Source organism: Aristolochia californica, unplaced genomic scaffold (assembly GCF_029961685.1).
Source record: "Aristolochia californica isolate CCGP_79_NKW_82.1479 unplaced genomic scaffold, dmAriCali1.0.hap1 SCAF_10, whole genome shotgun sequence".
Classification (NCBI taxonomy): domain Eukaryota; kingdom Viridiplantae; phylum Streptophyta; class Magnoliopsida; order Piperales; family Aristolochiaceae; genus Aristolochia; species Aristolochia californica.
In genome coordinates, this window is record NW_027181771.1 from 20,606,278 (window position 1) to 20,678,366 (window position 72,089).

Consider the following 72,089-nt stretch of genomic DNA (forward strand, 5'->3'; position numbering starts at 1 on the left):
ACTGTGACCACAGGATCTGTCTGAAACCAGGTTCTGAGGTAGTGGTCATGCGACCATACCGTTACCCACACCTTCAGAAGGATGAGATAGAGCGTCAGTGCCATGAGATGTTGAAACAAGGTCTTATTCGTCCCAGCCGCTCCCCGTTCTCTTCACCCGTCTTACTTGTGAAGAAACATGATGGGACATGGAGGTTCTGCGTGGATTATCGGGAGTTGAACGTGCAGACAGTAAAAGACAAGTTCCCGATTCCGGTAGTGGATGAGCTTCTGGATGAGTTACATGGGTCGTGGTTATTCACTAAACTTGACCTCCGTTCGGGATACCATCAGGTCCGGATGCACCCCTCTGATATCAAGAAGACGGCGTTCCGCACGCACCATGGCCACTTTGAGTTCGTCGTCATGCCGTTCGGGTTATCCAATGCACCCTCCACTTTTCAAGCTTTGATGAACGAGGTATTTAGCCCCTATCTTCGAAAATTTGTTCTTGTATTTTTCGATGATATTTTGATATATAGCAAGTCGGTTGAGGAGCACTTGGCACACTTGAGGATTGTTTTCGACTTGTTAAGAGCACATCAGCTCTATTTGAAACACTCCAAGTGTTCTTTTGCGGCTTCACACGTGGGATATCTGGGACACATTATCTCACATGAGGGGGTTACGGTGGATCTTGAGAAGATCCGAGCTATTCACGAGTGGCCGCAACCACAGTCGTGTTCTGCATTATGGGGTTTTCTGGGTCTTGCGGGCTACTACCGTAAATTTATTCAGAACTATGGGCCAGTGGCAGCACCATTGACGAGTTTACTCAAGAAAAATTCCTTTATTTGGAATGAAGGGGCCACCACGTCATTTGTGGCACTCAAAGCTGCCCTCGCATCCGCGCCAGTATTACAACTTCCCAACTTCGACGAATTATTCGTGGTAGAGTGCGACGCTTCGGGCATGGGCATGGGGGCCGTTTTACAGCAGCTGGGCCATCCTATTGCTTATTTTAGCAGACAGTTGGCAGTCCGCCATCACAAACTGACAGCCTATGAGCGCGAATTGATTGGGTTGGCCAAAGCGGTCCAACATTGGAGGCCTTATCTCTGGGGTCGGGCTTTTCTCATACGCACGGATCACTACAGCCTTAAATTCTTACTAGAACAGTGTTTGACGACGTCGCCACAACAACACTGGATCAGTAAGTTGTTGGGGTTTGACTTCTCAGTGGAGTATCATGCGGGGAGATTAAATAAGGCGGCAGATGCCTTGTCACGATGTTTTGAAGATCAACAGTCGGTCTATTCTATCAGGCAGCCGAGATTTCTCATTATGGACTTGGTGCGAGAAGCACATGCTACTAACCCTGCACTGCAGGAACTGCATCAGCAGATCTCAGAAGGGACAATGAATGTGAAGTGGTCCATCCAGGATTCACTTATTTATTATAAGCATCGGATTTTCCTTCCACCTGAGTCTGAGTTGATTCCAGTTATTCTCTCGGCCTACCACGACAGTACACACGAGGGGATCCAGAAGACCTTGCACAGAATTCGAGCTGATTTTTATTGGCAAGCCATGAAAGCCTCTATTGCGACTTATGTTGGCGACTGTCAGGTATGCCAGCGCAACAAAGCCGAGCACTTGAGTCCAGCCAGTCTTCTCCAGCCTCTGGCCCTTCCAACGCAGGTTTGGGCCGACATTTCAATGGATTTTGTGGAAGGCTACCCCTGTCAGCCGGCAAATCCGTACTTTTCGTAGTGGTTGATCGATTCTCCAAGTATGGGCATTTTATACCGATGGCTCATCCGTATACAGCAACACGGGTTGCTCAGACTTTCCTGGAGCAGATAGTCCGCTTACATGGCATTCCAGAATCCATTGTGAGTGACAGAGATGCAGTTTTCACGAGCACCTTTTGGCGGGAACTGTTTTGCTTGAGTGGGACGAAATTGAAGTTCTCCTCCGCCTATCATCCACAGACAGACGGGCAGACTGAGGTGGTGAACCGCACCATCGAGATGTATCTACGGTGCTTGGTGGGGGATCATCCGCGGCAATGGGTTCAATGGCTTCCGTGGGCCGAATATTGTTACAACACTTCGTTCCACTCTGCATTGCAATCTACTCCTTTTCGGGTTATATATGGCCGGGATCCACCTCGCCTCCTCTCCTACAACCCAGGGTCCCCCCGCGTGGACACGATTGATCAGGCACTCATAGACAGGGATCTACTGCTACAGAAAATCACAGAATGGCTACGACGTGCCCAAGCTCGGATGAAGGATGTATACGATAGAGGCCACCGTGAGGTCTCTTTTGAGGTTGGAAAGTATGTGTGGCTACGGCTCCAGCCCTACCGTCAGCAGTCTCTAGCGGGACCTCCACGTCATAAGCTCTCACCTCGATTTTTTGGGCCGTTTCCCATTCTTCGACGCGTGGGACCAGTCGCCTATCAACTCAAATTACCTGACACCACCAAAATTCACGATGTGTTTCATGTCTCTCTTTTGAAGCCGCATTCCGGAGCATAGCCTACATCCACTCCTTTCCTACCACCAGTTGATCATGGCGAGGTTATTCTTAACCCAGCTGCGGTGTTACGTGCACGGCTGACCAATGATCATTGGGAGATTCTCGTTCAGTGGACGGACACTGACCCTGATGCTGCAACATGGGAACGTGTGGACATCTTCAAACAAGTCTACCCAGCTTTTGAGCTTGAGGACAAGCTCTTTCTCCATGGGGAGGCAGATGTTGTGGACTCAATAGCACACCGAGTCACACAACGAAGAAGACAACAACAACTCACTCAATAGGATTTAATTCTTATATTTCTTTGAGTAGGATTTATTTCTAATATTGTTTTAAGCAGGATTTATTTCTTATATTGTTTTAAGTAGGAGTTATTTCTAATTACTTTTTATGTAAGGGCATTATGGGGAATTATTGTAACCCTAACCCTAAAACTCCCTATTTAAGGGATAGGTATGAATGAAATAGGTAAGCTTTGAGATTTTAGAATAACCTAGTCTAAATAGGTTGGGATCACCTCTTGATCCCGAGTTTAGGGTTTACTCCAAAAATCCAACCTATCATTCACCCTCCATTGCCATCCATCTTCACCCAAATTCATCCACCATCATCCCTATTAAGAAAAGGAGCTTCCTGCCCCTTTTCCGAGCCCAAAGAGGAGGTCTATCCTCCTTCTTGGCAGCAGCAACAAGAGAGGCCCAATTCCTCCCTTACCAAGCAGCAAAGTGAGGATTTTTATCCTCAAATCTTGAGCAATTCCTGGTGCAACGTGGGAGCTGATCATAGCATCAAAGAAGAGGTATTAATCTATCCCAAACTCTTGTTTCAAGTTATTTAAGAAAGAAGGATTGCATTCTTAGCTAGAGCAGCAACAAAGAGGGCCAAACCCTCTTTGCCGTGACCAAGAAAGAGAGCACCTTGCTCTAGCAAGGTCAGCATTGTTGTGGGGTCTTCTACCTAGCACAACAACTCAGTAGGACCCTCAAAAGAGGATCTTTCCTCCTGGCCAAGCATTGGTTAAGGAGAAATACTCATACACAGACCCTTGATGTGAAGTGAGTAAATTCTGAGTGCTGGATTCACAAATCCCACGCCGTGTTACTCGATCCATGACTCGGGACCGTAACACAACGTTAGCCTTTTCTTCAGCCTACCATCCACAGACTGATGGTCAGACAGAGGTCGTCAACAGAACCATTGAAATGTATCTCCACTGTTTCATGGGGGACTCACCTAAGCAGTGGGTTAAGTGGCTCGCCTGGGCTGAGTTCTGTTACAACACCTCCTACCACAGTGCTCTCGGCACAACCCCATTCAAGGTGGTATATGGTAGAGAACCTCCCCGTCTTTTAGCCTATGAACCAGGGACCTCTAAAGTCGCAACTTTGGACCAAGCATTGGCTGAAAGAGACACATTCATCACAGAGGTGCGCACTCATCTACAGAAGGCACAAAATTCTATGAAACAATATTATGACAAGAAGCACCGGGAAGTCTTCTTTTCTCCTGGAGATTATGTTTGGTTGCATCTCCAACACTACAGGCAGCTGTCATTGACAGCCTCCAAACGTCACAAGCTCTCTCCAAAATATCATGGTCCCTTTCAGGTGATGGACCGCATTGGGATAGTGGCCTACATATTGCAACTTCCACCAGAGGCCAGAATTCACAACGTCTTTCATGTCTCACAATTAAAGGCCTTCCACGGTGATTCGCCCATGCTGCACACCCCGTTGCCACCACTCCATGAGGGACGTGTACTTTCTACCCCGGCACAGGTATTACAAACTCGTCGTATTCACGGTGATTGGGAGATCTTAGTGGAATGGGCTGATGCTGACCCCAGTGACACGACATGGGAGCCATTAGCGGCGTTTCACACCCTCTACCCATACTTTGAGCTTGAGGACAAGCACTTTCTCCAAGGGGGGGTGATGTTATGGACTCCATAGCATCACGAGTTATCCATAGGCATAGGAATTAAATTATGTCAATTAAATTTTCATGTAATTTCAATTCGGTTTGGTTTACTTTATTTGGTTTGGTTTAATTTGGGTTGGTTCAGTGTAATGTGGCGTGAACCACTTGACCTAATGGGTCATCTTTGTATTTTCGTCCTCAACCCTATTTAGGGGGACGTGAAGGAAAAGAGAGGCAAGTATTGAGAAAATTATATTTTACAGGTCTGATTCTCCCTCAGAGGTCAAGGTCGGATTCTCCCTTTGAGGTCCAAGGTTGAGCTTCCTCCAAAGCTCCTTCATTCTAAATTGAGTTCCACCATTACTCGTTCAAGAAACAAGGTTTCTCTTTCAACGTCAAGATCAACCATGGAGGGAAGAGAGGAAAGAAGGGTGACTCGAACCATGGCAAGTGAAGAACCTAACAGCTTGCCCGAGTCAATCAGTATGTGCTTCCAAGTAAATATGTCCATTTTTTTATGTTATGGAGTCTATAGCATCACGAGTTACCAGCAGGCATAGGAATTAATTAATGGGATTTTCAATTTCCATGTAATTGTCTTTGGGTTGGTTTAGCATTTATTGGTTTGAACCATTGACCCAAGGGGTCTAAAGTGTTTTGGGCATCCTCAACCCTATTTAAGGGGACGGCTAGGGTAATGAAAAAGTAGCAATTGAGTCTAATCTAGCTTAGATTAAATTAGATAAATAGGTTGAGAGCTCCTTCAAGCTCTCTCCCGTTTTTTCCCAATTCCTTTTCCGAAATTCTGTCTTCACCATTCCATCATTCTATCTCAACGTCTAGCAAAGTAATGGAAGGAAGAGAAGAGAGGAGGGTGACAAGATCCATGGCTCGTGAGGATCCTAACAACGTGGTATCAGAGAGGTCCACCCTCGGTGATTCCTCTTCTCCAGAGGACATACGTCAAGTACTTTCAGAACTTCAACAACGATCCACTCTTCAAGGTACCGAAATTTCTCACATCCATAATACAGTACATACGCTGGAAATATATCTCCAAACAGTCATCCGACAACTTGCTGCAATTCAATCACCAACACCACCACCAGCCACCAACTTTCAACCACAACCAGTACATCACCCACAATTCACGCCACCACCAAACCCACCACTGCGCCAACAACCTGTTCCCATGGCTACTCACGCACAAGTACCAACCACGGTTCCAAGGTACTTTAAACTTAACTTTCCTACATATGATGGCTCTAAAGATCCTTTACTTTGGTTCACAAAATGTGAACAATTTTTCTATCATCAACAAACAGTGGATATGGTAAAGGTTACATTGGCCGCCTACCACCTGCTCGATAAAGCGCTCATGTGGTTCCATCACTACCGAAATGTCTATTCCACTTAGGATTAGCTGCACTTTAAACATGCTTGCCATATAAGGTTTGGACCTCCAGCTAGCAGCAACCCAGTGGGGGAATTAATTAACTTTAAATAGACAGGCACCTTAGAAGTGTACCAAAAAACGTTACAAGAAAGGTTGGCCCGAGCCAGTGAATTTGTTCCTCCTCACCTACATGTTTAGATTTTTAATGCTGGATTGACTGAGGCGGTTAGATTGGAAGTGGAATTACTTGGTCCGACAGATTTGGACTCAACAATGAATTATGCCAGAGCTGTGGAACACAAACAAAGAGTTCTAAAAGAATCTTTACACCGAAAACCATTTTGGAACAACAAAATACAGGGTACTGCATCTGGTCCACATTTTGGGTCCTCTGCCCATAACCGAGCAGATCAGTCTACAAGTGTGCCTCCCCACACTCTTCCACGTAAATTTTTGAATAAATAGGAAATGGAGGCTAGAAAGGCCAAGGGCCTATGTTTTAATTGTGATGAACAATTCCTTCCAGGACATACCTATAAACATTTATTCAGTATTGAACTTTTGGAAGAAGATTCAGAAGAGCTTCCTGAAAATGAATGTGTTGAAGAGGTACAACAAGAACTAGAGCTCTCCCTCTATGCCATGCATGGCCTGCGTAGTTCTAATACCATGCAGGTAAAAGCCAAGTTACACCACCTCAAGCTACTTGCTTTAGTTGATTCGGGCAGCACACATAATTTTATCAGTGAACTAGCAGCGCAACAATTGGGATTGGAAATTCAACTGCAAAGGGGTCTCTCGGTTTTAGTGGCCAATGGGGCTAAAATTTCAAGTGTGGGGTTATGTGCAAACACCCTTTTCACTATTGAGGGACATTCATTTCAGGCGGACTTACTGGTCATTCCCTTGGCTGGATTTGATTTGGTGCTCGGGGTCAAATGGCTTCAGTTATTAGGCCCTATATTATGGGACTTTCAGGCTCGGACTATGACATTTACAGCACCACAAGGCCAGATTACATTACAAGGTATTGTGGCATAGGTCCCTAACGCACTTCACACTTTATAGTTTCAAAACAATGGTGATGGTCAGTTAGCTCCTTTACTTACAGCATTTGCAGATTTATTTAATGACCCTACGGGCCTACCACCAGTGCGTCACTGTGATCACCACATTCGTTTAAAGTTGGGAATTGATCCAGTAGTGGTGCGGCCTTGTCATTACCCACATATACAAAAAGATGAAATAGAACGACAGTGCATGAATACGCTCGCTCAGGGAGTGATCCAGCCCAGTCAATCTCCTTTCTCCTCACCAGTGTTACTAGTACGTAAAAAGGATAAATCATGGAGGTTTTGTGTCGACTATAGGCAACTCAACTTGTAGACAATTAAAGACAAGTTTCCCATCCTAGTAGTGGACAAGTTGCTGGATGAGTTACATGGTGCTACAATTTTTACCAAGTTAGATTTGAAATCGGGCTATCATCAAATAAGAGTTCACCCGGCAGATGTGGAGAAGACTGTGTTCCGCACACATCACGATCATTTCGAGTTCCTCGTCATGCCCTTCGGTCTCTCCAATGCACCCTTCACCTTTCAGGCCCTCATGAATGAGGTATTTTCATCGCTTCTGCGCAACTATGTGTTAGTATTTTTTTATGACATTCTGGTCTACAGCAAAAAATGGGTCGAACATCTCCAACATCTCCATCAGGTATTTACCATTCTACGCTCTCATCATTTCATTTTGAATAAATCCAAATGTTCTATGGGTACATCTGAGGTGGCATATTTGGGCCACGTCATATCAGCAGTGGGCATGAAAGTTGACCAGAGCAAGATACAAGCAGTAACAAATTGGCCGATTCCCACCTCCATCACAGCATTAAGGGGATTTTTGGGCCTAGCGGGATATTACAAAAAATTTATCCAATCTTATGGCCAGATAGCAGCACCACTCAACAACCTTCTCAAAAAACATGCCTTCCACTGGTCTTCTTCAGCGGATCAGGCCTTTCAGCTGTTAAAGGAGGCCTTAGCCTCAGCGCTAGTACTACAATTACCAGATTTTGAGGGAGACTTTGTGGTGGAATGTGATGCATCCGGGGGAGGTATAGGGGCAGTGTTACAACAATTGGGACACCCCATTGCTTATTTATCAGTCAGTTGGGACAACACCACCATAAGTTAGCTGCATATGAGAGCGAATTGATTGGGTTAGCAAAGGTTGTCCAACATTGGCGACCTTATCTATGGGGACGACCATTTCTCATTCGTATAGATCATTGTAGCCTCAAGTATCTTCTTGAACAGTGCCTCACCACATCCCCACAGCAGCATTGGTTAACTAAACTCATGGGCTTCGATTTTACGGTTCACTATAAGCCAGGTAGTTCGAATTTGGGGGCTGATGCTTTGTCACATCGGGATATTTCAGCAACACAAGTTTATGCTATCAGTAACCCTCGTTCACTTGTGCTAGATTCTATTCATGAGGAAGTACAACAATATCCGGAACTCATGTCATTATATCAGGATATTTAACAAGGGACAACAGCTCCTCATTGGACGATTCAGAATCGTCTTATACTCTACAAAAATAGGATTTTTGTGCATCATACGTCCCCACCTCTTCACACCATCCTGTTTTCTATCCATGATAGCACACATGAGGGTCGATAGAAAACATATTTTCGAATCAGTCGAGAATTTTACTGGAAGGGCATGAAGAGCACAATTGCTGATTATGTAGCTGCTTGTCAGATTTGTCAACGAAACAAGGCCGAATCTTTAAGTCCTGCCGGCCTACTACAACCTCTGAAACTACCATCTCAAATCCGGTCCGACATTTCAATGGACTTCATTGCTGGCCTTCCCATTTCACCAGGTAAATCAGTGATATTCGTCATCGTTGATCGGTTTTCAAAATATGGTCACTTCATTGCTTTGGCGCATCCATATACTGCTGCTCAAGTCGCTCAATTATTTATGGACAACATTGTCTGATTATCAGTGACAAGGATGTCATTTTTACCAATATCTTTTGGAAGGAATTATTCAAATTACGGGGCACCCAATTGGCATTTTCGTTTGCATATCATCCACAAACGGACGAACAAACAGAGGTCGTCAATCGCACGATTGAAATGTATCTTCATTGTTTTGTGGGAGACGCACCTAGACGGTGGGTGAAATGGCTTTCATGGGCAGAATTTTGCTATAACACATCTTACCACACAACATTGGGAACTACTCCTTTCAGGGTAGTTTATGGCAGAGACCCACCTCGTCTATTACCATATGAACCTGGGGCATCCAAAGTCATCACTTTGGACCAAGCATTAGCTGAAAGAGACGCTATGCTCACTGAGGTACGTACTCATCTCCAGGAGGCCTAGCACTCTATGAAGCTCTATTATGATAAGAAGCACCGAGAGGTATCTTATTTCCCCGGAGACTATGTGTGGGAAAAGCTTCAACATTACTGCCAGTTGTCCCTGACTGCATCCAAGCGCCATAAGTTGTCTCCAAAATATTATGGTCTATTTCAGGTGTTGGACAAAATTGGGCTCGTGGCATACCGCTTGCAGCTACCAACGGAAGCAAAGATCCATAATGTATTTCACGTCTCCCAATTGAAGCCATTCCAGGGTGACTCGCCCCTACTGCACACTCTACTGCCGCCACTACATGAGGGCGGAGTCCTTTCTACTCCAGTTCAGGTTTTAAAAGCACGCCACATTCAAGGTGATTGGGAAATTCTCGTCCAGTGGGGTAGATGCCGACCCCAGTGACACCACATGGGAGCCATTATCAGCATTTCGACTGCTATATCCTTCCTTCGAGCTTGAGGACAAGCTCTTTTTCCAGGAGGGGGGTGATGTTATGGACTCTATAGTATCACGAGTTACCAGCAGGCGTAGGAATTAATTAATGTGATTTTAAATTTCCATGTAATTGTCTTGATTTGGGTTGGTTTAGCATTTATTGATTTGAACCATTGACCCAAGGGGTCTAAAGTGTTTTGGGCGTCCTTAACCCTATTTAAGGGGATGGCTAGGGTAATGAAAAAGTAGCAATTGAGTCTACTCTAGCTTAGATTAAATTAGATAAACAGGTCGAGAGCTCCTTCAAGCTCTCTCCCATTTTTTCCCAATTCCTTTTCCGAAATTCTGTCTTCACCATTCCATCATTCTATCTCAACGTCTAGCAAGGTAATGGAAGGAAGAGAAGAGAGGAGGGTGACAAGATCCATGGCTCATGAGGATCCTAATAGTTTACTACTGGCCTGGTTGATCCTCTTCGTCTCAAGGTGGAATTACATGACACCCCATCTTTAGCACATGCTATGAATTTGGCACGTACATTGGACACCAAGCAACGAAGTAAGAAAGAATCTCTATGGTGTAGACCCTCTGGCCAGGCCGAGTGCCACCAGGTGCCCCAACAAACCACAACACCCCTCTGCCAAGGGATACCTCCTTCTCCTACATTAGAGACTACCAAGACCACACCCCCAACACAATATATTAGACGTCTATCCAAATCAGAAATGGACTAGAGAAGGCCTGCAGGGCTGTGTTTTAATTGTGATGAAAAATACCAGATGGGGCATGTTTGCAAAAGGCTGTTTTGGTTAGAGGTGGACGATCCAGAAGATATCACACCACCAGTGGATGAGGAAGATACCAAAGTGGAAGAACCAGAAACTTCCATACACGCCATGACCTGGTTACACAGCACCAACACTATGCAGGTCCATGCTAGCATCCAAAACCTCATGTTACTTGCACTGGTTGACTCAGGCAGCACCCACAATTTCTTCAGCCAACCAGCAGTACAACAGTTGGGCTTGCTAATTCAGCACAATTCGGGCATCTCGGTCTCAGTAGCTAACGAGGAAAAGGTTACCAGCGTTGGCTTATGTTCAGCAATCCAGTTTGTTGTTGAAGGCCACCACTTTGTCGTGGATTTCTTGGTCATTCCCCTGGCTGGGTTTGATTTGGTATTGGGTATTAAGTGAATGCAATAGTTGGGTCCAATATTATGGGATTTCATGTCCTTAACTATGAGTTTCAATTCTGGCCAGCAACACCTCACCCTTCATGGGACTCATGCACACTCACCTTGCACACTAAAGAAAATATAGGTGGTTGACTCCAACCGCTGTAACTTAAACTCTCTCCTTACCAAATTTTCCAATTTATTTATGGAGCCACAGTCACTTCCTCCTATTAGAACCTGTGACCATCAAATTCATCTAAAAATGGGCACTGAGCCCGTAGTGGTGAGGCCATACCGTTACCCACATTTACATAAAGATGAAATAGAATGGCAATGCCAACAAATGCTAGAGCAAGGCATTATCCAGTCTAGTAGGTCTCCATTTTCGTCTCCAATGTTATTAGTCCAGAAAGAGGACCACACTTGGCATTTTTGTGTTGACTACAGAGAATTAAATGCACAAACAGTCAAGGATAAATTCCCTATACCAGTGGTGGACAAACTCTTGGATGAACTACATGGCGCAAAATTCTTTACTAAACTGGATTTACATTCCGGGTACCATCAGATCAGAGTATACCCTGTAGATGTGGAGAAGACTACATTCCGTACACATCATGGCCACTTTGAGTTTCTGGTCATGCCATTTGGGCTCTCCAACACCCCCTCCACTTTCCAGGCACTCATGAATGAGGTATTTCACCCTCTTATGGAAATATGTACTTGTTTTCTTTGATGATATTTTGATCTAAAGCCACAACTAGGAAGACCACATACAACATTTACGCTCTGTGTTTAACATATTGCGTGCCCATCACTTATTTCTCAAGCACTCCAAATGCTCTTTCGGTGCTCCGGAGGTCTCTTATTTGGGCCATGTCATATCCGACTCCGGCGTCCAAGCAGATAGTAATAAAATCCAGGCCATTATCGATTGGCCCACTCCACACTCAGCAACTGTGTTAAGAGGGTTTTTGGGCCTATTTGGATACTATCGCAAGTTCATACATGATTATGGCCAAATAGCAGCTCCTCTGACGAGTTTACTGAAACAGAATACCTTCATTTGGTCAGATTCAGCATCCTCCTCCTTTGCTCAACTCAAGCACGCCTTAGCTAAAGCTCTGGTGCTCCAACTTCCAAATTTTGAGGACCTCTTTATTATTGAATGTGATGTTTCTGGGGGCGGCAAGGGCGCAGTCTTACAGCAACAGGGTCATCCCATTGCCTATTTCAGCAGTCAACTTGCAATAGCCACATATGAGTGTGAAGTTATTGGCTTAGCCAAAGCCATTCAGCATTGGAGGCCATATCTGTGGGGTCACCACTTCCTCATCCGCATAGACCACTACAGCTTGAAGTACCTTTTGGAGCAACGCATTACCACTTCACCTCAACAACATTGGCTCAGTAAATTGATGGGGTTCGATTTTCGGGCGGAATATAAACCAGGCCAACTCAACAAAGGCGTGGATGCATTATCACGCAGAGAGGTGTCAGTGCCCCAACTTCATGCCATAAATCAACCTCGGTTCTTGCTACTAGACTCTATTCGGGATGAAATTCAACAAACACCAGAACTCCTAGCTTTGGTTAACAGCATTGAACAGCAGACCATGGACAACAACTGGGCCCTCCAGGACGGCCTTATTCTGTACAAGCAACGGCTTTATCTTTAGTCCACCTCAACATTACTTCCCACCATTCTTTCAACATATCACGACAGTACTCATGAAGGACAGCAAAGGACATATTTTTGGCTTAGTCGTGACTTCTATTGGAAAGCAATGAAAAGAATGGTCGCTGATTATGTCTTTGCATGCCAGATCTGTCAACGAAATAAATCAGAAACCTTAAGCCCCATGGGCTTGTTGCAGCCCCTACAACTCCCTACTCGGGTATGGGCGGATATCTTCATGGATTTCATTGATGGTCTATCAAAATCATTCGGTAAATCTATTATTTTGGTAGTGGTGGATCATTTGTCAAAGTATGGCCATTTCATTCCTTTGTCACATCCATATACAACTTCCCTTATAGCTCATATTTTCATGGACTATATTGTATGACTTCATGGCCTACTAGAATCCAACAACAGTGACAGAGATGCAATATTTACTAGCACTTTCTGGAAGGAGCTTTTCAAATTACATGGCAACAAATTGGCTTTCTCTTCAACTTACCACCCTCAGACAGATGGGTAAACAGAGGTAGTCAACCGGATACTTGAGATGTATTTGCGTTGCTTTGGGGGAGATAATCCTAAAACATGGGTTTGTTGGCTCGCTTGGGCAGAGTTTTGTTACAATACTTCGTACCACACAGCTCTCAAAACTACTCCCTTCCGAGTGGTTTATGGTTGGGAACCACCTCGACTAGTCTCTTATATTGCTGGCTCTTCTCAGGTGGCCTCTCTAGACCAGGCTTTAGAGGAAAGGGACCGTATCTTAGCCCAGGTCAAAGAGAACTTACAACAGGCTCAGGCACTAATGAAGAACACATACGACAAACACCATCATGACCAATCTTATGCAACCGGAGACTTTGTGTGTCTGTGCCTTCATCAGTATCGTCAGTTGTCCCTCATCGCATCCAAAAGACACAAACTTTCACCAAAATACTATGGGCCATTCCAGATTTTGGATCGCATCAGCAGCATAGTTTATCGTCTACAGTTACCCCCAGACACCAAAATTCATGATGTCTTCCATGTTTCATTGCTGAAGCAGTTCAAGGGTGACTCGCCTATGTTGCACACTCCACTGCCACCACTACAGGATGGTCGTGTGCTACCTACTCCAGCTCATGTCTTCCAAGCTCGCCGAGTCAGTGATGTATGGGAAATTTTAGTCCATTGGGTTGAGACGGATCCTGTGGAAGCCTCTTGAGAGCCGTTAGAGGAATTTTGAGCCCTCTATCCCACCTTTGAGCTTGAGGACAAACTCTTTCTCCAGGAAGGGAGATATGTTATGGATTCCATAGCATCTAGAGTTACTGCTAGACGCAAGAGTTAACTTGTGTCAATTATAGGTTAAGTTAGTGGTAGGGTTAAATGTAATTTGCTTTAAATGTAGGGGCCAATTAATGGCTTTGTTTTGTAAGCATCAACCCTTTATATGGATGACGGAATTATGAATTAAGGCAAGCATTAATCAAAACCTAGTTTAGTGAGATCGAATTCTCTCTAACGAGTTCCAAGGCTGAACCTCCTTCGAAGGCTCGTTCTATTCCTGCAATTGGTCGTTCGAAGCATCCCAAATCTCTCTCTACATCACAATTCAATCTGGAATCTAAAGGTGATCGTCAGGTGACTCGATCCATGGCAAGGGAACCTAACACCAGCCCTGTATGTTTCATCACAATTGTAACATAAGTTTTTTTCTTTGTGCTCTGCCATCTCCCCACTAATTAATTTCTGAATATACTGGGCAGGTGGATTGGTATCTGTTGTAGGATTAATATTGGGATAATTTCTGACTTGTTGCCTTGCCTGAGAAGCTAGTTGAGTATTATTGTTGTGCCTCCCTTGCCAGCTAGTGGAAGTGTTCCGGTCCCCTTGCCAAGCTGGCCTCCTATTTTGAAATTTTTGTCTAAGTTTCAGTGAGCGAGCTAGATTCATTTCTTGAGCTAAGTCAGCAGGTGTATGTAGCTCTACCTCCAACAGTAATGACTCATTAAGGCCTGCTATAAATACATTGACCTGCTGGTCTACTCGAACAATCTGGCTACCTCTTGCCAATTTTTCCTAGAACTATTTTTTATAGAGCTCCGTTGGACCAGTTTGTCGTAATAGCACCAAATCCCCCAAGGGGTTGTTGTGGCCTGGAGGACCAAATCGTATAGTGCATAATTCTTTAAACTCTTCCCAATACAGCACTAATCTATTTGATTCAACTTGATGAAACAAAATTTGTGCTTCCCAAAGAAAGTGGAAAGTGGCCAGCCGTACCATATCATTAGTTGTTGTTCTTTGATGGATAAATTTTTTTTTGCACCTATGTAACCAAATGAAAGGGTCTTTTGACCCATTAAAAGTAGGAAAATCAAGTTTTGTATACCTTGGTACGGTGCCTCCTCCCTGGTTGAAGTTTCCAATCTGACCAAGAAAACTAGTGCGTCCTGCAAACTGATATTCCCCTTTGTTGTGCGAATTGTCATCTCCTATTTGTTCCCGAATTGAGTTCCTTCCAATCATCATATTTCCCATCATCCCAGAAAGTCTCTCAATCTGAATATTCATATCTGGAATTTGAACTATCTGCTCCATCATTACAACAATTTTTCTATCAGTCTCTGCTTATGATTGCTGAACTCTGCTCACCAATTCCTTTAACTCATTAATGTTGTTCTCCACCGTATTACCCTGCTCTGATACCAAGTTGTTATGGTCCCTATCCATGAATCTAGTAACTCGGTGAGGTAATTGTGAAACCAGCACTGTATTAGGGTTCTTGGTCATGGTAATGAAGAAAAGAACCTTCTTTCCTTACCTGCTCTCGGTAGGATTGAAAAGGAGTTTCCTTTTCATAGTCTTCTATGTAAATAAAACACTTCTCTTGTTGTTCTCAGCCAGAAAGGGCTAAACCCATTTTGCTGCTCACGTCTAAGAGGGTAGTAAAGGTTGCTGCTGCCCACTGAGGATAGATTAGGACTTCCTAACCCTCCCTTACTCGGTTAGAGGCTAAAGCTTCCTCTTTTAGAGGTGCTGCTAGATTAGGGACTCAAGACTTCCCTTTTCTTGCTCGGATGGAAGGAAAATTATTCCCTCTTGCTGCTGTAAACGTGGAAGAGGCTAAAGCCCCTCCTTGAACTCAGAAAACTATACTCGAAACTCTCTCCCTTTATCTTGGATCATCTCAATGCAAAGAAAAATTCAAAGAGAGAAAAAATAAAACTCAAATCAAGAGAACCATACCTAGAGCTCATCAAGGAAACCTCCCAACCCTAGAGCTTGTCAAGGATAACTCCAAACCCTATTTAACCTAATTCAATACTTGCCTTTTCTCTATTTCTCTACCCTCTAAATAGGGTTAGACATCATAAGTGTTTTAGGGCTAACAATAACAATTCTACCCCTGCGTCCTTGCTCTTTACATAATTAATGAAAAATTATACTTAAAGCAATATAAACTATGAAATTTAAATGTAATAAACTCGGTGAGTCATTGCCTCCTCCTTTGGGTGACTTGGTTTCCTATTGACCCCTCAAGAGCGAGCTAGATTCATTGGTCAAGCTAATTCAACAGCATGTAGCTCCACCCTTAACCTTATTGACACGTTAAGGCCCGTTGTAAATAAATTGACTTGCTGGTCTACGCGAACCATCCGGCTAGCTCTTGCCAATTTTTCTTGGAACATTTTTTGATAGAGTTCCACTGGACCAGTTTGTCGCAACTGCACCAAATCCCCCAAGGGGTTGTTGTGGGCTGGAGGACCGAATCCTATAGTGCATAATTCTTTAAACTCTTCCCAATCCAGCACTAATCTATCCAACTCAACTTGATGAAACCAAAGTTGTGCTTCCCCAAGAAAGTGGAAAACAGCCAGACCTACCATATCACTAGTTGTTGTTCTTTGATGGATAAAAAAAAAATTGCACCTATGTAACCAAATCAAGGGGTTTTCTGGCCCATTAAAAGTAGGAAAATCAAGTTTTGTATACCTTCGTAGGGTGCCTCCTCCCTAGTTGAAATTTCCAGTCTTGCCAGGAACACTAGTGCGCCCAGCAAACTTGTCTCCCCCTCTTTTGTGCGAGTTGTCCTCTCCTCTTTGTTCCGGAATTGAGTTTCTTCCAGTCGTCATATTTCCCATCATCCCAGAAAGTCTCTCAATCATAATATTCATATCCGAAATTTGTACCATTTGCTCCATTATTAGAGCAAGGTTTCTGTAAGTCTCTGCCTCAACTCTAAGCACCACTTCCCTTAAATCATTAATGTTGTTCTCCACCGTGTTACCCTACTCTGATACCAAGTTGTTATGGTCCCTAGCCATGGATCGAGTAACTCGGCGTGGTAATTGTGAATCCAGCACTGCAATGGAATTGTTGCTCTTGGTAAGGAGGAAAGGAGGTTCCTTTCCTTACCTGTCCTCGGTAAGATTGAAAAGGAGTTTCCTTTTCTCAATCTTCTTGGTTAATGGAGGAAGTCCCTTGCTGTTCTCAGCCAGGAAGGGTTATACCCTTTTTGCTTCTCACGTCTAAGAGGGTAGGGACCCTCTAAGAAGGTTGTTGTTGTTCACGTATGAGGGGTTAGGCCTTCCTAACCCTGCCTTGCTCGTTTAGAGGCTAAAGCAACCTCCTTTGGATGTTCTTCTCGGTTAGGGAATTCAAGAACCTCCCTTTCTTGCTCAGAATGAAAGAGATCAACTCCCTCTTGCTTTTGTGAACGTGGAAGGGGCTAAAGTCTCTTCTTGAACTTGGAAAACAGTAACTGAAGTCCATTTCCCTTAGCTTGGATAATATCAATGCAAACCATAATTCATAGAGAAGAAAGAATAAACCCAAATCAAGAGAGAACTATACCTAGAGCTCATCAAGGAGACATCCCAACCCTAGAGCTCATCAAGGAGAACTCCAAACCCTGTTTAACCTAATTCAATACTTATTTTTTCTCTATTTCTGTACCCTCTAAATAGGGTTTGACGTCATAAGTGTTTTAGGGCTAAAACTGACAATTTTGCCCCTGCGTCCTTGATCAGTACATAATTAATGAAAAAATATACTTAAAGCATTATAAAATATGGAATTTTATAGTAATTAACTCAGTGAGTTATTGTCGCTTCCTTTGATGACTCGGTGTGCTATTGTCTCCTCAACACATTCTTATCTAAGAGTTTTCTTAATCTTTCTTACCATGCTCTAGGAGCTTGGTTTAACCCAAATAAAGATTTGTGTAGTCTATGTACATGGTAAAACATGTTCATGTCTTCAAACCCTTCACGTTGTTCAACATAAACTTATTCTTGAATGTACCCATTTAGGAATGCACTATTTACATCCATTTGGTACAATTTGAACTTCATGTGACAAGCATAGGCTAAAATGATTCGAATTGCCTTGAATATTACCACAAATGCATATGTTTCTTTGAAATCAATTCCTTATTCTTGGTAATATCCCTTGGCAACTAACCTAGCTTTTTTCCTCACAACTTGGTTTTCTTCATTTGCTTTGTTCTTAAAAACCCATTTAGTTCCTATGACTTGTTAATTTTAGGGTCTAGGTACTAGATTCCAAAGTTTGTTTCTTTCAAATTGATTCAATTCCTCATGCATTGCCATAATCCAAAAATCATCTTTTACAGCTTTGGCAAAGCTTTTGGGCTCTATTTGATAAACAAAAGTACAATTAGCCATAGTTTATTGAGTTGCTCTTCTAGTTGCAATTTTTCTTTGAGGGTCACCAATGATTTATTCTAAGGGATGATCAGCCATGAAACTATAGTTTTTGGCTCCATAGGTGTCTCTTCTTGATTATTTGGGTTCTCTTCAAGATTTTGGTCTTGAGGTTGGGATCCCGGGATGAATTGAAGGTGCTTACCTCTTTGTCATCAGAAATTGGAGTTGGGTTGGATTTGGCAAATCAGATTTGTCAAATTCAACATGTACGAACTTCTCGACTCTCATAGATGTCTTGTTTTAAACTCAATATGCTTTGCTATGAGTTGAATAACCCTAGATTCAAACTTCCCTAATCTTCCTTTGGTTCTTTAAATATTAACACTTTAAATCAATAGGTTATGAATTAGGAAATTTTGGAAAGGGTGCCCGTATACACTCATAAGGAGTTTTGTTGAGAAGGAAACTTATGCTTACTTAGTTTATGATATAGCAAGTTATTTATAGGTTTGGCCCAAATTTTATGTGGCATGTTGTATGCATGTAGCATAGCTCTATCTACCTCAATTAAAGTTCTACTTCTTCTCTCAAAAACACCATTTTGTTGAGGAGTTCAAGGAGATGAGAATGTATGGTCTATACCATATTGTGCAATAATTCTTGAAGTGGGAATTTTCAAAATTCTCTTCCCTTGTCAATCTTAATTTGGACATTGCTATATCCATACTCTTTTGAAACCTTTTTCATCTAGTTTGGCAAAGGCCGGAAAATATCATCCTTGTGAGCTAGTAAATCTACCAATGTGAACCTAGAATAGTCATCTACCACCATTAAGGTCAGACGCTTTCAGTTTAGGCTTAAGGTTTGTTGAATTTAGGACCCCATGATTGTAACCTCGAGAAAGATGAGAGAGGGAGAAGAAAAAGTGCAAAGAAAGAGAGAGAGCTCAAGTAGAGAGGAGAGAAGAGAAAAGACAGAAAAAAACTTTAGGCTAGAGAGATATTCTTCCACGAGTTGAGAAGTTGAAATCTTGATTGAACCCATCAACCAAGACCCCTATTTATACTATTTCCAATACATATTCAGGGAAACTTCAGAGATAAGTTAGGATCCATAATATCCCTAATTAGATCAATCATGATTATCCAAATCTACATAAATCAAGGCAAGATTAATCAATAACATTAATCAATGAAGATTACCAAATCTTCCAACTCATGTGATAAGGATTCCAGATTGTGTCATGAATCATCATGCCACCTCACGTGGTGACTCATCATGCCAGCTCGTGTGGTCATGGTGGGTTTGGTCCCATCTTGAAACACTCCCCCTCAAGCAGGGGATGAGAAAACATCATAAATGTCCAGCTTGCTGCAGATGGTGGACAAGATCTTATGAGTGACTGGTTTGGTGAGAATGTTTACAACTTGCCCTTGTGAGGAGATATGTTTTAGAGATAATATGTCAGCTTGGAATTTGTCATGTATGCAATGGCAGTCTACCTCAATGTGCTTTGTTCTTTCATAGAAGACTGGATTTGAGGTGATATATACTACCGCTTGATTATCGCAATGTAGATCCATAGGGGCTTCTTTATAGAATAATAGTTCAGTGAGAAGGGATCTGATCCATAGAAGCTCACTGTGTGTGCCATGGTCGTGTGTTTTTCTTCTGAACTACACCTTGCTACTACATTCTGCTTCTTGCTTCTCCATGTTACCAAGTTTCCTTCAACCATGAACAATATCCTAAAGTAGATTTTCTGTCATCTGGGGATCCGGCCTAGTCTCCATCTAAGAACCCTTATATGTTGAAGTGACCATGGTTCTTATAGAGAAGTCCTCTTCCAGGGGTTTCTTTCAAATATCGCAATATGCTTTCTAGTGTTTGCCAGTAAGTTGTGGTTTGTGACTCACAACGCTTATTGTATATGATATATCCAGCCTTGTTACATAGAGATAAATAAGTTTCCCCAACATTCTTTGATATTTTACAATATCCACATCTTCTCCAATGCCTGCAGATAATTTTTAATTGGAATCCATAGAGATTTCTAGCAGTCTACACCCCATCATTCTGTTATGCCCCATTTCTGATCAGCCACCAGACGATTCCTTCCTACGTGGGATGAAACAGATTGAGCCTTGAAGGAGGCTCGAACTGGACCTCAGGAGGGAGAATCCGACCTCTAACTTTCTACTTGATTCAATGTTTGATTTCATTAAAGCCCTTCTTCCCTATAAATAGGAATAGGGACGCAAATGACAAACCCAAGTTCATGAGAATTACAATTAAACCAAACCAACATACATAAAAGGAAATTCCCTAATTTAATTCCTACATCTATTTATTACCCAAGATGCTATGGAGTCCATAAAACCACTCCCCTCCTGGAGAATGAGCTTGCCCTCAAGCTCGAAGGCGTGATAGACAGCACAGAAGGCTGAAACGGTTCCCTGAGGTTGTAACAGTGTCAGTCTCCACCCACTAGATGAAAATCACCCACGCACCTGGTACATGATGAGCCTCACCCCAAGTAGGAGCCAAGGTTACACAACCCATATGCTGGCAGTAGGGCAGCAACAAGTTGAAGTGGCAAGAGTGCTTCCCCTGTAGAACTATCCCGGAGACATGTGACCGGAAATTCGCATAGTTGGTCTTCATCACCATTGTCAGCAGAAAATCCAGCTGCAGGAATCCTACCAGTTGTGCCTTCGCCACAATCCAGACAGCACAAGCTGCTGCTCACGGTCTGGTATATCAGCAAACACCTTACCGTGGTTGACATTATGGGGTGCAGCAGTGTTACAGCTGCAGCCCTGTCACGCTGGGCAGACTCTGCCCCGACTTCAATAGTGTGCCCGTCAACAACGAGAAAAATCATGCCCCACAGGAGAAAATTCAAAAGCGGGTTACGAGAACTGCCATCCGTGGGAGATACCCTATCTGCCAACAATGTCACAAATGCGAAGGAAGACAATCTATAGCAAGGACTAGTCGTCTGCCACCTATAATTTGGGCAAAGGCTGAATGTGCCAGGCGTGGCGGCGCTGCATGAGGAATCGAAGGTTGTAGTTGCTGTTGGGGTGCTCTTTTAACTGCCATATCAGCAGCAACTTGAAATATCAGCACCCTCTTGGACTCCAGAGCTATACAAATGGAACATGCAGGCATAACAGAATTTATTTGTGTTGCTGTCCCTGTCCTGATAGAATGAGTTACCTTCGGCCGAGCAGTATCGGGTGTGCAGTCCACAATAGAGAATTGTGCTGCTGAAGTTACTGCTGCGAGTATTCCAAGAAATGGCAGCACTGAGTGCAGTAGTGGCACTGGGGGCAGCATTGTTGTCTGCCCTGTGAAGACAGCGGTGTACGCTCCCGTTAAGCATTGGATGGAGCTGGACCCAAGGGTAGAACGTTCATTCGGCCAAGAAACAGTGCGATGCGGCTGGGAGACATTGATATTTGCCACATAGTGAAGGTACTGCTTAGCTTCAGCACTTTGAACCGGTGTGATGTTTTTCAGTGGGGGCCATATCTGTATTGCCGCAACAGCAGTGATTTGAAAAATTGGAAGGGGCTCTAATTGCATCACTCTTTTTGCTGATTCCTCTCCCCTACTTACATTATTATACTTCCAACAAGCACTTAGGAACATTCCCCATACTGAAACACCCACATTGTAAAGGCATCCAGAAATGATTCTATATGCATCATCGAGTTTTCCAGCTCGCCCAAGAACATCAACCGAGCAGTAGTAATGTTCAGATTCTGTCGCACATCATATCAAAGAAGAGCATGCTCTCCTCTAGAAGGCCCACATGACTACAGGCTGTGAGAAAACAGATGAAGGTTGTTTTGTTAGGAGTTGTCTCTGTGTTCCCTAACTCTTTGAATATTTGAATTGCTTTGTCTGCTCTTCCATGCTGCGCTAGTCCTGATCTCATAGTGTTGTAGGCAACAATATTAGGATGATTTAAATCATGAAAAGGACAATTAGAATCCACTATGTTGCCACATTTAGCATACATGTCAACAACCGAGCTTCCAACATGGACATCTCCACCAAACCCAGCTTTAATCATCAAAGAATGAAACTGCCTTCCAACATCTAAAGCTGCTAAGCCAGAACAAGCAGAAATACAAGAGGCAAAACTGAATTGGGTTGGACCAAATCCAGCCACTGCCATTTCCCTACATCATCTTAGAGCTTCCAATGCAATCCCATTCTGCTCATAAGCTCCAATTATAGTACTCAACGAGACTTCATCCCTCCTATACATGGTTTCAAAAGCTCTATCAGATTCATATATGGCGCCACATTTAGAGTACATATTGATTATTGCATTTCTCACACTAGTTTCTGAACCATGAACTGATTTTACTGCTTGGCCATGGATCATGCCTTGCCCCTGTGCAACAAAATTGATGACAGGAGACCGAGCTAAGGCCCTCTGTGGCTGGCATTGTAAGATGACGATGATTTCCGAAAGATGAATGAAGCGCTTTGGCATTGCCGGCCAGGCATTAACCTCACGTTGAGTGGTTAATTCGAACAGTTCCCCAATATAATGAGTGTCATTGGAGCATGGAAAATTAGGTTCATAGACAGAGAGGGTGGCACGCTCCACTGGTAGAAAGTGTGGAACGGTAATTGCATACCTGATTGTATGCCTAGCAACCACGATTTCTGCTTCCGCCAAGGCTACAATTTCAACTTCGAAATCAAAATCTCTGGGTTTGGGTGGTCGTCGGTTTGTAGAAGTCGTCAAGGGTGGTTAGCTGGAATTTTTATACCCCGTGCCAGCCTCTAGCCCATCAAGCTGGATACGTTGTGGAAGGCGAACAGCATGGAGGAGTGGCCGAAATTGATAGCATTTCCACGTCTCGACGAACATGTGTCTTTGTGCTACAATGGCACAGGAGGGCTTCGGTTTGGAGGTCACCTCGCCATCAGATTTTGGAAGATCGGGGAGGTTTGACGAGATAGGGAGCTCTCGAATATCCAGCGGCATCTACGGGGGAGGACTTAGGGCGTCCAGAGAGGGAGGGGTGGCCTGCAAACCCTTTTCTGTTTGTGTCGACGAAGGGTTTGTGGGTATCCTTCCGATTTTGGACATGTTGAGTCCCCAATTACGGATTTTGACGTTGTGGGAGAGACAGAGGGCTCTTTGAGGTCATGTGCTGTGGATTTCTCTAATTTCTTTGTTGCAGCACTAGAGACCTTAGCACAAATCCGAGTCATTTGTGCATCAAGTTGAAGAGCGGATTGACGAAGAAGCTCCTCAAGAGGAGATGAATCGTCGCCAGTGGTCTGCGCTGGTGGAGGTGGGGGTGGATGGGGAAGGTGGGGTTCGGTAGGTCGTGTATAACTGCCCAGCGGTGTAGTAGAGCTTGCAAACCTATCATCGACTCGAAGAATTATTTGTTGCAAAGCATCTTCCAACACCGAAACCTCAGATTGAAGTGCGTCAAGTTGATGTCGATTCTCCGCAATTTTATGACTATTTTTTGCAAAGCTATGATAATTCTCCACCAAGAAATACCGCCAATCTTCAGGGAAAGATGAATCGCCAAGGGTGGTCTGCTTTGATACCAAACTGTTATGCCCCATTTCTGATCAGCCACCAGACGATTCATTCCAACATGGGATGAAACGGATTAAGCCTTGAAGGAGGCTCGACCTGGACTCCAGGAGGGAGAATCCGACATCTACTTTCTACTTGATTCAATGCTTGATTTCATTAAAGCCTTTCTTCCCTAAAAATAGAAATAGGGACGCAAATGACAAACCCAACCTGTGGGTCACCCAGTTCACGAGAATTACAATTAAACCAAACCAACATACATAAAAGGAAATTCCCTAATTTAATTCCTACGTCTGTTTATTACCCGAGATGCTATGGAGTCCATAACACATTCCTATCTCCTAAGTCTGATTATACTTCTTTTGAGATAGTATAATCCCATATTTGGACTATAATACTTCAATACCTAGAAAGAATTTAAGTAGTCCAAGATCTTTTGTCTTGAATTCTTCACATATCTTTTCCTTGGTTTCCTAAATGCCCTTGGGATCACTACCATTTAAGACAATATCTCATATACGGCCAAAATCACTTTCCCTTTAGATGTGTCTTTAAGTAACACAGAGTGATCTATAGAACATCTGTGAAATCCGGCCCGTATAAGTGCTTGGCTAAATTTATCAAACCATGCATGAGGAGACTCTTTTAGACCGTAAAGGGATTTCTTCAATCGACATACTAACTCCCCCTCAACCAAAAATCTGGGTGGTTGTTGCATATAAATTTCATCCTTTATATGTTATAGTCATGGGTTAAGTATTTATGTCTTCCGCTCCTAATAGGCCGGTTTTATGAGATGTATTGGCTAGGTGCTTAACATTTGGTATCAGAGCTAGTGCTACATCACGGGTTCAATTCCCGTGAGTTGCAAGTGGCGTGTGGAGGTGTGTAGCCCTGGGCGGAAGGGGCGACCAGAGTGTGTTCCTGCACCATGGGCCTTCCGCTATAAGCGGAAGGGGTGAGCCGACGACCATGGCAGCCTTAACATAGCAACGGGGACTAGGTCAGGAGCCCATACTCCCTTACGATACCCCACCAGCCTTAACATAGCAATGGGGACTAGGTCAGGAGCCCATACTCCCTTACGGCACCCCGCCAGAGGCGTGCGGTCCACCTGCGCACGCGAGGACTCGAAGTCAGGACGTAGCGCCTGCTCTGATACCAAATATTAAGCACCTAGCCAATACTACCCAAAAGATTGGCCTGTTACAAGAAAAAGGCATAGGTACTTAACCCCAGGACCATAACATTATATTCTCATTGCGAAAAGCATTTTTGACATCAAGTTGATAGACCGGCCAGGAATAATTAGCAGCAAGAGAAATAAAATACGTACTGAGTTCATTTTGGCCACCGAAGAGAACGTTTCCTCATAATCGATCCCATAACAATGTGTATAGCCTTTGGCAATGAGGTGGGCCTTAAGGCAAGCAACTACCCATCCAGATTGTGTTTAACTGTAAAGACCCACTTACAACCGTAAGTTTTTTTATGGAAGAGGAACTAGAGCCCATGTTTGATTCTCATACAGTGCCTGCATTTCTTCGTCCATTACCACCTTCCACCCTGGTTGTTTAAGAGCCTCCTGATAGAATTGTGGGACTGAGATGGAGGAGATAGATGCAAGAAATTGACAACATGAAGAGGATAAATGGTGGTGAGACACAAAATTGGATATGGGGTGAGAAGTAGAGGGCCTAGTGCAAGTTTTGGGTTCTTTTCTTAAGGCAATGGTTTGAGTATCTTATTGTGATCCAAAAGGAATAGGAGAAGATGGACTTACCTCGATGGGATCCACAAACTCCGCAAGTGTGGTGTCAGCCAGGGCTTCAGGGGGTTGAATATTTTTTGTAGAATGGGGCACAATCGGTCGAGGAGAGGCTAGTATAGAAGAGAGACCTAGAGGAGCATTGTCAAAGTAGTATGAAGAGTCTTAAAAAAATTACATCCCAGGATACAAGTAACCTTTGGAGAGTGGTATTGTAGCAAATATAACCTTTCTGCATGCAAGAGTATCCTAAGAAGATACATTTGACAGATTTTGGATCAAGTTTACTATGTTGTGGGGAGGTAATATGAACAAAGAATGTATAATCGAAGACTTTCAAGGGAAGTGAAATAGGATCACCACGTGTAAACAATAAGAAATATTGGGATTTATGACCGAGAATGGAAAAGGGTAGCCTATTTCTAAGAAAGCATGTAGTAAGGATGTCATGCGACCAATAAAAGTATGGACTGTCATGGTATACAATAAGGTGCAAGCTACCTCAAGAAGGTAATGGTTATTTCGTTCTGCTACACCATTCTATTGGCGGGTGTAGGCACAAGATGTTTAATTGATAATGCCATTCTCTTGACAAAAATAGTCAAGATCTCTGGCAATATATTCTTTGGCATTATCAGACCTAAGTACTTTTATTTTCTTATCAAATTGAGTGACAACCATAGCATTCAAAGGATTTAAATATGGATGGTATTTTGGATCACTCTTTAAAAACAAATAGCCATGTGGTACTAGTAAAATCATCAACAAAGGTAATAGAGCACTTGTCTCAAGAAATGTTTGAAACACTCAAGGGTCCCCACACATCTGTGTGGATCAATGAAAAAGGAGCACCACTTTTAAGTTTTGGATAAGGTGAGTATGTGGTGCTCAGGTTTTTTCTCAGTTGACACAATTCACAATTTAAATTTGACCTATACTTAAATGTGGGAAAAAGAAGATAAAGAGATTGTGTGGAAGGATGTCCCAATTGATTGTGTCATAGACTTGTCTTAGTTTCCTTGGTTTGAGATGGCATTTATTTGAGGTATGTCCAAGTAGTAGAGCTCCCCTTGCTCACACTCTCCACCAATCACCTACTTCTTTATAAGTTCTTTAAACGCACACGAAGTGGGTGAGAAGGTAATTGAGCAATTGAAATGTTTTGTGTTAGCTGAGTAACTGATAAAAGATTCAAGGGAAAGGTAGGAATAAAAAGAATATCAGTGAGTGGACGTGATGGTGTAATAGAGGTGGATCCTTTCCCAAGAACTTTAGTTTAGGAGACGTTAGCTATGGTAAAAAAATTATTCGAGAAACAACAAGATACTAAGTGAAGTAGATTTTTTGTTAGCTATGAGATGCTCGGAGGCCCCTAAGTCAATTATCCAGGATGAAGAGGAGGAAGTGGCAGAGAGAATACCTGAATCAATGGTGGTTGCAGTAGTTGAGGAAGAACTTGGAGGAGAGACCATCAAAGTTTTTATTTTTAGGAATAAGTCATACTCATCATCAGTAAGTGTTTTCTTTTCTATTGGAGTAGACTGACCCTCCTTTGTATCACTTACTGAGGCTTGATTAGCCTTAACCCAATCCAGTATGCCGTGGATTTTAAAACATTAATCTATAGTGTGGCCATATTTCCCAAAATGGGTGCATTCCATGTCGTCTGTTCTAACAAAACCATTCGTCCCACCTCTTCCTCGTCCTCCTCTATAATTTCTTCCATAGCCTCGACCGCGGTCGATTGATGTTCTCCTATGCCCGGAGAACATAGTGCATGACACTGCAGTAGGAGCAGGAGAAGAAGAGTCTGGAATGCGGAGTAATGTGGCACATTCATCAACAAAGGTGGGAATAGTAGAAGTGCTATGGAGTTGAATTTTTTCAACTTCTAGATATGGCTTAATGTTTGTTAGGCAAATGGCAATGGCTAAGGCTTCCTTCTATTAGTCTTGGACAGAGACATCGGTGGAGGTAGGCTAAGCTAGCTTCTATTCTTGAAGAATGCCTCTAAAATGAGACAAATATTCATGGATATTTTCTCCTTGTTTAGTGTTGAACATTCTTTGGAGAAAAGCATGTGTAAGTTGTTGGAGCTAGAGTAGAACTTATCACATGTCTCCAAAATTTGTTTGGCTGTGTCAAAATGAATAACATTGTTGGAGACATGTTCTTCCATGTTGTTGATGAGCCAACTAATTACCAAAGCGTCATTTTTTAGCCACTTAGCATAAGCAACATCTTCTTCATCAATGGATGGCCCAAGTTTATTGAGGTGACCAAGTAGGTCCCTTGTTATAAGGAAACATCAAACTGATGTGGACCAACTCAAGAAATTTGATATCCCTCGCAATGGTATGGTAGTAATCTTGAGAATATCATTCTTGTTACCTTTGTATTCTTCAGCCATAAGAGGCAAGTCTAGGGTAATAATGTACTCAAATTAGAAGTAGCCTAAGTAAGCGGCTTGGAGATTCGAGTGCAGCCAAGGCTAACTCGGGTAAATGAGAGGAGAACCTGAGCTTATCAAGTCTTTAGGTAGGAGGGAAGCCTCTTAGGCCAGACAACTTGCTGACCAAAAATTTCTATAATTAATTTTCTAGTCATCCTTGTATAGAATAGAAAAAATCAATCAATAAGCATGAGATCAAGTAAGTTAAGGTAGCAATTCCGAATTTGATCTTTCCATGATCATTCCAAAAATATATTTGACTCAAGCTTGGGACTAACCAATCTAGATTTAATTCCTCATCAATTAGGCAAAGGACCACTTCCTTTCTTTTTTTGTGCTTGATTCCTTTTATGTAAAATATTGTTATGGTCCCGGATCTGACACATAGACTCGTAGGGAAGAGGACGAAGATCAAGCCAAAGGGAAGTTTGAAAACCCTAGGTTCGTTAAGGAGAAAGAACACCTCTAAGCTCATTGAGGAGAACTCAAAATCTTGTTTATCCTAAAATCAATGCTTGTTTTTCTCATTACTCTTATCCCTTAAATAAGGTTCACACTTACAAGGTTTAAGATAAATTATTTCAAAAATACCCCTATAAATGAAATATTTCAAAAATACCCATGTGGCCTAAAACTGAAATAAAATAAAGTAAATTAAAGAAAAACAATTAAAATAATAATGTTATTGTGTGCATAACATTACACCCCCTGGAAGAAAGAGTTTGTCCTCAAGCTCGAAAGTAGGGTCTGTAAGCCGACGTCTCCACCTATTCCCAAGTAGCATCCGCGGTAGTTATGTCCGCACTCTGGATGCCTAAAACTGGAGCAACCACCCTAGTAACATTGTTTTTTATGGACAAATATAGGGATGCATGCCGAATGTCGCTACATCTCCCCAAACAATATCTCGGCCCTCCCTGAGTCCTGGACTGGTGTGAAACAGCCCCTCACGACGGCCCCCCATTGGCAAGGTTGCAATGCCTACACTTTGCCAACCTTGCAGCAACAACATCATGACCAGCCCCTTGGGTTGAGAAGACTCAGCAGCACTGAACCCTCCCATTTGTTGCACCATGAAACACTCAAAAGCCTAAAACCATCACTGATAACAGGTTCTGGATGGTGACGTTGTATGGTTGAAGGAACTAAATAGGCAGGTAACTGAACAACACTAGAGAGCCCACAGCAAGCTTTTTCCTCATCACCATCATTAGCAGAAAACCCAGCTTTGTATGATCCACCCAGTTGTTCCTTCTCAAAAATCCAGACAGCACATGTTGCTGCTCACTGTCCTAGAGTACCGCAAATACCTCCCCATACGTTGAGATCTCTACCGCTGGTGTTTGAATCCATTTCGGATGAAATTGGTCAGGAAGTTCCAAATGCTGAGGGAAGTGCTGAATAGAGACCACGATGTTGACTACAATAGGAACTATGAGCACTGTTTTCAGCTGTGCCACTTTGGAAGCACTGGTTGCAGCAGTGCCACAGTAGCAGCACTTGTACTCTGGTCATACGCCGCCCAGAATTTAATATTTTGCCCATCAACAGCCAAAAAAATCATTCCCCACAGTAAGACATGCCAAAGCTGGTCAAGAGAACCTTTTGTCGGTGAGAGACTCCTTATCTACCAACAACTTCGCAAAATCAATGGGTTGAAGACAATCTTGAGCAAAGACAACCCCTCTGCCACATAGGATTCCATCTGAGATGAGAGCAATTGCAGGTAAGTCATTAAATACACCACGAGCAGCATCAATGCTCCCCCCATGCACAAGCACATTCAAGTCTTGTCTCATTTGGTCAAAGTTAGAATTTTCCAGGTGGTGCTCAGCGGCATTATATTTTGCAGTTTTTAGATTTTTGTGGGGTTCCCTTATCTTCACTGCAATACCAGCAGCAATAATAAAAATCAGCATCATCTTGGGCTCAAGAACTTCACTAATGGGACATGCATTAAGAACAGAAATAATGTTTGTTGCTGTCCCTGTCCGGCCAAAATTAGCGACATCCTACAGAGGGGTATCTGTTGTGCCCACAACAACAGATAATTGTGTGCCATAAGTCACTGCTGCTACTACTTGCGGAATTATCAGCACTGCTGGCAGCCTAGTGGTCTGCAGTGTCAAAACAGCGCCGTACAATCCAGCAATGCATTGGATTGACCTAGAACAATACGTGGAAAATTCATGCTTCCACTTCTCATAGAAATCAGATAGGACATCATCACGGACTTTACTGGGGTGTTGCGCTATAGCAGCTAGGGCCGAAAACTCAGTCGTCATGTTAGTTGCCAATTTGTACTCACCGAAGGTAAGTTCAGTTATCTTTGGGTCTTCCAGCAGAGCAAGATATGCAAGAGAAAAATTATTTAGGGCTCGTCCGGCCATACTCTCATGATCAAACAAATAAGATTCTGAGCTGTTATTGCTCTTGACTGTTGCTAAAAATTCTTGTTTTAGTTGAAGAGCAAGTTGCTTTTTTATAAATGTCCGTACGGCATGAACAACATCTGGATCTGCAATTGGCATCATGTCCATGATCTCCCCCTCACCTGGTAGTGTCATGGTCTTTGCAATAATTTTTTTGTCCAAGTTAGAATCTCAGCGGAGGCTTTTCCACCCATCCATAAATTTTGGGTTCAAAGGCACTTCTCTATTTTCTTGGAAACTATTGAATTTATGGAAAAGAGAAATACTTCATTGACTTCAATAACTTGTTGTAATAAGAGTACATGAACCTCTATTTATAATAGAGGAAGGTAGTAGAGTCCAATTACAATAAAACTACCCTTGTCCCAATTACATCCAAACTCTAACACTTAAGTAAGTCCTAACATAATTAGGTAAGTCAATATTGACAAAAGACAAATATAACTTAAACTAAAACTCTTCTTGGTCGTGACCCTAAGATAAAGATACTTTTGTGAGTCCTTCTTGATCTTCCAACTGATGTGATAAGGATGCCAGCTCTTGGTAATCATTCCGGGTGCTACTTCTTATGGGCTTGGGCCCATCTTGTGGCCTTCCTTGGTCATGTGGCCCATCTTATAATAATCTTACATATGTGGGCCTTCCTTGGTCATTTGGGTTTGATCTTATGGGCTTGGGCCCATCTTGTGGCCTTCCTTGGTCATGTGGCCCATCTTATAATAATCTTACATATGTGGGCCTTCCTTGGTCATTTGGGTTTGATCTTATCTTCCAACACTCCCCCTCAAGCTAGGGGTGAACAACATGAACTTTCAGCTTGCTGCAAATGATGTATAAAATATTTTTATATAAAATAGCACATCTTCCAATATGCCTTCGTCTTCCAACATTTTCCCTCACGCTATTGCGTCCTTCCATGAGGCCCTACGACATTATAAGTGAGAGTAAAAATCACTCCTAGCTGGTAAGCCATTGCTTCATACTCCAATCTTAATGCTGGATGTAGGGCACACTCCACTGCTATCGGTAGTGTGTCTATCGGCATTGCTCTAAAGTGTCCACCACCGTGTCCCTCCACAAGACAACGACTCTCAAGTGGTAAAAGAAGCCATTACAGGGGTGAGGAGGGGGGATAACATAGATGTAATCTTCAGTTCCTCCATCATGGACTTCCAACCACAAATCATTTTCTTTTTTACGGGGATGAAGTTCCTCCGTCGTGGACTCGCAACCACAAATAATTTTCATCTTTTTGACGGGGATGAAGTTCCTCTCTCATTGACTTCCAACCACAAATAATTTTTATCTTTTTGACAGGGATCAAGTTCCTCCGTCGTGGACTCCCAACCACAAATAATTTTCATCTGTTTGACGAGGATGAAATTCCTCCGTCGTGAACACCCAACCACAAACAATATTGATCTTTGTGACGGGGTAAAATAAATGATGACATGAGGCCATCTCTTATTCAATAATGTTGTCCCAAAAGAGACATAATAGTTGCAGCTGAATATAACATGACCATCTTCCAACACATATAACATGAACCAAATAGTAAACTTTGTCCAAGAACCCATGAAATAATCCGATGTAAAAACTTTGTCAAATTTCTTCATCTTTTGTGATCCCCCTTTCTTGAATATTTTGGTCACATAAACTTATCCACAACATAAGGAATGAAATACCTCTTTCTTGTTCTTCTTCTACTTCTCCCCCTCAAGATGGGAGGTAATGGCAGTGATCCCAGCTTGAACCAAATATCATAGAAGTAGCAATAATCCCAAAAAATAGAGATTTGTAAATAAGCCCTCAAACCTGGGAGAATTAAGATATTTTTCTGATATATCAACTCAAACAGTGACACAAAACAATCAGCATAAATTCTGATTTTTCAATACAACAAGATACCAGATTGACCTTTGATTCTTCCAATTCGAATATATCTTTCAATATAGATCAGATTGACATGAAATGTTTTCCATCTAAAACAAGACTTAAATACATTTCATCCAAGTACAATTTAACTTCATTAAATATAAATATCATAAGATAAATAATCTGATATTTTTTGGTCTCTGTCATCTGACAAAACTAAGTTCTGTTTCTCCAATTTTTCCTGAATGACCATTAACTCTTCCAAGATAAATATCTCCTTATAAAAAAATCATATAGAGAATTGGTTGAATAGGTAAGACAATAGACTTACTTATCTTTCGTTTGATATATAATTCTCCATATAAAGTTTCTTTCTTAATGGCATAAAATACCTCGAAAATTGATGCTTTCTGCTGCCGCTCGAACCTCTTTTTCAATCTGACCTTTCTTGTTTCAAATATCGATTTCTCTTTGTTGATAACTCAGATAAAAAAATTTTTGAATATGTAAAATAATAGACTTACAGATATTTCTTTTGATATATATTTCTTCATATAAAGTCTAGTTCTTGATAGCAAAAAATACCTCGGAATCTGAAGATTTCTGCTACTGCTAGAACCTTTTTGGAAACTGACCTTCGCTCATTGAAATATCGATATATCTCTGTCGATAACTCCGATTGGAACAAATCATTCTTATTTTTAAAGTAGACTCAAATATATTTCTGTAAATATATAAATTTCAATATGAAAAACTATGTATAGAGGTTAAAATCACAACGAAATCTACAGGTTTAGTATTTAGAGAAAAAAAAATAACTACGAACCTAGACCTAGGGTTTAGGGTTTAGAGAAGAGAATCACATTACCACAGAACCTGCTCTGATACCATGTTGAATTTATGGGAAAGAGAAATACTTCATTGACTTCAATAACTTGTAGTAATCAGAGTACATGAACCTCTATTTATAATAGAGGAAGGTAGTAGAGTCCAATTACAATAAAACTACCATTGTCCCAATTACACCCAAACTCTAACACTTAAGATAAGTCCTAACATAAACAGGTAACTCAATATTGATAAAAGACAAATATAACTTAAACTAAAACTCTTATTGGTCGTGACCCTAAGATAGAGATACTTTTGTGAGTCCTTCTTGATCTTCCAACTGATGTGATAAGGATGCCAGCTCTTGGTAATCATTTTGGGTCCTACTTCTTATGGGCTTGGGCCCATCTTATGGGCCTTCCTTGGTCATGTGGCCCATCTTATAATAATCTTACATATGTGGGCCTTTCTTGGTCATTTGGGCTTGATCTTATCGTCCAATAGAAACCAGTAACAACGTTCAACATCAGTTTCCTTGCCAATAGTTGTCCTGCCTCCCAACGATTGAATTCATCTTAATCGTAGGAAAGAAGGAAAAATAAATCACTGTCCAAAAGATCAGAATCAAGATGTATAGGAGCACTGAAACCACTTGATATAGAAGGTATAGGCCGCTCGAATATATTAGGAAATACAAATTCTCCATCCTTCTTAGTAACTCGAAGAACTGTAGTGGAGACTGGCTGACCATCAATAATCTCAATTTCAAGTAAACCATTATGATATACTGACGTGAGAGGAATGTCTTCTCCATTTGAATTGAGGAGGCCAACTACCACCAATATAAACATGGACTCTTTCACTGGTTGACCAAGTGTTGATGGGACCTCTTGGCTGAATTTCAAGGAAAAATTCCTGGCCTCGGATTGTATGAGGAGGTAACCATCACCTTGGGTGTTCTAGCTTAGGAGTACCCTAGTAAAAAAAATTCAAAATCTGCACCATTCGCATCTCTCATTGCAATTGTACCCGTAGGCAGGATACCAGTTGTACCTTTGGGGAGACATGGCGAAGAGGGTGAAGAAGGTGAAGATAACTGAGCTTGCGAAGGGAAGCTCACCCTGGACCTCGTAACGGAGAATCCGACCTTGGACCTCAGAGAGGGAGAATCCGACCTTGCCTATTTTTTAATTGATCAAAGATTTTCTTTTTTATTACATTCCAATGACATCCCTTAAATAGGGCTAATGACCACAAAGTTTAGAGAATTACAATTGTGCCCATTCTATGGCATTTAACATGAAAATAAACTAAATGACTACTTAACTGACTCCGTCAAGGTAATTGACTCGGCCACGGTGTCCCAGCCTGACTCGGCTCATTATTTCGTCCATAACACATGCTTTGATCAGAAAATATTGAGTTACTACATCTTTTATATTAGCATCATCTTGGTTAATATAGGTGTGTTTAATCTATGCTATCTTCGGTTATAAATATCAATTTTTTATACTAATACAGCTTGTGGATTTCTATTTCTTTATTTTTTGAATGAAGCCTTGCTATTCCATTGATGGTTCCATGGTGTTTCATGATTTAAAGGCTATATTTACATATATTGAAGATTGAAGGTATCATAGTTCAATTTTATTTTATTTTATTTTATTGCACTCTTGAAGATACTTGCATTAGTGCAAGGATTTTATTTAAAAAAAATACATGTTGTTCTCTGACATTGGAAGGCATTATATCACTAATAATGACTCATGATCCACTTTCCTAAGAGTTTAAAAGGAAAAAATGGAAAGAAAAAGTTGGAATTACATGATTAGTTGGCACATATAGAAAGAAAATTCCTTCTTCAGAAGATCCACAAAATTGATTAAGATCTCATGTTTTTTTTTTTTTGTATAATTTTGCATACTTTGATCTTCTCATTGGATTATATCCCTTGTGAGACAAAATTAGATAGCCTTACCAAAAACCAATTTAAGGAAAAAGGCAACAAAGGCTGGTTTTGTTGGTTAGTGGTTGGTGCCAAACAACTAGAAGGAAAAGTTCCTTCTTTAAAGGATCTCCAAGAAATCCGAGATCTTCTTCTTGGTATGATTACTGATTAATTCCCTTAATTATCCCCTTGCCTAAAATATTTAAGGCAAGTCATGGATTGAGATTGATTTGCTGAAGTGGCACCTAAGACACTAAAGGAATGTTTCCTATTTTATTTTTGGAAAGTGGCTGATTGAGGAAGATCTTTTTTTATTTGATTTATTGGTGAATATTCTTTCCTAAGTGAAAATGCATCTCATGCGCTATCTATTTGTTGATCTCAGCCAGCATGCACTTTCTTTATTTGGTGCACGATTAGTTGTTGCAAATATTTCCTTGGTTTTTTTTTATAGATCTTTGTCCTTTCCCAAATTGGTTCCTGCCCAAGTTGGCCTTGTTCTCCCTTCTCTTGGGTTGGTTCATATTTTTTGTGGTTTCTTTATTGGCTTGATTCAAGGTGCTTCCATTACTCATATCAGACTTATAAGTTTCTTTTACAAGTATTCTTTTGTGCCTCCCTCTCAGGTTACAACTCTTCTAGAAGTTTTTTTTCATCTCTAATGGTTGAAGATCACATGGGGAGAAAGAGTGACATACTGACGATTACCACTATACCCTTGAAATGGTTATCTAATTACTTGTGCTGGTCACAATCGGTTAAAATGTTTCTCACTACACGAGACCTCTTAGGACATCTCACCACACCAACTCCACCAATTGATGAGGAGGACAACTCCTCTATTAGGTGGTTAAAGAATGATACATTGGTAATCAGCTGATTGATAAATAGCATGGAGAAACATGCGATCCACCTTGAGACAGCCAAACAGATATGGGATATTTGTGTGAAACTGTACTCCAGCACAGAGAACCTCCATAAACAATATGATGTTATTCAGAACATGTTCAATACCAAGAAAGGGGACAACCCACATGAGTTCTTGGAACGGTTTTGGGGGGCTGATTTTTTATGAACTCAATAACGAGCCATGTAACTCAGCGGCACCGTGGTTGAGTCATTGAGTACTGAGTCCCTTAGTTTTATATTTCTATTTTTATATCAGTCATGAGTAAATATGCCTCAGGGGTATTCTTGTAACTTTTGCCCTAAACTTTGGTTGGCGTCAAGCATATGTAGGAGGGAAGATGGAATATGAAGAGGCAAGTATTATTTTAGCCAATAAAAGGATCCCGAGTTCTCCTTGACGAGCTCAGGGTTGGAGTTCCCCATTAAGCTCTAGTTTTCCCTCTGATCTCTTCTTCTCCTCCCCGTTGCCCTTTCCGTTTTGTAGAGTTCAACCCAAAACAGAAGCACTCAACCATTCACTGGTTTCATGTGTTGTTGTTTAGTTTGCAGTTGAGCAGAGCAGGGCCTTACCATTCCATTCTGACGATCACATGGGTGTGCTATTGTTCAGTTTTAGTCGAGCAGAGTAGGGAGATTACAATCCCTTCCAGCGAGCAGAGCAGGTGCAGTTGTTTGTTTTGAACCAACTTACCAGTAAGGTGCTGCCCAGTTCCCGCTAAGAACAACAGGGCTGCTATTCAGATCTCGCTAAGCCCGGCAGTCTACTATTGTTCTGTAATTGAGAGTAACATTGGTGGCTACCCAGTGCCCACCGACAGCAGCAGTGGGCTGCTATCCAGATCTAGCCGAGCCCTGTAGTCTACGGCTGCCCCCTATTAAATGAGCACACTAGTGGGTTGATACCCACTCCCAACAAAGAACAACAGAGTCTAGGTCGAGTACCTCAGAGAGTTTCCGTCCAGCCCCAACCCAGAACAGACGTGGAAGACTTAATCTCTCAACTCTGGATCTATCCATCCTACGCCATGTTACACGATCTATGACTAGGGACCCTAACATCTTGGTATCAGAGCAGGGTAACATGGGGGACCCATCCCAAAGTGAAGAGCTAAGAAACCTTGCCATAGAATTAAGGGCAAAAAATGCAGCTCGAATGAAAGAAATGATGGAACATATCACAAGCAGAGTCTCTGAGATTATGGCTGGATTAACCAACCCCCAGACACAACACGAAGGATGGAAGAGCACTCTTATAGCAGAGGAGGCGAACAGTACTTTGGGCGCAATGGTCTACCGGCACAAGGGGAGGGTCAGTACCCAGGTACACCAAACGTGATTTTCCCACCTACACCAAGTTCATCAACCCCTTTATTAGGCTACATAGATGTGGAAAAAAATCCTCACAAAGGCACATCTGACATGGACAAGGTGAGATTAATTGCTTTCAACTTGCTGGATGAAGCTCAACTCTAGTTCCATCAAGTGGAATTGGACCGCCTGGTCATGGATTGGGAAGAGTTTAAAGAGTTGTGCATGATACGGTTCGGACCGCAAGCTTACAGAAACCCTTTGGGGGACTTGGTCTTGTTAAGACAGACCGGTTATGTGGAAGCATACCAAACTCAATTTCAGGAAAAATTAGCTCAAGCCAGCCACCTAGTTCGAAGAGACTTGCACATAAATCTGTTCACAACAGGGCTTAATGATTCATTGAAGCTGGAGGTGGAGCTCCACGTGCCTACTGATTTTGGGCGAGCTATGAATTTGGCTCAGGCAATGGAAGCAAGACAGCACATTCAGAATAGGAGTGATTGGCAAGGGGGGAGAACCAGTGCACTCGGGTGGCAACGGGGGAGGAATTATTCGCCTCCGATGTCAGGGCCACCAACATCACCAACCAAACTTACTACAGGCCATACTGTGGCAGCAACCACTAGAACCAGCAACTCACCACCCCCATATATAAGAAAATTAACCAGGAAGGAAATGGCTGACCAAAGAGTGAACTTCTGCTATAATTGTGACGAACCTTACCGGGCTGGCCACCATTGTAAAAGATTGTTTTGGTTGAAGTTGGAAGCATGGGTCGAGGAAGAAGAACCAACTGACGATACTCCAGAGGAGGCTGAAGCAGAAATTTCCTTACATGCCTTTACCGGACAGAAGTCAACCAAAACCATGCAAGTGCGAGCCAAGGTTACTGACCAGGAACTGGTGGGGTTAATGGACTCGGGCAGCACACACAACTTCCTCAGCGTGACAGCGGCGAAACACCTCTGACTTGGGATCCACTCTCACCCAATTTCCATGGTTTTAGTTGCCAATTGTGAGAAGGTTCTGAGCTACAGGGTCAGCAAGGAGGTACAATTTTCCAATGGTAACCCTCACTTTACCACTGAATGTTTTGTCATTCCTCTAGCCGGATTTGATATGGTGCTCGGGGTTAAGTGGTTGCAAGCATTATGCCCAATTTTGTGGGACTTCTCGGCGTTAACAATGAGCTTTGTCAGATGGCAAACAAGTGTTGTGAAGGGGCAGTCATGCTGCAGCCACCCCCATGTCCACCTATTACACAAGCAGCAACCATCGGGCAACAATATAGACAAGTTACTAGAGGAGTTCACCGACTTGTTTCGGGAGCCATCTGGGCTCCCCCCATTGAGGCAGTATGACCACCAAATTTGTTTAAAAGCCAGATCAAATGCAGTGGTGGTTAGACCCTATAAGTATCCACACCTCCAAAAAGATAAAATAGAAATGGCAGTGCAAGACCATGCTGGAACAGGGCCTTATCCGCAGCAGCCGTTCCCCATTTTCTTCACCGGTTATACTAGTTAAGAAGCATGATGGCACATGGCGGTTCTGTGTGGACTACAGGAGCTCAATGCAAAACTCATCAAATACAAGTTTCCCATACATATGGTGGACTATCTATGGGGCTAATTGCATGGGTCAATAATTTTTACCATGCTGGATTTGAGATTGGGCTATCACCAAATCAGAATGCATCCGCCAGATATCAAGAGAACCGCATTATGTACTCACCATGGACACTTCGAATTCATGGTGATGCCTTTCGGGTTATCCAATGCACCATCCACCTTTCAGGCTTTGATGAATGAGGTATTCCATGATTGACTTTGAAAATTTGTGTTGGTTTTCTTTGATGATATTCTCATTTATAGCAAATCAAGAGCACAACATTTTGAAGACTTACTTCTTGTTTTCCAACTCCTCCGAGCACATCATCTCTTCATGAAACACTCCAAATGTTCATTTGGGAAGGCCCATGTCGCCTATCTTGGCCACATCATCCCAGCAGAGGGCGTCACAGTGGACCCAGAAAAAATTACAGCAATCACCAACTAGCCTCAACCGCACAACATTTCAGCCTTAAGAGGATTTTTGGGGCTAGCAGGCCATTATCGGAAATTTATACAGAATTACGATCCACTGGCCAGTCCATTGACCAATCTTTTCAAGCACAACGCCTTCATTTGGGAGGATGCAGCAACGAAATCATTCAGGGCACTCAAGCAGGCTTTAGCTTCCACTCCAATCCTGAAATTGCTGGACTTTGAGACCCTATTTGTGGTGGAGTGTGTTAGGGGGAGGTATTGGGGCGGTACTAAAGCAAGCACAACACCCCATTACATATTTTAGCTAGAAACTAGCAGCACATCACCAGAAATTACCCCGCTTATGAGCGTGAGCTGATTGGGTAGGCCAAGGCGGTTCAACACTGGCGGCCTTACTTGTGGGGATGCACTTTCCTCATCCACATTGACCACTATAGCCTCAAATTTTTTCTAGTACAGCGCATCTCGACGTCTCCACAACAACACTGAATTAGCAAATTATTGGGGTTTAACTTCAAAGTGGAACACAAGCCGAGCAAATTGAACAAGGGGGTTGATGCTTTATCTCGACATATGGAGGAACCGCAACAAGTCTATGCGGTTAGCCAGCCAAGGTCCCTCTTGCTCGATTCCATTAAAAAGGACCAGTGGACTAGCCCAGTTCTCCGGGAGCTATCTCAGAAGATCACTGTGGGAACCATGGACTCCAGGTGGGCTATCCATGACAACACCATTTTTTATGGCAATCACATTTATTTAATGCACTCCTCTCCCTTGGTTGCCGTAATTTTATCTACCTACCATGATAGCACTCACAAGAGCATTCAAAAGACGTTGCATTGGATCAGGGCCAATTTTTACTAGCAAGGCAAGAAGTCGGCAATTGTAGAGCATGTAGCCTCGTGTCATACCTGTCAATGCAACAAGGCTGAACATTTATCACCAGTGGGCGTCCTTCAACCACTCACCCTTCCCACACAGGTTTGGGCAGATATTTCCATGGACTTCATTGATGGCCTTCCCAAAACCTTTGGCAAATCTATCCTATTGGTGGTGGTTGACAGATTCTCAAAGTATGCTCACTTTATCCCTTTGGAGCATCCATGTATGGCTTCATGAGTCGCTCAAGTGTTTTTCGACAATATTGTTCGTTTGCATGGCATTCCGAAGTCCATTATGAGCGATCGTGATGTGGTCTTCACTAGCCACTTTTAAAGAGTGCTCTTCCAATTATGTTGTACCATGTTGAACTTTTCCTCTTCTTATCACCCGAAATCCAATGGGCAGATTGAGGTTGTTAACCGCACGATGGAAATGTACTTAAGGTGCTTCATAGACGGTGGCTGGAATGGCTCCCTTGGGCCGAATATTTCAACAATACGTCATTCCATACCGCCTTGCAAGCCACAACATTCAAGGTCCTCTACGGTATGGATCCACCCTGGTTGCTACACTATATGGCCGGTTCCACCTGAGTTGACACCCTTGACCAGGCACTGCTGGACCGTGATCAAGTACTTCAAGTACCCACCCAACGTATCCAAAACGTTGAGGCCAGGATGAAAGCCTACTATGACGAGGGCCACCAAGATGTGACCTAACACCCCGGTGACTATGTGTGGCTTCACCTCAAACCCTACCATCAACAATCTGTGGCTGGCCTCCGCTACAAGCTATCTCCAAAATTTTTTGGGCTCTTTTAGGTTCTCCAACACATTGGCCAAGTGGCGTACCAGCTGCAACTTCCACCAGATGCTCAATTGCACGACTTTCATGTGTCCCTCCTCAAACCCTTCAGGGGTCCAGCACCACCTCCGCCTCCATTCTTACCGCTAGTAAAGGAGGGGAATGTTATTTTCTCTCCAGCCACAGTCTTGCAAGCCCGCCAACTTCATAACAAGTGGGAGGTTCTCATCCAGTGGGCTGACACAGATGCAGCAGTGGCCACATGGGAAGATGTGGAGATATTTCGTTGGGCCTATCTGTTATGGTCCCTAGCCATGGATCTGGTAAATCGATGAGGTAATTGTGAATCCAGCACTGTATTAGGGTTCTTGGTCTCGGCAATGAAGAAATGAACTTCCTTTCCTTACCTGTTCTCGGTAGGATTGAAAAGGAGTTTCCTTTTCTTAGTCTTCTACATAAATAAAATACTTCTCTTGCTTTTCTTGGCCAGGAAGGGCTAAACCCTTTTTGCTGCTCACGTCTAAGAGGGTAGGGGCCCTCTAGAAAGGTTGCTGCTGCCCACGTAGGATAGACTAGGACTTCCTAACCCTCCCTTACTCAGTTAGAGGATAAAGCTGCCTCTTTTAGATGTGTTGCTCGATTAGGAACTCAAGACTTCCCTTTTGTTGCTCGGATTGAAGGAAAATTATTCCCTCATGCTTCTGTAAATGTGGAAGAGGCTAAAGCCCCTCCTTGAACTCGAAAAATAGTAACTCAAGTCCCTCTCCCTTATCTTGGATAATCTCAATGCAAAGCAGAATTCAAAGAGAGAAGAAACAAAACTCAAATCTAGAGAACCATACCTGGAGCTCATCTAGGAGACCTCCCAACCCTATAGCTCATCAAGGAGAACTCCAAACCTTGTTTAACCTAATTCAATACTTGCCTTTTGTCTTTTTCTCAACCCTCTAAATAGGGTTTGACGTCATAAGTGTTTTAGGGCTAAAAATGACAATTCTACCCCAGCGTCTTTGCTCATTACATAATTAATGAAAAAATATACTTAAAGCAATATAAAATATGAAATTTAAAAGTAATAAACTCAGTGAGTCATTGCCTCCTTCTTTAGGTGACTCGCCGTATTATTGAGCCCACAACATCTGCCCCCCCCCCTGGAGAAAGAGCTCGTCCTCAAGTACATAAAATGGGTAGACTTGTTGGAAGTTGGCTAGCTACTCCCATGTCACATTTTCTTTTTCAGGGTCCTTCCACTGTACAAGAATCTCCCATTGGTCATCAATCCGACGGGCCCGTAATACCGTAGCTGGAGTAAGAATAACATGTCCATTGTCCACTGGAGGAAGAGACGGAATTGCCGATGGAGGTGGACCTTTAAATGGTTTAAGTAATGAAACATGGAACACATCATGCAATTTAGCCATTGTGGTAAGTTGCAATTGAAATGCTACTGACCCGATACATCGAATAATAGCCAAAGGCCCAAAGTATTTTGGGGAGAGTTTATGAAGTTGTTGGCCCACTAGTGAGTGTTGATGGTAAGGATGGAGCCGTAACTCGACATAGTCACCTTCCTTGTATTCAATATCCCAATGTCCCTTGTCATAGAAGTCCTTCATACGAACATGTGCTTTGAGGAGGCGATCTAAAATATTTTGTAGCACCTGGTCCCGTTCCAAAAGTGCGTGATCGAAAGATTCCACGCGGATGGAGCCCCGAGTATATGATAGAAGCTGAGGCGGATCTCTGCCATAGAAAATGGTGAAGGGAGTAGATTGTAATGCTATGTGGAAGGAGGTGTTGTAACAATATTACGCCCACAGTAGCTATTGCACACAGGTTTTAGGACGATCGCCCACAAGACATCGGAGATACATTTCCACAATGCGGTCAATGACCTCTGTTTGTCTGTCTATTTGAGGATGATATGATTATGAGAACTTCAACTTGGTGTCGCAGAGACGAAACAGTTCACACCAAAAAGTGTTGGTAAAAACCGCATCCCGATCATTGACAATTGATTATGGAATACCATGTAAATGAACAATATGCTCGAGAAATATCTATGCCACTCTAGATGATGTATATGGGTGAGCCATGAAGTGAGCCTATTTTGAGAATTGGTCCACCACCACAAATAATATCGACTTGCCAGAAGATAGTGAGACCTTCGACGAAGTCCATAGAAATATTGGCCCACACCAATGTAGGAAGTGCCAAAGGTTGCAAGAGACAGGCTGGACTTAAGTGTTCAGCCATGTTACGTTGGCAAACTTGACAGGATGTTACATATGCTGCAATAGAGGTGTTCACACCCTGCCAATAGAAATCCACTCGTATGCGATGCAAGGTTTTCTGGATGCCTTCATGAGTACTGTTTTGGTATGCTGAAATGGTGGCTGAAACCAAATCTGAAGTGTATAGGATATATAAGTGCGAGTGACAATAAATAAGAGAATCCTGAATGGTCCATCTAGAGTCCATGGCCCCCTCTGTAATTTTCTTGAGCATATCGAGATGAACTGGATTGCTGGCATTTTCATCCTTCACCAAATCTAAAAGAAGAAAATGAGGCTGGCAGATAGCATATAGAAGTGGCGGGGTCTCCAAACGTCGGGACAAAGCATCGTTGTGAGTTGCTGCTCCAGCAAATATTTGAGGCTGTAATGATCAGTCTGAATAAGAAATGCATGACCCAATAAATACGAGTGCCAATGTTGGACAGCTTTGGCCAACCCGATTAACTCATGTTCATATGCTGGCAATTAGTGATGTTGTTCTGCCAGCTGGCGACTGAAATATGCAATAGGGTGAAAGTTTTTTTGTAGAATGGCCCCAATGCCCCCACCTGATGCGTCGACCTCATATAACTTCTCAAAATTGGGAAGTTGCAGAACTGGTATGGATGCAAGAGCTAATTTGATATCTTAAAAGAACTGAATAGCCTACTCATTCAAAATAAAGGAATTTTTCTTGAGGAGGTTTGTCAATGGTGTAGTAATCAGTCCATAATTTTGGATAAATCTCCTGTAATAACCTGCCAATCTCAAAAACCCTCACAAAACCAAGGTATTCATAGGTTGCGGCCAATCTGCAATAGCCTGAATTTTCTCAGAATCCACTGTGAATCCATCATGTGAAATAATATGGCCGAGATAGACCACAAATGCTCTAAATGCTGATGTCTAGGCTAGTTGTAAATGAGTATGTCATCAAAGAAAATAAGTACAAATTTACAAAGATTGTTGCGGAATACCTCATTCATTAATGCCTGAAATGTGGATGGGGCGTTGGATAACCCAAATGGCATGACGACAAATTCAAAGTGTCCATGATGAGTGCAAAAAGTCATTTTCTCGATGTCGTCTGGGTCCATACAAACTTGATGATATCCTGAGGGCATGTCCAATTTGGTGAATATATGAGAACCGTGCAATTCATCTAAAAACTCCTCCACCACCACAATAGGGAACTTATCTTTTACAGTTTGGGTATTCAATTCCCGATCATCAACACAGAAATGCCATGTACCATCTTGTTTTTTTATGAGGAGGACTGGTGATGAGAATGGGGAACGGCTGCTGCGAATAAGGCCATATCTAGCATTGTTTGGCACTATCATTCAATTTTGTCTTTCTGGAGATGTGTGTACCGATAAGGTCGAATGACCACCACTTCTAATCCCTATTTTAAACATATCTGATGGTCACAATGCCTCAAGAGAGACAACCCCGAGGTCCCTTGGAACAAGTTCAAGAATTCATCCAGAAGATTATCTATATTGCTGTCTGGATTGTCATGTGAGTGAATCATATGAATTTGATGGGGCTTGTCCACATGACTACCCTATAATAATACTTGTTGTCCGCCCATTGCAAAACTCATAGTTAAACCAGTAAAATCCCGTAAAATAGGGCCGAGTGTTTGCAACGATTTAATACCCAAAACCCTATCGAACCCAGTTAGAGGTATGACAAAAAATTCAAAATAAAAGAAAGTTGTACTGATTGAGAACTTAACTTTTTTTTTGATGTCGTAGCTCGGGACATTTTCTCCATTGGCAACAGAAATAGTTGTTGTTGAGAGTCGCAGTATCTATAGTTGAAAGTTTTGAGCAGCAGTCCAACTGAGAAATTTATGTGTACTTCTCGAATCCACAAGGTTGACAAGGTCCTGGTCCATCACTCAAGTACGGACTTGCATTATTTTGGCAGATTTCTATCCTGTAATGGCATGAAGAGAGATTTTTGGTGGATCCTCCTCAGTAGAATCAATCTGTAGTGGTTCTGTGATTTCATCGACCTCTAACCAGAACAACCGTCTACTCTAATGGCCTACCCTGTATGTTTCATCACAATTGTAACATAAGTTCTTTCCTCTGCGCTCCGCCATCTCCCCACTAGTTAATTTTTGAATATACAGGGCAGGTGGGTTGTTGGGCCGTGTATCTACTGTAGGATTAATACTGGGATAATTTCTGACTTGTTGCCCTGCCTGAGAAGCTAGTTGAGTATTAGTGTTGTGCCTCCCTTGCCAGCTAGAGGAAGTGTTTTGGTCCCCTTGCCAAGCTGGCCTCCAGTTTTGAACATCCTTCCAGTGCACTAGCTAGATTCATTGCTCGAGCTAAGTAAGCAGGTGCATGTAGCTCCACCTTTAACTGTAATGACTCATTAAGGCCCGCTATACTTAAATTGACCTTTGGTCTACCGAACCATTTGGCTTGCTCTTGCCAATTTTTCCTAGAATTGTTTTTGATAGAGCTCCATTAGACCAATTTGTCGTAACAACACCAAATCACCCAAGGGGTTGCAGTGGGCTGGAGGACGAAATCGTTTAGTGCATAATCCTTTAAACTCTTCCCAATCCAACACTAATCTATCCGACTCAACTTGATGAAACCAAATTTGTGCTTCCCCAAGCAAATGGAAAGAGGCCAGCCCTACCATATTAGTTGTTGTTCTTTGATAGATAAAAAAACATTTCCACCTATGTAACCAAATCAAAAGGTCTTCTGACCCATTAAAAGTAGGAAATCAAGTTTTGTATACCTTGATACGGTGCTTCCTCCCTGGTTGAAGTTTCCAATCTGGCCAGGAAAACTAGTGCACCTAGCAAACTAATCTCCCCCTTTGTTGTGCGAATTGTCCTCTCCTCTTTGTTCTGGAATTGAGTTCATTCCAATCATCTTATTTCCCATCATCCCAGAAAGTCTCTCAATCTGAATATTCATATCTAGAATCTATACTATCTGCTCCATCATTATAGCAATTTTTCTGTCAATCTTTATCTGTGCTTGTTGAACTCTGAGCACCAATTCCTTTAACTCATTAATGTTGTTCTCCACCGTGTTGCCCTGGTCTGATACCAAGTTGTTATGGTCCCTAGCCATGGATCTAGTAACTCGGCGACGTAATTGGGCATCCAGCACTGTATTAGGGTTCTTGGTCTAGGTAATGACGAAAATAACCTCCTTTCCTTAACTGTTCTCAGTAGGATTGAAAAGGAGTTTCCTTTTCTTAGTCTTCTACGTAAATAAAATACTTCTCTTATTGATCTCGGCCAGGAAGGATTAAACCCTTTTTGGTGCTCACGTCTAAGAGGGTAGGGACCCTCTATAAAGGTTGTTGTTGCCCACGTAGGATAGATTAGGACTTCCTAACCCTTCCTTACTCAGTTAGAGGCTAAACTGCCTCTTTTAGATGTGCTGCTTGATTAGGGACTCAAGACTTCTCATTTCTTGCTCGGATTGAAGGAAAATTATTCCCTCTTGCTGCTGTAAATGTGGAATCTTGAACTCGGAAAACAGTAACTCAAGGCCCTCTCCATATCTTGGATAATCTCAATGCAAAGCAGAATTCAAAGAGAGATAAAACAAAACTCAAATCAAGAGAACCTTACCTAGAGCTCGTCAAGGAGACCTCCCAACCCTAGAGCTCATCAAGGAGAACTCAAAACCCTATTTAATCTAATTCAACACTTGCCTTTTCTCTATTTCTCTACCTTCTAAATAGGGTTTGACGTCTTAAGTGTTTTAGGGCTAAAAATGAATATTATGCCCCAGTGTCCTTGGTCATTACATAATTAATGAAAAAATATACTTAAAGAAATATAAAATATAAAATTTAAAAGTAATAAACTCAGTGAATCATTGCCTCCTCCTTTGGGTTACTCAGTGTGCTATTGAGCCTTCAACACTATCCTACCTTCGAGATTGAGGACAAACTCTTTCTCCATGGGGAGAGTGATGTTATAAACTCGATAGCGAGCCGTGTAACTCAGCAGCACCATGGCTGAGTCACTAAGTACTGAGTCCCTTAGTTTTATATTTTTGTTTTTATATCAATGAGGAGTAAATATGCCTCAAGGGCACTCTTGTAGTTTTTGCCATAAACTATGGTTGGCATCAAGCATATGGAGGAGGGTGTTGAATTTATGGAAAAGTGAAATACTTCATTGACATCAACAACTTGTTGTAATCAGAGTACATGAACTTCTATTTATAATAGAGGAAGGTAGTGGAGTCCAATTACAATAAAACTACCCTTGTCCTAATTATACCCAAACTCTAACACTTAAAGTTAAGTCCTAGCATAATTAAATAACTCAATATTGATAAAAGACAAACATAACTCAAACTAAAACTCCTTGGTTGGGACCCTAAGATAAAGATACTTTTGTGAGTCCTTCTTGATCTTCCAACTGATGTGATAAGGATGCCAGCTCATGGTAATCATTGTGGGTCCTACTTTCTATGGGTTTGGGCCCATCTTGTGGGCCTTCCTTGGTCGTGTGGGCTTGAGCTTATCTTCCAATAGAGGGAAGATGGAATATGAAGAGGCAAGTATTATTTTGGCCAAAACCAGGATCCCAAGTTCTCCTTGAGGAGCTCAGGGTTGGAGTTCCCCATTGAGCTCTAGTTATCCATCTGATCTCTTCTTCTCCTCCCCCTTCCCCTTTCCATTTTACAAAGTTCAACCCAAAATAGCAACACTGAACCGTTCACTGGTTTCAGGTGCTTTTGTTTGGTTCGCAGTCAAGCAGAGCAAGGGCTTACCATTCCATTCCGATGAGCACAAGGGTGTGTTGTTGTTTGGTTTTAGTTGAGAAAAGTAGGGAGATTAAAGTTCTTTCCAACGAGCAGAGCAGGTGTGATTGTTCATTTTGAACCAGCTTACCAGTGAGGTGCTGCCCAATTCCCGTCGAGAACAACAGGGATTGTTGTTCAGATCTCGCCAAGCCCAGTAGTCTACTGTTGTTCTGTAATCGAGCGTAACATTGGTGGCTACCCAGTGCCCACTGAAAGCAGTGTGCTGCTTTCCAGATCTAGCCGAGCCCTACAGTCTATGGCTGCCCCCAATTAAACGAGCACACCAGTGGGTTGAGACCCACTCTGATATGCCCCATTTCCATGGATCAGCCACCAAACGATCTCTTCCTAGTTCCGGATCTGAAAACATGAGGATAACCAAGCTTTCGAATGAAGCTTGCACCTTCGCCCTCATTAGAGAGAGAACCCAATCTCAGACCTCGTGAGAGAGAGAACCTGATCTCAGTTGCAACTATGATCAATGCTTGGTCTTTCATTAATCAGACGTCCCTATAAAGGGAATTATGGAATGACGCCAACAAGGGCCCAAGCAAGAGGCCATAATTTTCAACCGAATTACAAGAAAACCCACTAATGAATTAAAAGTGAAATTACATAATCCACCCTCTTCGTTGACTAGTTAATCTATATGCTATGGAGTCCATAACATCACTCCCGTCCTAGAGAACGAGCTTGCCCTCAAGCTCGAAATGTAGGTCTGTTTGCCCATGCCAACGTCACGATCCATGCACAAGTGTCAACCACGGTAGTTGGGTCAGCCCTCTGGACTACAAAAGTAGAGTATCCCACCAGAGGAGCAATAGATAGCACGGAAGGTTGTGATGGTTCCTATGAGGCTGCAGCAGTGTCAGTATCCGTCCACGGAATAAAAACCTCCCACACACCGGTATACGACGAGCCTGCGGATGTAAGAGTTCCTACAATACTAGCTTTAGAATTGACTACTACATCCTGGTTGTGTTGTGTCTTATTGCCCTTTAGAGCTATGATAACTAAACCAAATAATCACTTTTCCCTCGCATGACTACTAGGGGTTGAGCTGGTGGCTTCATTTTGCATGGGAATAGTATTCTGGTAAAGTAGGCTAATGGATTCCAGCTTTCAGTATATGTCATTCCTGGACAAAATAGAGATGAAATGGATTTCCTGATCTGTGTTCACCAAAATGAGTTCTCCTTCTGAGGCACAGCAGAAAGATAAATTCAAATTTGAGCTTGATTTTGAATTTGAAACAGTCAAATCCCTCAAGGAAGTGTCCAGTAGAAGGATAAATCTGGAAGAGACCTTGTTTCGATTTTGCCACTTGTAAATAGAAGTATTAGACCAAAACCAGAACTCGGAGTGGAGACTGTTGATGCCCACCAGCAAGTCCCCTGGAACTTTTTCGTATTGTGCACTTTCTTAACCCCCTGCACCAGATGAAGTAAGGAATACAAATGTGTTGCTTTTTCATAACAAACCAACACAAGTGATTGCTTTGATATTGTTTCGTTACTCATCTGCCCTTGGTTCAAACGTGGACTTGAGGCAATGTATCCATGGCCAGATGTATCTTGTTCATCGAGAAGGTGCCGGAAGAGTGCGTTTGTAGGTTTTTTACAGTGGACCCCACAGCTACTGAGTGGATTTCCAGCGTCTCCATCAAGGGCCAAAATGGATGAATCTTTTAGGATTACCACCAAAAGAGTTTGTTGAGAGCCATTGGAGCTGCAATTCTCAAATTTTAAAGCACCAGTAGATGGTTCACTTGAAAAACGTCTCTGAGACAATATGGTAGGCCCTTCCATCACAATTATTGAAACCAATCCTTCATCAGATCCAATGACAAGTTTCCCTGCAATGGAGTTCATATGGATGGATATTACAGCTCTTATAATCTTTAGAAGCTTGATGTCATGAATGTTGTTGTTGCATCCTTGCTTTGTACTTACTTGGTCAGGTTGGAATGTGAAATTGTGGATCAGTCCATGTTGATCTCCATAAACAAGAACCCGAGAACTGATTGCAAAGAACAAAGTTGTCACTGGAACACGACTCAAAGAATGAGTAGCATCCATATCACCCAAAAACATTAACACAACATGTTGACATGGACTGTTACCGCTGGCGAAATGACCCAAAATAGCTACCTGGTTTCTATAGGCATTCATCAGAATAGAATCTCTCCCCTGCCCATGTTAAAAAAAAATGGTTGATGGCAAACAGAGGTAAGGCCCTCAGCTGCTTGAATTGGAAGATGGGCATGATTCCAAAAGGATTAATTAACCATGTTGACTTTGCCAACCAGCCAACAACATCACGTTGAGGCATTACTTCGAACAGCTCCCCAATATGAGGAGTCCCGTTGACGCATGGAAAAATAGGTGCATAGAGAGAGAGGGATGCACGCTCCACTGTAAGAAAGGGTGGAACGGCAATTGCAGACCTGATTTTGTGCCTAGCAACCATGAATGGAAGGCCGTTTACAGCACCCCGAACAGGGGCCTCATCTTGTTGAAGCTATTTCAATTCGAAATATTTTGTACGAGACCTCTCATCTTCCGCCAAGGCCACGATTTTAACTGCAAAATCAAAATCTCTAGGTTTTGGTGGGTGTCGGTTCGTAGAAACCGACAATGGTGCTCGTTTGTAATTTTCAAGCCCCTTGCCAACTGCTAGCCCGTCGAGCTTGAGATGTTGTGGACGGCGAATAGGATGAACGAGTGGCCTAAATTGAGAACATTTCTGCTTCTCGACGAACATGTATCGTGGTTTCACTGTGGCAGTGTAGGTCTTCGGTTTGGAGGTCACCTCATCGTTTGATTTTGGACGCTCAGGGAGTTTGGCCGAGACAGGGAGTTCTCAGATTTCCGGCTTCTTCTATTCGGGAGGACGTATGACGTCCAGGGAGAAAGGGTTTGACGGCAAACCCCTTCCATTTTTTCCGACAAAGTTTATGGGGAGGATCCTTCCAAATTTGAACATGTGTAGCCCCCAATTTTGGACGTCGCTTCCACTGGAGAAACAGAGGGTTCTTTGATTTTTGGCGTCACCGATTATCCGATTTCATTTTTGTGGCACTACCCGGAATAGCAAAAGTCTGAGCAATATTTGCATCAAATCGAAGAGTGAGTTGATGAATAAGCTCTTGGATTTTCTTAAGACCAGTGAGGAATGCGGCATAGTGGTTCTGTGTTTGGATCATAAATTTCTTCACCAAAGTGCGGCAATCATTTAGAGAAGATGAATCGTCGATGGTGGTCCTTTCTGATACCAAATTGATATGCCCCATTTCCATGGATCAGCCACCAGATGATCTCTTCCTGGTTCTAGATAGGAAGACGTGAGGATAACCAAGCTTTTGAAGGAAGCTTTCACCCTAGGGCTCATCAAAGAGCGAACCCGATCTCATTTGCAACTATGATCAATGCTTGGTCTTTCATTAATCAGACGGCCCTATAAATAGAATTAGGGAATGACGCCAACAAGGGCCCAAGCAAGAGGCCATCAGTTTCAACCGAATTACAAGAAAACCCACTAATGAATTAAAAGTGAAAATTACATAATCCACCCTCTTCATCGACTAGTTAATCTAGATGCTATGGAGTCCATAACACACTCCTGGCAGAGAATAGCAGAGTGCTGCTATTTAGACCGGGTCAAGTACATCAGAGAATTTTTATCCAGCATCAACCCATAACAGACGTGGAAGACTTACTCTCTCAGCTCTAGATCTATCCATCCAATGCTGTGTTACACGATCTATGACTAGGGACCCCCTATGGCACTGATATATTGAATCAAGAAAAGAAGTGGGAAGCGTTAGCAACTTCTATTTGCTTAGAAAATAGCAAACCATACCTTGAGGTGGTGTAGACTCAACTACTTAGCTCCTCAACACTTCCATCATTTGATGATATCAGTGTCATCTTACTTCAGATACCAGAACATTCTTACACCTCTCACACTGGGGTGTCATCTCGGATGTACTTCCATAACAAGCGTACACCTTTTACCACCAGACGTCACTGTAGAAATCATAGAGGAGGCAGAGGAAGAGGTGGTAGGACTAACTTTGGTTCCTCAAGGACTAATAACCGGGTCTGAACTCATTGTGGAGGACAAAATCATTTAGTGGAAACCAATTGGAAGTTGCTTGGAAAACATGACTAGGCCACTGCCAACCAGGCTTTGGTTCATTCTGATAAAATTGAAGACAAACTACAGTCACACAAAGGCAAGACAACTATAACCGATGAAGCTTATGAGTTCTTTCAAAGACTGAAGGTTATGATGGTATCTTCTCCTGCATCTTCTTCCACTCCTTCTGCCACTATCGCTTAAGGTATGCTCTCCACCACTTCCTCCTCTTCATCTTGGATCATTGACATAGGACCCTCTAAGCATCTAAAAGGTAATAAAAATATTTAACATTCCATGTCCCCCTGTTTATTAGAAAATTTTTTTACCAAATCCAACATATCCCAAACCAAAGTTCTTCGGAAGGGATCCTCCTCTACTACACCTTCACTTATGTTCACTGATGTCTTATTTGTTCCCCAATTTCTCTTAAACTTATTGTCTGTTAGCCAATCACCAAACATTTCAATTGCTATTGTTGAATTTATGGAAAAGAGAAATATTTCAATGATTTCTTGTAATCAGAGTACATGAACCACTATTTATAATAGAGGAAGGTAGTAGAGTCGAATTACAATAAAACTATCTTCGTCCCAATTACACAAAAAATCTAACACTTAAAGATAAGTCCTAGCATAATTAAATAACTCAATATAGATAAAAGACAAACATAACTCAAACTAGAACTCTTCTATGACGTGACCATAAGATAAAGATGCCTTTGTAAGGCCTTCTTGATCTTCCAACTTATGTGATAATGATGTCAGCTCGTGGTAATCACGGTGGGTCCTACTTCTTATGGGCTTGGGCCCATCATGTGGGCCTTTCTTGGTCGTGTGGCCGATCTTATAATACTCTTAGATATGTGGGCCTTCCTTGGTCGTGTGGGCTTGGGCCTATCTTCCAACAGCTATATCACCTTCTCACCTTCTTTTTGTATTTTTCACGATCTAACAACGAAGTAGGTGATTGGTAGAGGCCATGAATAGGGGGCCCTTTATTACTTGGACTTGTCTCCGATGACTGTAGTTTCCACTTCTCAGAAAGAGGCAAGATTATGGCACAAGTGGTTCAAACATCTGTTAGCAGCATTGCTTCAACAATTGTTTCCTTTAAAAAAAAAACATTGTTTAGTTTCAACTGTGAACTATGTCATTTGAACAAACACCAGAGGATTGCCTATTCTCCTCAAGATGAAATTAAAGGTGTTGCTCTATTTTCCTTAATTCATTCTGATATATTAAGACCATTGAGTGCCTCAAATATTTCACAAGTTAAGTATTTTGTCACATTTTTGGATCATTTCACTTGATTCATGTGGCTATTTTTGTTTAAGGAAAGGTCAGAGAATTTTTCCATCTTTAAGTCTTTTCATGCCATGTTAAAAAATCAGTTTGGTAAAACCATACCAATTTTTTGTTTTGATAATGCCAAAGAGTACCTCTCTGGAGAATTTCAATCCTTTTGTTTGGATCAAGCCATTATCTACTAGACATCATGTGCCTACACCCCCCATCAAAATGGTGTAGTGAAAAGGAAAAATAGACATCTCCTAGAGGTAGCTCGTGGCCTGCTTTAATCCACGAATGTGTCGTATTTTTACTAGCTTCATGTCATTCTTACTACCTTATTCCTAATTAATCAGTTGCCTTCCTTAGTGCTTCAACATAAAACCTAGTATTCCTTGTTATTTCCTTATCAAGACCTCGTATCCCTTCCCTTGAAAGTTTTTGGATGCACATGCTTTGTTCATGTCGCATCCCCCCAGAAGAGTAAGCTTGATCCTAAGTCGCTTAAATGTATCTGCTTGGGTTACTCTCGTACTCAAAAAGGTTACGCCTGCTATAATCCTTCTCTTCATAAGGTACTTATCTCTAGGGATGTTACTTTTTTTAGGACACGTCTTTTTACTCTTCCAAAGATGCTCCTCTTTGTTTTCATTGGTTCAATCAACTTCAAGACTTATTGTTCCACTTTATGTGGATCTCCTTCCACCCCCTAAAGCAGCAATCGATTCCACAATTGTGGAGTTTTCGGGTCCCTCTGAGGAAAGTCCATCGTCACCTATCATAGTTGGTCCAAATTTTGATACTAGGCCCATAGCTCTAAAAAAGAAGCCTAGGAATTGCACTAGGCCATCCAGTTTCCATTCTATATCAAAGTTTGTTTCTAACCATCAGTTGTCTTCTTCATGTTGTCAATTTCTAGCATCCATCTCCTCTATATCAATGCCCCAGACCTATTAGGAGGCTCTAAGACATCTAGGATGGAAGGCATCAATGGAAGAGGAAATGAATACTTTACATGAGAATCATACATGGAACTTGGTTCTACTTCCTTCTGAGAAGAAATTTGTGGACTGTGAGTGAGTTTTTACCATCAATCACAATCTTGATGGTTTTGTGGCTCATGTATAAGCCTGTATTGTCACCAAAGGCTACACACAGTGCAATGGATTTGATTATGAGGAAAATTTCTCCTTGGTTAACAAGTTAAATTTGGTATGAATCATATTATCACTTGCTACAAATTCTTCTTGGCTGGTATATCAACTCAATGTAAAAACTGCCTTTTTAAATGGTGATATTTAAGGGGAAGATCTATATGCATCAACCACCTAGTTTTGTGGTTGAGGGGGACTTGGTTTTAGAAGAGTGGGCTCAAGCGCATACGTCCAATAAAAGTTTTAGAAGAGTGAGCTCAAGCCCACACGTCCAAGAAAAGAAAGCCCACACATTTAAGAGGTGGCATATGGGTAAATAAGAAGACTTCTCACAAAGATGGCATAAAGTTGTAAATACTTGTCTTTTTTATGTCTCCTCTTTTATAATGTTGTAGCCCTAAAAGGGCATTGTAAAGCTATAAATAGAGACCTTGGATAAGAGGTAGAGCATTCAAGCTCTCTCCTCCTTTCCTCAAAATTCGTCCAAGCTCTCTCCCTTGGTAGGCAATATCCCTCTTCTCCTCCATCCAAGCCCTCTCTCTTGGTGATTGATCTCTTCTCTTTCTCTTCTCCTACTTCTTCTTATTTTGGTTGAAGTTATTATCATGGTATCCTAAATTCTAAATGGTATCATAGCATAGAGTTTAGGATCCCATTTGAAGAAGCATATGAAAAAATATTTGTGAAGATCTGGCCATGAAATTACTCATGAAGGAAGGAATCCAGCCATGAAGACATAAGTCATTTCTGATTATTATTTACACATTTTCCTTGCTATATGTGGAGGCTTTGATCTCTGGATTACATCAAGACAAGATGAACTTCATATGAGAAATTTTGAAGATTAATCCCTTGTGATTAAGAAGATGTTATCATCTTGGTCTTCTTGTAGCTAAATTGCAAGGTCGATCAAGATTGGTTGTTACAAGTCGTTTTATCAAGATTGATGATTTGAGATTCAGTGACTTACATATGACTTGGATCAATTTTCTATGAGTTGTAATTCTAGCACATGATGTTGCAAGGCATCTCAAACTTGGTGCTGCTCATGTGGTCTATTCATTTAGTTGGTGCATCAACATATAGTTAAATCCCAGCATGATGAAATTTCATCTACGTGCCTCTACTATTTTGCTGCTCTCTCTGCACTCTTGAACTCCAAAACTTGGTTATTTGAAAGTTGGATTGTCCCTATGAGTTAAAATTTATAAGAGACCTTATTTTCTACAAAGGATATCAAAGAAAGAAAATTGTAGTTCTTAAAGTGTGCAGCCAGGATTTTGGAATTTTGGGTTAAGGCATAAGTTTTCACTCTATTCTCTTGAGATATTTTCAAGGATATAAGAGAATTTGATTCATTTCTGGATGGTGACTCCAGTTGACATAGGCACAAATATTTTGATGATTTAGTGCATGATCTTGTGGATAAGATTCTATATCTCAATTTACAAGTGACTGTTTTGGTACACGGATCCTTCAAGTTTGAATTAGTGGATTTTTTTTAGAAGATCTTTTCTTAATCGGGACATTCAGATTGGATTATTTGGCAGCCTATACATGACTTAAAGTGCCTTTCCACTTTGATTTTACTCACTCTTATATTAGGAGCTTCGATAATTGATCTTGAGAGTGATTTAAACATTTTTTTACTTCAAGATGGATGATGGAAATACTAGTCAGAGTGACATACTCAGAATTAAAATTTGTTGGAAGATGTTGGAAGCTACATGGGAAACCAGATTGGGCCATGGCTACCCCAGAGTCTCCATTAAAATTGATAAACGGGAAGATATGGCTGACTCACAATCCAGGAAGATGACTCTCACTGCTGAAGACTATGACACATTTCAGAAAATGAAGTCAATTATGGAATCTTCCCTTCCACCTTTACCTAAAGATGCTACCACTATTGCTTCTGGTATGCTTTCTTCTTCTTCCTCCTCTTCATCTTAGATAATAGACTCCAGGGCCTCCAAACATCTCTCAGGTAACAAACACATGCTCAATTCTTTATCTTCGTGTATTCCCAATAAATTTGTTCCTATTGCTAATGGTACCCAAAATAAAGTACTTGGAAAGGGATCCTCTTCTATTACACCTTCTATCCTACTTCACGATGTACTATATATTCCTCAATTCCCTTTAAAATTACTCTCAATAAGCCAACTCACAAAACATCTAAATTGCTCTGTCACCTTCTCACCTCTTCTTGTGTTTTTCAGGATCTAACTACGAAGTGGGTGATTGGTGGTGGCCATGAAAAAGGGGGCTTGTATTAATTCGACCTACTTCCATTAGCTGCACTTTCATCCTCTACATTCGAGGCATAACTTTGGCCCAACCAGCTTGGTCATCCGTCTACACCTTCCCTTCGCCATTTACTTCTTTCGTTAAAGACTTTATCTACTTTCAATTGTGAGGTTTGTCAATTAAGCAAACATCAAATGAGTACATATTTTCCTCGGCCTAAAACTACTATTGCTACTCCTTTTTCTTTAGTACATTCTGATGTATGGGGACCCTTGTGTGTCTCTAAAATTTCTCATGTTAAATACTTTGTTACTTTTGTTGATGATTTTACTTGGGTTACTTGGTTATATCTTTTTAAAGAAATATCTGAAATAATTACTATCTTTAAGGCCTTTCATGCTATGGAGTTAACTCAGTTTGATAAGAAAATTCAAATATTTTGGTCTGATAATGCTAAAGAATATTTGTCTAGTGAGTTTCAATCCTTCTGTGTAGGTCATGGCTTTATCCATCAAACATCTTGTGCCTACACCTCTCAACAGAATAGTGTTGTTGAAAGAAAGAATCATCATCCCCTTGAGGTTGCTCAGGGCCTCCTCTACTCCATGAAGGTACCTTATTTTTATTGGCCTCATGTACTGTTTACAGTTTCTTTTCTTATCAATAGGTTACCTTCATCAGTATTGGGTCATAAGACTCCATATTCTGTATTATTTCCTAGTGAAGAGCACCATTTTCTCTTCCCGTAAAGGTTTTTGGATGTACATGTTGTTGAATTTAGGATCCCTTTTCCAATATTCCGAGCAAGGGAAGAGAGAAAGAAAAAGGAGAAAAGGGGAAGAAGACTCTCGGGTAGAGAGAAGAAGAGAAGAAGAATAAGGTGTGCGGCAAGCAAAGAGAGAGAGATTTACTTAAGAGAGAATTATAGAACTTGATTAATTCCGAATTACAACACCTCTATTTATAGTAGAGGAAGTGATAGGGTCCTTATACAATTAACCTTTAAATCTCCTAATTACATTCCAACTCTAACTCTCTAAGATAAGTCTATCATGAAAGGATAACACAATGGTAGGATCCTCACGAGCCATGGATCTTGTCACCTTCCTCTCTTCTCTTCCTTCCATTACCTTGCTTGACGTTGAGATAGAATGAGGGAATGATGGAGATTGAATTCGGAAAGGAGAATTTCGGAAAGGAATTTGGGGGAAAATGGAAGAGAGCTTGAAGGAGCCCTTGACCTATTTATCTAATTTACTCTAGCTAAAGTAGACTCAATTCATATCTTTCATTACCCTAGTCGTCACCTTCAATAGGGTTGAGGATGTCCAAAACACTAAAGACCCCTTGGGTCAAGGGTTCAAACCAATAAATGCTAAACCAACCCAAACCAAAGACAAAACCAAACCAAAAACAATTACATGGAAATTGAAAAACACATTCATTAATTCCTACGCCTGTTGGTAACTCGTGATGCTATAGAGTCCATAACATCGTCCCCCTCCTAGAGAAAGAGCTTGTTCTCAAGCTCGAAGGAAGGATATAAGAGTCAAAAAGCTGATAACGGCTCCCATATGGTGTCGTTGGGGTCGGCATCTGCCCACTGGATAAGAATTTCCCAATCACCTTGAATGTGGCGTGCATTCACCACCTGAACTGGAATAGAGAGGACTCTGCCCTCATGTAGTGGCGGAAGTGGAGTGTGCAGTAGGGGCAAGTCACCCTGGAAGGGCTTCAATTGGGAGACGTGAAATACATTATGGATCTTTGAATCATGTGGTAGCTGCAAGCGGTATGCCACGGGCCCAATTTTGTCCAACACCTGAAATGGACCATAATATTTTGGAGATAGCTTATGGCGCTTGCATGCAGTCATAGATAGCTGGCGGTAGTGCTGAAGCTTTAACCACACATAGTCTCCAGGGAAATAAGATACCTCCCGGTGCTTCTTATCATAATAGCGTTTCATAGAGTGTTGGGCCTCCTGTAGATGAGTACGTACCTCAATGAGCATAGCGTCTCTTTCCGCTAATGCTTGGTCCAAAGTGACGACTTTGGATGCCCCTGGTTCATATGCTAACAGGTGAGGTGGATCTCTGCCATAAACGACCCTGAAAGGTGTAGTTCCCAGTGTTGCGTGGTAAGATGTGTTATAGCAAAATTCTGCCCAAGAAAGCCATTTCACCCACCGTCTAGGTGCGTCCCCCACAAAACAACGAAGATACATTTCAATCGTGCAATTGACAACCTCTGTTTGTCCGTCCGTTTGTGGGTGATATGCAGACGAAAATGCCAATTGGGTGCCCTGTAATTTGAATAATTTCTTCCAAAACAAACTGGTAAAAATGGCATCTCTGTCACTGATAATGGATGAGGGAATTCCGTGTAATTGGACAATGTTGTCCATAAATAATTGAGTGACCTGAGCAGCAATATATGGATGCGCCAAAGCAATGAAGTGACCATATTTTGAAAACCGATCAATGACGATGAATATCACAGATTTACCTGATGAAACGGGAAGGCCAACAATGAAACCCATTGAAATGTCAGACCAGATTTGAGATGGTAGTTGCAGAGGTTGCAGTAGGCCTGCCGGACTTAAAGATTCGGCCTTGTTTCATTGACAAATCTGACAAGCAGCTACATAATCAGCAATTGTGCTCTTCATGCCCTTCCAGTAAAAGTTCCGACTGATTCGGAAATATGTTTTCTGTCGACCCTCATGTGTGCTATCATGGATAGAGGACAGGATGGTGTGAAGAAGTGGGGACGTATGATGCATAAAGATCCTATTTTTGTAGAGTATGAGACGATTCTGAATTGTCCAATGAGGAGCTGTTGTTCCCTGTTGAATATCCTGATATAATGACATGAGATCCGAATATTGATGTACTTCCTCACGAATAGAATCTAATACCAGTGAACGTGGGTGACTGATAGCATAAACTCGTGTGTCTGAATGATCCCGATGTGATAAAGCATCAGCCCCCAAATTCAAACTACCTGGCTTATAGTGAACCGTAAAATCGAAGCCCATCAGTTTAGTTAACCAATGCTGTTGTGGGGATTTGGTGAGGCACTATTCAAGAAGATACTTGAGGCTGCAATGATCTGTACGAATGAGAAATGGTCGTCCCCAGAGATAAGGTCGCCAATGTTGGACAACCTTGGCTAACCCAATCAATTCCCTCTCATATGCAGTTAACTTATGGTGGTGTTGTCCCAACTGACAGCTGAAATAAGCAATGGGGTGTCCCAATTGTTGTAACACTGCCCCTATACCTCCCCCAGATGCATCACATTCCAACACAAAGTCTCCCTCAAAATATGATAATTGTAGGACTGGCGCTGAGGCTAAGGCCTCCTTTAATAGGTGAAAGGCCTGTTCCGCTGATGAAGACCAGTGGAAGGCATGTTTTTTTAGAAGATTGTTGAGTGGTGCTGCTATCTGGCCATAAGATTGGATAAATTTTCTGTAATATCCTGGTAGGCCCAAAAATCCCCTTAATGCTGTGATGGAGGTGGGAATTGGCCAATCTGTTACTGCTTGTATCTTGCCCTGGTCAACTTTCACGCCCATAGCTAGACGTGGCCCAAATATGCCACCTCAGATGTACCCATAGAGCATTTTGATTTATTCAAAACCAAATGATGAGAGCGTAGAATGGTAAATACCTGATGGAGGTGGTAGAGATGTTCTTCCCAATTTTTGTTGTAGACCTGAATGTCATCAAAAAAGACTAACACAGTTGCGCAGAAGTGATGAAAATATCTCATTCGTGAGGGCTTGAAAGGTGGAGGGTGCATTGGAGAGACCGAAGGGCATGACGAGTAACTCGAAATGACCGAAGGGCATGACGAGGAACTCGAAATGACCGTGATGTGTACGGAATGCAATCTTCTCCACATCTGCCGGGTGAACTCTTATTTGATGATAGCCCGATTTCAAATCTAATTTGGTAAAAATTGTAGCACCATGTAACTCATCCAACAACTCGTCCACGACTGGAATGGGGAACTTGTCTTTAATTGTTTGCAAGTTGAGTTGCCTATAGTCGACACAAAATCTCCATGATTTATCCTTTTTACATACTAGTAACACTGGTGAGGAAAAAGGAGATCGACTGGGCTGGATCACGCCTTGAGCAAGCATATGCATGCATTATCTTTCTATTTCATCTTTTTGTATATGTGGATAATGATAAGGCCGCACCATTACCGGATCAGTTCCCAACTTTAAACGAATGTGGTGATCGCAGTGACGCATTGGTGGTAGACGTGTAGGGTCATTAAATAAATCCGAAAATGCTATAAGTAAAGAAGCTAACTGACCATTACCATTGTGCTGAAGCTGTAAATTGTGAAGTGCGTTAGGGACCTGTGCCACAATACCTTATAATGTAATCTGACCTTGTGGTGCTGTAAAGGTCATAGTCCGAGCCTGAAAGTCCCATAATATAGGTCCTAATAACTAAAGCCATTTGACCCCGAGCACCAAATCAAATCCAGCCAAGGGAATGACTAGTAAATCTGCTTGAAATGAATGTCCCTCAATGGTGAAAGGTGTGTTTGCACATAAACCCACACTTGCAATTTTAGCCCCATTGGCCACTGAAACCGAGAGTCCCTTTTGCTGTTGAATTTCCAATCCCAATTGTTGTGCGGCTGGTTCACTGATAAAATTATGTGTGCTGCCTGAATCAACTAAAGCAAGTAGCATGAGATGATGTAACCTGGCCTTTACCTGCATGGTGTTAGAGCTACGCAGGCCATGCATGGCATGGAGGGAGAGCTCTGGTTCTTGCTGTACCTCTTCAACAAATTCATTTTCAGGAAGCTCTTCTGAATCTTCATCCAATAGTTCAATACTAAATAAGCATTTACAGGTATGTCCTGGAAGGAATTGTTCGTTACAATTAAAACATAGACCTTTGGCCTTTCTAGCTTCCATTTCCTGTTTAGTCAAAAATTTGCGTGGCATAGTGTGTGGAGGCACACTAGTAGACTGATCTGCTCGGTTAGGGGCAGAGGACCCAAAACGTGGACCAAATGCAGTACCTTGTGTTTTGTTGTTCCAAAATGGTTTTCGGTGTAAAGACTCTTTTAGGACTCTCTGTTTGTGTTCCAAAGCTCTGGCATAATTCATTGCTGAGTCCAAATCTGTCGGGCCAAGTAATTCCACTTCCAATCTAACCGCCTTTGTCAATCCAGCATTAAAAATCTGAACATGTAGGTGAGGAGGAACAAATTCACTAGCTCGGGCCAACCTTTCTTGGAACGTTTTGTGGTAAACTTCTAAGGTGCCTGTCTGTCGGAACTACGGACCCCGGTGGAAAGGGGTTGCGGTTGGGTGCCCTCTAAGGTTTTTTCGACTACGAACAACACCCCTTTGAGGCTTCTCCGCATGGCAATTTTCCAAGAGGAAGGTGGTGTTTCAAATTTATTTGTGTCACCTATGGAAGACACCGGGCTTCCCATGAGAAGGGGGTTGTGTAATACCCCTGTTAGACAGTACTTGCTACTGTGCCTATCTTACAGTTACCTGATTTTGAAGATCTTTTTGGTCGAATGTGATGCCTTCGGCGGCGGTATAGGGGCAGTTCTTATATAGGCCAACTATCCTATCACCTATTTCAACCGAAACCTTCCGCTACACCAACATAAATTGCCAGCATATGAAAGAGAACTTATTGGTCTAGCGAAGGTAGTACGTAACTGGCGTCCTTATTTATGGGGTCGATATTTTATCATCCGCACTAACCACTATAGTTTGAAATATCTCTTGGATCAGCGCCTTTCTACATCCCCGTAGTAGTTGTGGATCAGTAAATTACTGGGGTTCGACTTCACAGCGGAACATAGGGCTGGTCAATTGAATACAGTAGTTGATGCTCTCTCCCACCAGTTTGAACCTTCAGGCCAACTGAATGCCATCAGTCACCCAACTCCTACACTTCTGGAATCTATCAAGACAACGCACAGCACCATTCCCGAGTTGCAAGAATTATACCAAAAAATTACAGCGGGACAAATGGCCTCCTCTTGGAAAATTCATGACCACATTATTCTTTACAAGTGTCACATTTATTTGCCTCCAACGTCTCCTCTCATTGGCGTTGTGCTCTTAGCGTATCATAACAGCTATCATGAAGGCATCCAGAAAACTCTATTTCGTTTCAAAAAAGTTTTTATTGGGAAGGTATGAAATCCTCAGTTACTTCATATGTCACTACGTGCATCGTATGTCAGTGCAACAAGGCCGAGCACTTTCTTCCACCAATCACCTGCTTCATTATGAGATCCTAAAAAACACATGAAGTGGGTGAGAAGGTTATAGAGCAATTAAAGTGTTTAGTGAGCTGATGTTGTGGTCTCTGACCATGGACCGAGTAACTCATCTATGGGAGAGATCGTTTTACATTTCTGAGGCAGACCCTGGTCACCAAGGCCTCTTAGGTCTCCCTATGATGTTGGATTTGTGAGAAATCGGGTTGAGAAGGGATTACGGTATAGAGGAGAAGGAAAAGGGTTGATGGAATAGGGGGATTTAGACTCGTCGAAGGGAGTCTACACCTTGGGTTCCAGGGGAACACTGACCCTGATTCCTTAGGGAGAACACAGATCCCATAATCCTTTCTTGGCTTCCCATTTCATTCGACAACCTCTTAAGCTAAGACTGAGATAAGAGTTATTACAATAATGCCATTAAGGCTTTCCTACTTACTTGAAATGAATAATTGAAAGACCTGTAATGCATAAGACATGTAATTCATAATTCCACTGTGTCAACTATGCCTGAGTCAACTCATCCGCGTCGCCTCTGGATGACTCGTCTTGCTATCGAGACCACAACATCACCCCCCCTTAAAAATGAGGTTGTTCGCAATCTCTAACGTGGGGTAGGCTTGCTGGAAGACGTCGATGTCCTCCCAAGTAGCATTGTTGGCATCTGAGTGTGCCCATTGAACTAAGACCTCCCTGCGGTGTGCATTCTGACGAGTATTTAAAATCTGGGTTGGCATGAGAGATAGCTGACCTTCTTCTATGGGTGGTAGAGATGACGTCAGGGGAGGTCGCTGCCTTTGAATGGCTTGAGGAATGACACATGGACGACATCATGGATCATGGTGTGTGGAGGTAGTTGGAGTTTATAGGTGACCTCACCCACCCACTGAATGGCCCAAAGTATTTGGTCGATAGCTTATGCCAACTGCCTGCTATGGAAGATTGCTGATAATGCTGGAGGTGCAACAAAACCATGTCACCGGTGTTGTATTGAACGTCTCTGTGTCCTTGATCATAATACTCCTTCGTTCTGGCTTGGGCCCACCATAGACATAGGTGGGTAACCGCTAGCAATTTATCCGGCTTAATGAGAGCAGTGTCAATTGCGTCCACCATGGTGGACTCTGGAACATATGAAAGGAGCTGGGGGGGATCCCTGCCATATACAATCCGGAATGGTGTCTCCTATAAGGCCGTGTGGAAGGAGGTATTGTAAGTATACTCTTCCCAAGGAAGACAGTTCCACCCAATGCTTTGGACGATCTCCCACTAAACACCGTAAATACATTTCAATGGTGCAGTTGAGCACCTCTGTCTGGCCATCTGATTGAGGGTGATAGGCTGATGAATAATTTAATTTGTGCCGCATAGGTGGAATAAATCACGCCAAAACTGGCGACTAGTGAAGACGACGTCCCTATCACTGACAATGGACTCTGGAATGCCGTGGAGCCGAACAATGTGAGTAAAAAATATTTTTTCTATTGATGTGACTATGTAGGGGTGTTCCAAGGGAATGAAATGTCCATACTTTGAGAATTTGTCCACAACCACCAGGAGAACAGATTTGCCGAAAGATTTTGGTAGACCTTCAATAAAATCCATGGAGATATCGGACCAAACCTGAGTGGGAAGCTAGAGTGGATGGAATACCCTTGCTAGGCTGAACAAGAAGGATTCTACTACCTAGATGTACCCAAAATAAATACTGTTTCCAAAAGTGAAACTGACACCAGGTTATGACACAACCGGTTGGGACATCTGTCTACACAATCATATCTTTCCTACTCTTAAAGCAAGGTCAAAGTTTCAATGCAAAGTCGTCAAAATGAGTAAACATCAGAGGTCTACATACTCACCTTGTTCAGAGGTTAAAAGTCTCACTCCGTTTACTTAATTCATACTGATGTATGGGGACCCTTGAGCGTCTCAAACATTTCTCAAGTCAAGTATTTTATAACATTTATTGATGATTTCACTCATACCACATGATTATTTCTATTAAAAGAGCATTTTGAAATACCATTGATTTTCAAATAGTTTCATGCTATGGTACTTACTCAATTTGGTCAAAAAATTCAAATACTTAGGTCGAATAATGCCAAAGAATACATCTCCAAAGACCTTGACTCTTTTTGTCAAGAAAATGGCATTATTCATCAAACTTCATATGTCTACACCCCTCAACAAAATGGTGTAGCTGAATGAAAGAATTGTCATATTCTTGAGGTAGCTCGTGGTTTACTATATGCCATGAAAGTTCCATACTTTTATTGGCCACATGCAATTCTTACCGCTTGCTTTCTTATAATCCGGTTACTATCTTCCATTCTTGGTAACAAATCCCCTTACTCTCTATTATTACCTCATGATGATCCTTTTTCACTACCATTGAAAGTATTTGGGTGTCAATGTTTTGTTCAAGTTTCCCCCCCAAACCACAGTAAACTTTATCCAAAAGCTATGAAGTATATCTTTCTCGGATACTCTCGCACCCAAAAGGGTTATGTTTGCTACAATCCCACTCTTCAGAGATTAATTGTGTCCCAGGATGTCACATTTTTTTTAAGACTCTCCATATTATTCTGACAATGTTCCTTCAGATTTGTCTTCAGTACCAAGTTCCTCTCGGCCAGTTGTGCCTCGTGTTACCAAAATGACTCAGCCTCCAAAAACACTGGCTGACACCTCACCTGTTGAGTTTACAGATCCCCCCAAGGTAAGTCCATATTCTCCAGTTATTTTTGGCCCACAATATGATACTCATCCTATTTCCCTCTGAAAAGCACTCCGAGCATGCACCATGCCCTCTACTTCTCATCCCATTACAAATTGTGTCCCATCACCGTCTGTCCCCTGTATGCTGTCAATTTTTCTCAGATATTTTCTCCATGTCTGTACCACAGTCCTATCAGGAGGCTTTTAAACATCCAGGGTGGAAGGCGGCAATGGATGAAGAAATGCAGGCACTTTATGAAAATCAGACATGGGCTCTAGTCCCACTTTCATCAGAGAAGAAACTCATTAGTTGCAAATGGGTGTTTACTGTGAAACACAATTCAGATGGGTCCATGGCTCTGTTGAAGGCTCGCCTCTTTTCAAAAGGCTATACACAGTGTTATGGCATTGATTATGAGGAAACCTTCTCTCCAGTGGCAAAAATAAACTCGATACGTGTGTTATTATTTTTGGCAGCTAACTCTTCCTGGCAGGTATATCAACTTGATGTCAAAAATGCCTTTTTGAATGGGGCTATTAAAGAGGAAACTTATATGCAGCAACCACTTGGGTATGTGGTTGAGGGGGAGTCCGTATGTCGACTCAAAAAATCTCTTTATGGTCTGAAACAGTCTCCTCGTGCACGGTTTGAAAATTTTAGCCAAGCACTCATACGCATCGGATTTCACAGATGCTCTGGAGATCACTTTGTATTTATTAAAGACACAACAAAGGGCAAGGTGATTTTGGCAGTATATGTTGATGATATTATTATAACCGGTAGTGCTCCTAAGGGCATCCAGACAACAAAAGAAAGGATATGTGCTGTATTCAAGACAAAGGATCTCGGACTGCTTAAATATTTTCTAGGCATTGAAGTACTATGTTGGAAGATAAGGCCCAAGCCCACACGACCAAGGAAGGCCCACATATCTAAGATTATTATAAGATGGGCCACACGACCAAGGAAGGCTTATAAGATGGGCCCAAGCCCATAAAAAGTATAACCCACAATGATTACCATGAGCTAGCATCCATATCACATCGTTTGGAAGATCAAGAAGGACTCACAAAAGTATCTTATCTTATAGTCATGTCAAAGAAGAGTTTTAGTTTGAGTTATGTTTGTCTTTTATCTATATTGAGTTAGTTAATTATGTTAGGACTTATCTTTAAGTGTTAGAGTTTGGGTGTAATTGGGACAAGGGTAGTTTTATTGTAATTGGACTCTACTACCTTCCTCTATTAAGAATAGAGGTTCATGTACTCTGATTACAACAAGTTATTGATGTCAATGAAGTATTTCACATTTCCATAAATTCAACATGGTATCAAAGCAGGTTCTGTGAGTTGACTTGGTCAACTCACAGAGGTAATGTGGTCCTTTCTCTAAATGCTAAACCCTAAGTCTAGGTTCGTAGTTATTTTTTTCAGTCCCTACACCTGTAGTTTTCTTTGCGTTTTTTCCTCTATAAATAATTTTTTATATTGAAAATTATATATTGATGGAAATATATTTGAGTCTAATTTCAAAATAAAACCTATTTGTTCCAATCGAAGTTATCTACAGAGAGATATCGATATTTGAATGAGTGAAAGTCAGATTGCAAAAAAAGTTCAAGCAGCTGCAGCAATCTTCAAATTCCAAGGTATTTTTTTATATCAAGAACTAGACTTTATATGGAGAAATATATATCAAAATAAAAATCTGTAAGGATATTCTTTTACCTATTAAACCATGTTTTTATCTTAGTTATCTACAAAGAGAAATCGATGTTTGAAACAACAAAGGTCAGATTGAAAAAGAGGTTCGAGCGGCAGCAGAAAGCTTCAAATTCTGAGGTATTTTATGCTATAAATAAAGAGACTTTATATGGATAATTATAGATCAAAACAAAGATACGTAAGTCTATTTTCATACCTACTCAACCAATTCTCAGTACGATGTTTTTATAAGGAAATATTGATCTTGGAAGATTCAATGGTCGTTCTGGAAAAATAGGAGAAACAGAACTTAGTTCGGCCAGATGACAGTGACAGAAATATATATCAGATTATTTATCTTTTGATAATTATATTTTATGAACTTAAGTTAGGATTGGATGAAATTTATTTAAGTCTACTTTTAGAAGGAGAAAATTTTATATCAATCTGATCTATATTAAAAGATATATTCGCATTGGAAGAATCAAAGGTCATGCTGGTATTTTCTTGTATTGAAAAATCCGAATTTATGCCCATTGTTTTGCGTCACTTTTTGAGTTGATATATCAGAAAATATCTCACTTATCCCTAGTTTGAGGGCTTATTTATACATCTCTATTATTTGGGCTTATGGCTACATCTATGATATTTGGCTCAAGCTAGGATCACTGCCATTACCTCCCAGCTTGAAGGGGGAGAAGTACAAGAAATACAAGAAAGAGGTATTTTATTTCATATGTTGTGAATTAGTTTATGTAACCAAAATATTCAAGAAATGGGGAGCACAAGAGATGAAGCTTGTGCATCTAAGAAGAAATTTTTATATCGGATTATTTCATGGGTTCTTTTACAAAGGTTATTATTTGGTTCGTGTTATATGTGTTGGAAGATGGTCGTGTTATATACAGTTGCTGTTATTATGTCTCTTTTGGGACATTATTATTGAAGAAGAGGTGCCCTCATATCATAATTTATCTTACCCCATAAAAAAATATCACGGTTGGGATACCATAACGAAGGATACCCTATCTAGGCCCTGTCAAAAAATATCACTGCTATTATGTCTCTTTAGGGACATTATTATTGAAGAAGAGGTGCCCTCATATCATCATTTATTTTACCCCGTCAAAATATATCACTGTTAGGAAACCATGACAAAGGATACCCTATCTATGCCCTATCAAAAAATATCACGGTTGGGAAAGCATGACAGAGGAACTTATTATTACATATATGTTATCCCCCCCCCCCCCCCATCCCCCCCCCCCCCCCCCCCCCCCCCCCCTGTAATGGCTTTTATGACTCCTACCACTTGAGAGTCGTTGTCCTGTGGAGGGACACGGTGGTGGACACTTCATAGCATTGCCAATAGACACACTTCCAATAGAAGATGGAGTGTGCCCTACATCCAGCATTAGGACTAGGGTATGGAGCAATGGCTTACCGGCTAGGAGTGATTTTTACTCTCACTTATATTATGCCGCAAGGCCTCATGGAAGGACGCAACAACGTGAAGGGAAATGTAGGAAGATGAAGGCATATTGGAAGATATGTCATTTTATACAAAAATATTCTATACATCATTTGTAGCAAGTTGGGAGTTCATGTTGTTCTCTCACCCCAAGCTTGAGGGAGAGTGTTGGAAGATAGGGCCCAAGCCCACACGACCAAGGAAGGCCCACAAGATGGGCCCAAGCCCATAAAAAGTAGGACCCACAATGATTACCATGAGCTGGCATCCTTATCACATCAATTGGAAGATCAAGAAGGACTCACTAAAGTATCTTATCTTATGATCATGTCAAAGAAGAGTTTTAGTTGGAGTTATGTTTGTCTTTTATCTATATTGAGTTATTTAATTATGTTAGGACTTATATTTAAGTGTTAGAGTTTGGGTGTAATTGGGACAAGGGTAGTTTTATTGTAATTGGACTCTACTAACTTTCTCTATTATAAATAAAGGTCCAAGTAATCTGATTAAAATAAGTTATTGATGTCAATGAAGTATTTCACTTTTTCATAAAATCAACATACTACAATCCAGACATGGAATTATATTATCTCAAGGGAAGTATGTCCTTTACCTACTGGAGGAGACCGGAATGATGGGATGCAGACCAGCAAAAAATATTATGGACTCAAATACAAAATTACAAGTCAGTACTGGAAAAGAGATGTAAAAATATTATGGAAAAGAGATGTAAGTATCCCGGGTGTGCATATTATGGACTCAAAAAATATTATAGCCTTAGCGTGGTAAGTAAATATATGCACACCCCACAACTCAGTCATTGGCAAGAACTAGAAAGGATATTGTGATATCTGAAAGGAGCACCAGGAAGAGGGCTCCTCTATAACAATCATGGCCACTCAACATCGAAGGATTCTCAGATGCGGACTAGGCCGGATTCTCGGATGACAAAAAATCTACTTCAATATATTGTACGATGGTTGGAGGGAACTTGGTTACATGGAGAAGCAAGAAACAGAATGTAGTTGCACGGTCCAGTGCAGAAGCAGAATACAGAGCCATGGCACACACGGTCAGTGAACTTCTATGGATCAGATATCTTCTTACTGAACTTGGATTCTTCAACGAAGCTCCTATGGACCTATATTGTGATAATCACGCAGCCATACATATCACATCCAATACAGTCTTTCATGAGAGGACAATGCATATTGAAGTAGACTGCCACTTCATACGAGAAAATTTCCAATTTGTCACATTATCTCTTAAGTATATATCTACACAGAGCCAAGTTGTAGACATTCTCACCAAACATGTCACTCAGAAAATTTTGTCCACCATCTACAGCAAGATGGACATTTACGATGTTTTCTCACCCCCAGCTTGAGGGGGAGTGTTACAATGTGGGACCCACCATGGTTGCATGAGCTAGTGGGACCCACCATGAGGACGTGAGAAGCCAAGATGAGTCAACACACAAGCTAGAATGAGTTGGAATAAGTTGGCAGAATTGAAGATTTAGTGGGATCCACAAAGATACCACGAGCTGGCATCTTTGTCCCATGAGCTGGAAGATCTAATGGGACCCACAAGAATATAGCATGAGATGACATCCTCAGCCTAGCCATCTAGTGAAAGAAGGAATTGGCAAAGTTAGTTTTGGGTAAGTGAGAATTTGGGTGAGATAGAATTTGGGTAAGTTAGAATTTGAGTGAGTTCTAAATTGAGTTGAATTATAGTTGGAAAGTGTACATAAATTATATCACTCCTCCACTATAAATAGAGGAGCTTGTATTCAATAAAAATCAATAAAAAATAAGTAGTTCTCTCTTCTTTTCTCATTCACGTGAAGCTCTTCTCTTCTCTTCTCTTTAGTTTTTTCTTCTTCTCCTCTCTCTACTTGAGAGCTCTTTTTCACTCTTCTCTTTTTCTCTTCTCTCTCCACTTTCTTGATTTATTATTCATGGGGTCCTAAACTCAACACACCTCTCACTCTCAATCCACCTCTCGGCAGAACAGAGGGAACCCAATTCCCAAATTTGTCGGGGTAAGTATCGGCAACCTCAATTTTGCATACAATCTTTCGAGCAAATGAGAAAATTCGTGCAGTTGTGTGATGAAGTGTCTGCAATACAAGATAAAAAAATTTTGGGGATTCCAGGAAGGGACAAAAAAATTGAATGGATGCTATTTTATATTTCTATTGTTGAGACCACCAGCGTGCCTCAAAAAAAATTTCGGGGGGCTCTGTTTTTCTTTTGCTGAGCAAAGTCCCTGTGCGTATGTTTGTTGTCAAATTGAAAATGTGGGGCTTAATTTTTTGGGTCCCATGTCTGTAGAAATGAGAGATGAAGATGGGAATTCCAAATATTTTGGATTTGTTAACTTTGAGAATGCAGAAGTATGCATTAGTGTTGTATCTAATGATAAGAATGCATTCGTGTTGAATGAGTATGCTATTCGTGCTGAAACTACTTATAGGTATGCTGAGAAAGGTGAATTAGTGCTGCATGATTCTGCTATTAGAAGTGACTCAGTTGGGATTGAAAAAATAAAGTCTAGTTCTGTTGAAGATGTCAAACCTGCAGCAGAACCTAAAATTGAATTTGGTAAAAGTGGGCAAAACAGTGTAACTTCGCTTCAGCACTATGTCAAAACAGAAGGTGAAGTTAGTCTTCATTTTTGTGAAAACAAAAGAAATTTGTTTGTAAATCCTGGCAATAGCTTGGAATCAGAGGTTGCATTTGGCAATCTTTGTGTTGAGTTAGAATGCAAAGATGACATTGCAAATGGTGAAAGTTTACCGGTTTGTTCTATTATTGAGGTGAAATCAGGGGTGAAGTCACTAACAGAGATATTAAAAAGGCTGAAAGAGTGTCCAAGCAAGCTTCAGGTGAAGCCGAGTTAATTACTATAGCAAGAAATCAGTGCTTGCCTGCTGCCCCTGTTGACAATGTGAAGG

General features: G+C 41.7%; 1 pseudogene; it reads right to left on the reverse strand.

The window, feature by feature from the left end:
* Positions 1-33,567: 33,567 nt before the first annotated feature.
* LOC137942887 (puromycin-sensitive aminopeptidase-like) lies at positions 33,568-37,001 on the reverse strand (annotated as a pseudogene).
* Between the last annotated feature and the right edge of the window lie 35,088 nt (positions 37,002-72,089).